General features: G+C 31.0%; 5 protein-coding genes across 8 annotated transcripts; 1 reads left to right on the forward strand and 4 right to left on the reverse strand.

Moving 5' to 3' along the window:
• Nucleotides 1-4,917: 4,917 nt before the first annotated feature.
• LOC137837108 (protein PHYTOCHROME KINASE SUBSTRATE 4-like) lies at nucleotides 4,918-6,509 on the reverse strand. The gene has a single exon (XM_068645968.1). The coding sequence runs from the start codon at nucleotides 6,293-6,295 to the stop codon at nucleotides 5,099-5,101; it is 1,197 nt and encodes a 398-aa protein (XP_068502069.1). The 5' UTR covers nucleotides 6,296-6,509; the 3' UTR covers nucleotides 4,918-5,098.
• Nucleotides 6,510-35,649: 29,140 nt separating this feature from the next.
• LOC137836406 (heavy metal-associated isoprenylated plant protein 45) lies at nucleotides 35,650-37,689 on the forward strand. Its single transcript, XM_068645130.1, has 3 exons — nucleotides 35,650-35,778; nucleotides 35,863-35,938; nucleotides 37,070-37,689. The coding sequence occupies exons 1-3, from the start codon at nucleotides 35,737-35,739 to the stop codon at nucleotides 37,390-37,392; spliced, it is 441 nt and encodes a 146-aa protein (XP_068501231.1). The 5' UTR covers nucleotides 35,650-35,736; the 3' UTR covers nucleotides 37,393-37,689.
• A 5,321-nt stretch (nucleotides 37,690-43,010) lies between these two features.
• LOC137837109 (bystin) lies at nucleotides 43,011-50,759 on the reverse strand. The gene is made up of 11 exons (XM_068645970.1): nucleotides 50,292-50,759; nucleotides 49,279-49,405; nucleotides 49,103-49,154; nucleotides 48,609-48,936; nucleotides 48,091-48,170; nucleotides 47,363-47,410; nucleotides 47,039-47,185; nucleotides 44,845-44,917; nucleotides 44,687-44,762; nucleotides 44,227-44,315; nucleotides 43,011-43,285 (listed from the first exon to the last, which is right to left on the reverse strand). Exons 1-10 carry the CDS (start codon nucleotides 50,595-50,597, stop codon nucleotides 44,236-44,238), a joined length of 1,317 nt encoding a protein of 438 aa, XP_068502071.1. The 5' UTR covers nucleotides 50,598-50,759; the 3' UTR covers nucleotides 43,011-43,285; nucleotides 44,227-44,235.
• A 4,317-nt stretch (nucleotides 50,760-55,076) lies between these two features.
• On the reverse strand, nucleotides 55,077-66,098 carry LOC137837110 (UBP1-associated protein 2A-like). 4 transcript variants are annotated; one of them, XR_011085364.1, is made up of 4 exons: nucleotides 64,582-66,035; nucleotides 58,157-58,347; nucleotides 55,389-55,528; nucleotides 55,077-55,317 (listed from the first exon to the last, which is right to left on the reverse strand). XR_011085364.1 is itself a non-coding variant. In XM_068645972.1 (2 exons), the coding sequence occupies exon 1, from the start codon at nucleotides 65,923-65,925 to the stop codon at nucleotides 64,582-64,584; it is 1,344 nt and encodes a 447-aa protein (XP_068502073.1). In that variant the 5' UTR covers nucleotides 65,926-66,098; the 3' UTR covers nucleotides 57,864-58,347. The 4 variants fall into 4 exon arrangements, 2 of the variants coding, with proteins under 2 accessions (XP_068502073.1, XP_068502072.1); XR_011085365.1 differs by lacking the exon at nucleotides 58,157-58,347; XM_068645972.1 differs by lacking the exons at nucleotides 55,077-55,317; nucleotides 55,389-55,528 and having other exon boundaries at nucleotides 57,864-58,347; nucleotides 64,582-66,098.
• Nucleotides 66,099-67,500: 1,402 nt separating this feature from the next.
• On the reverse strand, nucleotides 67,501-68,526 carry LOC137838231 (putative disease resistance protein RGA3). The gene has a single exon (XM_068647486.1). It carries the CDS (start codon nucleotides 68,524-68,526, stop codon nucleotides 67,501-67,503), a length of 1,026 nt encoding a protein of 341 aa, XP_068503587.1.
• Between the last annotated feature and the right edge of the window lie 3,563 nt (nucleotides 68,527-72,089).

The following is a 72,089-nucleotide window of genomic DNA, read 5'->3' on the forward strand; positions in this document are numbered from 1 at the left end:
ATATTATTTAGACTAAATAAGTACTTAGCCTCAACTAAACAGACATTATATTTTTAATTTTTTCATAAATCTTAGTATCAACTTTATGAGATACTATTTTAATTTAAATTTAAATTTAAATTCCGTCAAACTAGTTTTACTGAAATCGATATATTTGAATTAGTATATATATAAACTAGCTTCCTCAAAGTTAAGTTTAACTAATAACATAATATTTTTTATTTAGTAACGACTTATCATTTCTTTAACCGACGTTAGTTCCATGCACTAAAAGATATGTTAACATAATAACTTTAAGAGTTTCTTTTTAATTTAATAGCTACATGAACAATAAATCTTGATAATTGATCTATTAAATATATTGATCAATGATGATCATTTCAAAATCTTTTGGAATTATATCTCTCTTGAAAACTATGAAGTTAAACTTAGAAAATTTAAGATAGTATTTTTAAGATATCTTGAAAATGTGACAAACATTAATTATCCACTATTTATTTATGAAGAATTTTTCCTCTCATTCTTTATAAAAAGGGAAACTTGTAAGGAAAAGAAAAAAAAAACAAGGGAGAAGAGCAACATAGAGAGTAAATGAGGGTTGATATCCATCATAGTGTGAGATTAGAAATCCTAGTGAGAAGCTAGAGAGATATTGTATTTCATCCTTCTTGTGTGAGATTAAGTGGTATCCTCATAGAGTGAAAGAAACAAATATTGTAATCCTACTTTCATAGTGGAGACTTTTTCTAGACTAGGTCCCATGGATTTTTATTTCTCAAGTTAAGAAGGTTTTTCCACGTTAAAAGTTTTCGATGTCATTATTCTATTTTTCTCTATTTTCTATTATTTTCTTAGTACTTTTGCAAGTACCTATTTTGTATCTATACCAAAGAGAAAATTAATTATGATTTTCCAAACAAACATCTATAGAATTCTTTAAAGAACTAACTCAATGTTTATATTAATAACAATTTAACATCAACTTCTTACCTTTTAGATCGATTTTTTAATGTCGCTAAAATAGGCTTGTTTATGATGTAATTTTTCAATGATATAGCAATATTTTTAACTTTTTTTTACTATGGGTGTCAAATATTACATTCAATATCTTAATATTGAGTTATAGAATCTTGCTTAGACCATTTAGTATATATATTCATTGTTTTTTATGAAGTTCTTTTTACTATTTGAAATATTTTCTAGTAATTGTTTCTTATAGGATATTGGCCCATGTTCGTAATGACATGTAATACATTAGCTACTTTTGTTCAATACGTCTACCACATGAGCCATGATCCTCGTCACTCCAAATTATCCCTAATTGCCATGTCTCTATGGATGAGCACCACACTAAATGATAGATGATATGATGAGCACCACACCAATAATTATAAATTATTTAGATTTTATAATTGATAGCTTAAAATCTTGATAGTTAATTAAATAAATTTAAAAAATATTTATTAATAATAGAAAATAATTTAGATATCAATATATTTTTAGTTTATAAAATAATATTTGTTCCCGTACACCAACATAGTTCTACATCGTTCAGGAGTTGAGACCAATGACAGTTTATATACTTCCCCTCCCTCAACCCACCGATACGCCTTTTAAGAATAAAACCGTGACGAAACACCGACCTCCAAAACAGACAATACCTCAGATGTAGTGATTAACCTTAGCAATGCTGCCCAACGGAGTTGAGGTCAAAACATTATCTAACTTTGTTAATATAACAATTAATTAATCTTATAATAATATACAATCATCTGTATAAAACAATTTGATAAAAAAGTTGAGGTTGTAATAATGCACAAAATTGAATAGTGAGGCTGAATGTATAGCCAGAAGATCCAATCAATATAGCACATGTAAATCCATATAGATCCCATGATAATAGAGCTACATATAAAGCAAGTGAATGCTTTAGCTTTGTTCTGGTCATTGGCCACGGGGATTATGATAGCAAGTGTTCAACCTGGGTTATCCACATTTACACAGTGATGATGTAGACGTAAACAGAAGTGGATTATAGCTAAGCATAATGGTGAATGGTGAATGGTGAATGGAGGAAAATCTAAATCAGTTTCTCATAATTGTTGTTGACATGTGATGGACACAATCATGCATGTTGGAACTGTTCAGAAGTAGAAGACAAGCCACAGAGGAGACAAAGACTTTGGATCAAAAGCGAGTTAGAAAAGGACCCATCGAACCTATTTGGAAACCCAGTATTGGTGATTTCACAGGTGCATGCTCATCTTCCGGAAAGAAAGAAAAGTAGAGAATCATCTCGGTGCCCTCCTCAAATTGTGAGGGAAAGTGGATGATGTGTTAAAAGCCAATTTCTTTGCTTAACTTTTTCATGGCTGTCAATGTTTTATCAGTTTAAATTCTTCTTGGATAGATAAAAATAATATAAGATGTTTAATATCAGAAGAGAAGTTGAAAAATAGTTTTAGAAGATCACGAGATAGTTGCTTTTCATTTTTTAAGATATTTTTATTTAAATTTAATTAGTGACGTTTATTAAAAATTGGATTTTAAGTCTTAATCTTATAAAACCGGTTTATAAGGTGAAGTTTGCACCTACTTATAAAGTATGAAATGTTCTAATTTTTCTAGTCGATGTGGGATCTCCAACATACCCCTCATGCCGAGGCTGTTAGCCAACTTGTGTGTGAGACTATATATTTATGGGTAGTCCGATAACGGTCCGATAGCAGGTGGCATAATAAGCCCAACAAACTCTCACTAGGATAGACTCTAAATGATTCTAATACCATATTAAAAAGTGGATTTTAAGCCTAACTCAATCTTATAAAATTAGCTTATAAAGTGAGGTTTGCATTTACTTATAAACTATGAAATGTTCTATTTTCTAGTTGATGTAGGATCTCTAACAAAGTTGAGAATGTTTAAATTTTGACCTATTCCAATGTATATGTTTTGTTGATTTATTTAATTCATTTAAATCTAACAAAATACAATAGATGATATATAGATTTGTATTTGACTCTTTAAAACTCTAGAAGGATAGATTTTATGGGATAAAATGTAATAATAATAATCGAATAGGAAATTAATAATTATTTTTAAGATAAATTAATATGTATTTCTTTTTTATCTTCCTATGACGAGGTGATAAGTATAAAATACTCATGGTTTAGTGGAGTGGATAATCTAGTGACTCATGTTACTTAATTGAAAAAAACACAACATCAAGTTTATTGCATTGATGCATGAGTATGATAAGAGCATCTACTTATGCAAGTGGGTCTGATAAAAAAAATCCAAATTTATTATCTAAATCAAAACGAAAAATGAATTTGAGTGAAAGAATTAGAGAATAAAATCTACAATATCATAGAAATAGGATTGGAAACAAATCATCTGACAAATTCGCGACAAAATGGAAAACAAAATTTGAAAATTCTAAAATGTTGAAAATTAAGAATTTGTGAACAATATCCAAGACAAAATATAATTATGAAATCCATAGAGCAAAGAAACCTATAAATGCATACAAACTTCAAGTCAAATCAGAATCAAATCCCATTGTGAAATCATAAAACAAAACATTTGACTTGTAAGAAATAAGGAAAAAAAAATAACACCAATATTTTAATCACATAAATTAAGTTAATAAACTAATTTCATGTTTTTACACATTCTACAATAAAAAAAGAAATACGACATTACAAGAGTCCTAATCCTAGTCAAGAACAATACAACTTAAAAAAGAAAAAAAATTATTGAATAAAATCACTTGGACAAATTTCATTAAACCATATAACCATGACGAAAAGGAAAAATGGTGATTTTTTTCGTGTAAGTTGATCAAACTATCGTCTTCATTGCATGATTATTACATAGAATTTCAAAAAAAGTGCTTTCGAAAATGTAAAGCTCTCAGAAAGGTCTCATTGTAGTTAAACTTTGAGTCAATATGTATTTAAAAAGAATAAGTAACATACATTTGCAAGTATGACGCTTTTAGCGAATTAAAAATTGTTTTAACCAATTAAAAGAAAATTTTATAAAGTTCCACCAAATTTTAGCCCATTATAAACCAAATTTTAACAAGTTAAAATCACTTAAAAGTGCAGTTTTAGTGATTTTAATATATTTAAATGTGTTTTAATTGATAAAAACAAAGCGGGCTTAATTTTTACAATGCTTAAGTGAATTTAATCAACTAAAACAAAGATGTAATTTAGTAAAACATTCTAGCTTGTAATCCCCAGAAAATTTAAGAACATTTTTAATCATCTAAAATTAACATATCATTAAAAGTACAACTACAATTTTAATATTTATTATTTAAAATGACCTCTTCTAAATTTAGTAAAAATATGTTCTCACGATATTTTATACAAAAATTATTGAGCAAAAACCAATTATATTGGGGGATAATAACAATATTTACTATTTAACATTTAAAAAAAAGAAAACTCGTTTCTCTTCTCTCCTATGTTTTTCTCATTGCCTTTAAATATGAAGATTATTTTCACTTTTCACCAACCTGATCACATTGTTTTATCTATTTCAAAAGAATAAATTTTTTTTGACACCGTAAATAATAAAAATATCTACTCTACAAGTATTTTGTTTAAATAAAATATTATATTATAATAAAATAATAATTTATTTTAGTATCAAATTATTACTTATTCTAAAACTGAAAAAAAAACTCTTGCTAAGATTATTCGAACTAAGTGGAAGTAAAATTAAAGAAAAACAAAAAAACAATTTTATTTGCCTTTTAAATTTTTCAACCCGTTTAATTTAGTATTTATTTGATTTTCAATTTTCCTTATTTTTTTTTATTGGATTGATTTGATCATGAACATCCTAATTCTAGCACTAATTTATTGTGGTTCATTGAGATAAATAAGTACTACTTCAAACACGTTTAACAATCTTTCAATTTATTCACAAATTTGACACCACAAAGAGATTAAAAAGAATTTATTTTTACAAGCACAAAAGAGAAGAGATTAACATTCACACTTAAATTGAGACAAAAATAAAAAGTATTCATTTGACTCTTCAGCCAAGTAAGTTCTTTATTATTTGACCTCATTGTTTGACCTTAAAGTGGTGGCAACACCTCCGTGTCCCTGAGCCGCCGCCACAAACTGCTGCCGGCGTCAGCCGCCAAGAAGAACTCGTGATCGGTGGTTTCAGGGCACTGTGCAACAGAGGGTGTAATAATAGGGTATGGGAGTGCTGTGGGTTGAGTGGAGAAGCTCTCAATCTCAAAAAGATCAGAACTTGCATCACTGTCCGCATCATCATCCATGGCATGTGACTTGGAGGGGCTTGGAGGCTGGAACACATGCAAGGACTCTCGTGGCGGCGTGTCCTCTTCTTCATGAACAACGTTCAGAAGAATCTGGTGAGGTTTTGCGGATTTCGTGGAGTTTGCTGTTGCCATGACCAAAGGGAAAGTGAAGCATTCATTTGATGGCCGTCTAGCTTGGTTCATGGCAGGTTGGAATTGGAACAGCCTTTGAGATTTCAGCTCCTTTGGTGGTGGTGATGCTTTGTGATTCAAGGAACCATTGTGGATTTGGTTGTGTGAGAGGGTTTGAGGTTGTCGGGGTGAGGATTTGGGTCTTGGAGAGTTTATTCTTGTGTCTCCTTTGACTTGCACTGACTTTTTGTCATTGCAAGGGCATTTTCTTCTCAAAAGGCAAATGGGTTTTGACAGAGAAGTTCTGAGTTTCTTTGTGAGATTGGAGAGGGTTTGAGGAGGGTTTATAGCCGAGGTTGTAGTTTTCTGAGGGTGGTGGAATAACAAACCAGCCTTGTTGTTGAGAGTGGACTTGGATGAGGAAGGTGATGGAGTTGGAGTTGCAACATGGAATGAATGAGCTTTGTAGTTGTTGATCATGTTGTAGTAGTTACCATTGCCACCAAGTGATGATGAAGCAGAATCAGAGAATGACCTTGTGGACTTTGTGATGTCACTGTGTTCTGGATTGTGTTTGTGTTCTGTGTCCATGTTGAGCAGGGGAGAGACTCTACTGTTGCTGTTGATGGTTAGTTTTTGGATGTTGTCATTTTTGGTTTCACGGTTAAAGAAGTTGTGTGCACCAAAAGTTCTGAGCTCTGAGGTGGGATCATGGTGAAGGGCTCTGAGACCATTAGGCCTCATGGCATGGTGTGGTTGAGGTTTGTTTGGTTTATCAGATGTGAGATGATGAGGAGAGGAAAAAGATTCATTATTTCTGTCTTTGGAGGTGGGTGACTTTAGATTCAGGTTGGTATGAATTGCTCTTTCCATTTTTTGCACTCTTTTTCTTTATGAGGGGATGGAAAAGATGAAGATGAAACCAAACATTGGAAGTACAGACTCTGAAATTCCTTGTCCTCGTATATATTTATGTGACAGTGTGGGGTGTCCTGGGCTAGGTAATTTCACATATAGGTTGAACAGGAACCTAAGGAGTGAACGGATGTGGGAAAATTTTCTAGTACATTAAAAAGTAATACTTGAAATTTGTTTAATTCATTTTATCTTTAATTTTAGATTTTCATTTCTACCATATTTTACTTGTTACATGGTAAAAAGGTAGTGAAAGAAACATTTATCTTGTTGAAAGATTTAAGGTCCAATTCTGAGATAAAGTATTCTTACTCTCTAAATAATAGGTTTATTGAGTATAAGTCTTCCTCTAGATGATGAGTATGTCGGTCATAGAAGATCATTTTGATCAAAATTAGTGAGATTGACGAAAATGATAATTCTATTAGCGAAATATTTCATTATTTTTTATGTTCTTATTCAAACTGCATTTTGGGGTGACAGATAAATTAGTTAGGATTCAAAAGAATTTTCTTTGAGGGTGGGGATCAAAAGGAAGGAAGATTGCTTGGGCTTCTTGGCAAAAGGTATGTAAGCCTTGCGAATTTGAGGGGCTTGGTATTATTGATTTAAAGATTTTTAACCTGGCCCTGTTAGGTAAGTGAATTTGGAGGTTGGGTTCGAATAAGAGTGGTCTTTGGAAGGAGATTCTTGATTCTAAATATGGTGGTTGGAGATGCTTGAGAGAGGAAGGAAAAAGTCGTAGGAGTTCTCTTTGGTGGAAATACTTGAAAGAGGTGTGGGCCTCCGAGGGTTGGTGAAGAAGTTTTGAAGATGGGTTCAAATGGAAAGTTGGTGATGGAAAGGTTATTTCCTTCTGGGAGGATAATTGGTTGGGGTTTGATGCGTTAAAGAGAGCCTTTCTGAGACTGTACTCTCTATGTTTGACCAAAGATGCAAAGGTGGCAGAGCTTGAATCTTGGTATAATGGTGTTTGGGTTTGGAATTTAGTCTGGTGAAGACCTTTTTTCGATTGGGAGAAGCCTTTGGTGGATCAGTTTTGGTAGGTTTTGCAAGATGTTAGGTTGGTTTTGGGAGAGACGGATAGTTGGGTTTGGAAGGTCGGGGGGTCTTCAGACGTTTTCAGTTAATTATGCTTATATTCATGTTAGGAGGGATAGTGAGGTAGAAGGTTCTTCGGTATTCAGTAAGTTGTGGAGGTGTAACGTCGTGTCTTCTGCTTTAGTTACTGCTTAGAGGCTTCTGGAAAATAAGATCGCTTCTAGGGTCAATCTGGAAAGGCGAGGGGTGATGGTTGAAACTACTTTGTGTTGTCTATGTGGGAAGGAGGAAAAGTCTTACCGTCATTTGTTCTTCAATTGCAGTTTTTGCTTGGCCTGTTTGGTGTTGTTGCTATAAGTGGTTTGGAGTGTCGTTTGTGTTTCACATTGACCCTATGCCCAACTTTGCTCAATTTAGAATGAATCAGTCTTCTAAATCAGTTAATGTTGTGTGGAGTACAATTTGGGTGGGGGTTGTGAGTGAAATTTGGAATCACAGGAATTTCATCATTTTCAAAAGAGGAGTGACAGATGTGTCAGAAGTGTTTGCAACGGTGCAAGTAAAGGTTTGGTCTTGGTTCTATGCAAAATCTCGTTCTGCTTCGTTTTCCTATTCTGTTTGGTGTTTAGAACCTTTGGCGTGCATGATGATGGTTTCTTGACGTTTTTTAGGTTGTTAGTTTGGTTAGTACTTTCGCTGGTTAGGCAGACGATTCTAGTTAAAAGTTGGTTATTGTGTATTTTTGTATAAGGGTTGAACTACCCCTGAAATGGTTTAAATTTATTTATTGTTTATTGTTGATAAAAAAAATTAGTCACTATAGCAATTAATTATTTTTTATTTTAAAAAATTAGTTTCTATTTCATGATTTTCTTGTAGTATTAGTATTATCATTATTGTTATTATTAGTATCATTCGAAATTAAATTTACCCAATTTTAAAATAAAAGATCAAGTCGAAAAATTATAAACAGTAAAAAACCAAATTTTGTCGCATTGTATCTTTTTCTTTTAAACTGCCTCTTTTGATTTGGTGGGAAGTTTTGAGAGTTCAAAAAAATCAACTACAACGAAATTAAACCATATATTTATTTATTGCTTTTGATTTATGTTTTTTAATGCAACTAAGTTTCTTCTATTATAATTGAAGTCATAATTGAATTTGATTATGCTTTAGGTGTAAATCTTGACATTTGCCAATTGAAATTATTGTTAGTGTTACACTGTTGTAATTGACTTTCTAAGCCTCTAACTTTTTAATTACAGTACAAAGTTAATTGATTTTTTAGAGGGAGTACAATTAATGTGTAAAGTTTTGTTTTGAATTTTTTTTTCATTGTTAATTGTTGTGATAAAAAGTCAATAAATAAAAAAAAATGAAAAATGTGTCAAACATATAAGTAAAGCACATTAAATTGAAATAAAGAACAAAAGAGTAAACTCAAAGTTAAAAATGAATGAATTGTGTTGTGTATTCAATAATAAGCATTATTACATATATTATAACGTGTCTTTGTTTCACTGTATGTGCATATGAACAATTCTCACAATTATAAAGGGTTATAAAATGGTTATAAATAGGTAGATCTATGAAATAAAAATATGGATAATATATACATACGAGTATTGATTTACCAAATGATATTAGGTCGTCAAATAACCTTTTAATGGATATCTACAAGTGTCATAAGCCTCTATTGGATGGTGTTTACTATTATCAAATGATTTATCTTAGAAATGTTGAAGCTATTAAGTTGTATTTGATGAATACAACTTGTGATTAAAGAATCTTGAAGATAGAAGTCTTAAATAGGTTTAGAGTGTGTTATTCTTTAGTATTGCATGTAAGTTTTTCTTTAGATATTTTGACCTTTCATATTTTTAAGAAAAATGTTTTCAAGGTGTTTAGAAGTTATCTTAATGACATGATCATTTTAATTGATTAAAAGATGTTTTAATTCATTAAAATGTTTTTATGTAATGTCTGAAATAACTGGAGACCGCATTTTAATCAATTAGAATTACTTAAAGTCATAACTAGTTTTGAAACTTGGTTTTAATCTATTAAAATGAGTTTTTAATAGACAAAAATTTTCCTAAGCTTTCACAAGATTTTGGACCATGTTATTTTAATAGATTAAATGACAATTTAATCCATTCATTTCACAAGTAAGTGAAATTAATAAATTAAAACATAATTTTAATCCATTAAAAATGTTAGTTTAAATTTATATAACTCTCTCTTTTTAAACTTTTATTATGATTTTTGAACTTACGCTTTTGAAATCTTTTCTACTATCGAAAAAGAGTTATTTCTAAGCTAGAAAATATTTCTTAGAGCTTTCTTGAGGTTATTTTGGAATCATTAACTTTGTGGGAAAGAAAAACATTATCATTCATCTGAGTTTAAACTTTTGTTGCTTAATGCGGTTCAGGTGAATTTGTTCCGTTGTAATATTTTTGTTTTTTGTACTGTATAGTTGGTCCTGGATAGGATTTCCAGTTTCAGTTCAGGATTGGGGTAGAAAATCAATCTTGTAGGGTTCAAGAAGTGATTTCTTATGTTATTTTTGTATTGATTGAAAGTTTGTAAAACTTTGGAATAGTGTAAGTTTGGCTAGTGTGACTGGGCAACTAGATGTCGTTTTTGAATAATAGTGAACCAATACAAAATAATTTGTGTATCTCTTCTTCCCTCTCTTGTTACTGCTTTTTACAAATCATAATTATTCTTTTGACTATTGGTTTTGAAACAGGTTAATAAAAGCAACCAAATATGAAAATCAATTGAACCATTTTAAAGTTTTTTTTTAAATCAATGATAGTTCAATTCACTCACTCACTTCTTAAACCCAATCCTTTTATTTTGACAAGAAAGAGTTTAGTACATCAAGATCTAGAAAACTCCCCTTTTGACTGCAACTACTTTTCATGGAATTACTACCAACATTTGATATTGAACAAGTCCAAGCAATGTATGAACTTGCTTATGGGAACATGCTTCATGAAGACATCCACTGGTTTTCCTTGATGTCAATCTTTTTAACTTTAATCCCTTTCTTTTTATATAGAAAGTGATATCTGATGCTAATATAATTTATCGTCTATGTTGCACAAGATCCTTGGTCAGACAAATAGTACTCAAACTAGCATAGTTGAGTGAAACTTTAATTGACCATCAGACCCTTTAACCATATACCTCCTTAGTGGCCACTAATCAAGAGTTAACTCCACTAAACATGATTAACAACTCTTAATTCTTTGAAATTAGGGAATGCACATGGGTAGTTCCTTGAATTTAGTGAAATGTAATTATTACATGTGAAAAACAATGATTACTTGCATGAGTTGGCACATGTAGTGCCACTTGTAAAGATTTAATGGTCACATATGTGTCTCCAAAGTTTGAAGAGTCAAATGGAAAAGTCTAACTAACCCATGTGTTCATATGAGTGTCATGTGTTAGTTTAGAAGCTTTAAAAGTCACTTCTAACTCTACATTTTAGACCATGGTTCCTCATGTTCTAACCATAAAGTGCTAACTTCTCTCAAGTTCCCCTAAAAACTAAGAGCTACTTATAGGAATTATTTAATCTCATCTTCTAAGGTCTTGAGTCTCCCTCTAGTCAAGCTTTCTTGGAATCTCTCTTATTTCTTCTTGTTTATTTTATTTGCCATGTTTCTTGTTTGAATTCCATTAAGCTCGTATTCTCTTTCTTCCTTAGGTACTTCTTCATCTCTATTTATATCAATGATGTCCAAGGTGTTACTACAAGAAAGACACAAAATTTACAATGCCATCAATCTTTATCAACGTTGTACCTCCAACATATTATTTTCATTATGTGCATCCAAGCATTTACAAGAAGACAAGGTTCTTTTTCAAGCTTGGCAAACAACACACCTACATACCTTTCTCAATGTACAAAGGAAAGGAGAAGATAGGAGCTGAGATAAAGATGAACAAATCCCTCCCACCTTGCATAAGACCCCACGATTAGAATAACGTGCTTAGAGATGCAAAATCTGTTAGATAAGCATCCTAAGAATTGATCAACATATGATCTTAGATGAGTGCACTACTTTTATGCATCATTTGCTCATACCTCTACATTTTCTCCCAAAGACAAGTATTTTGCTCATCCTTACACACTATCAAGCATTCCTTATGTGGATATCTCTTTCTTGTCTGAATTCCATTAAGCTCATATTCTCTTTCTTCCTTAGGTACTTCTTCATCTTTATTTATATCAATGATGTCCAAGGTGTTACTACAAGAAAGACACAAAATTTACAATGCCATCAATCTTTATCAACGTTGTACCTCCAACATATTATTTTCATTATGTGCATCCAAGCATTTACAAGAAGACAAGGTTCTTTTTCAAGCTTGGCAAACAAAACACCTACATACCTTTCTCAATGTACAAAGGAAAGGAGAAGATAGGAGCTGAGATAAAGATGAACAAATCCCTCCCACCTTGCATAAGACCCCACGATTAGAATAACGTGCTTAGAGATGCGAAATCTGTTAGATAAGCATCCTAAGAATTGATCAACATATGATCTTAGATGAGTGCACTACTTTTATGCATCATTTGCTCATACCTCTACATTTTCTCCCAAAGACAAGTATTTTGCTCATCCTTACACACTATCAAGCATTCCCTATGTGAATATCTCATTTCCTCCCCAATAAGTTATGTTAAGCAAAGTGCAAAAGTTAAACTTATACCCTTTTCAAAATCTACATGCTTTCAGAGTGGTTATGCCTTCATGCTCCTTTATTTTTTATTCTGAACCTGGAAGACATGCTTCAATTATCCTCAATGAGAACTTATGTCTAATTATGATTCAACCAGCACCAAAAGCTCATGACTAAGCCTTTCAAGAAGATTTTTGGTAGAAGACCATGACCACATTCTTGCTAAGACTCAGACCCAAGCTTTTGCTACCAACAACCTCTACTACTCCATTAGTTCTCTCATATGGTGATGAGGAAATGAAGGAGGTTAGCTGAAGTTATCCACCCCTTGTTATTGTTTCTTAAAAAGGGGGACAACTAGCATGAGAAGTTGTAACAAGGAAGAGAGATTAAGGGGGAGAGCTAGTTAAAAGAAAGTGTCTAAAAAAAAGTTAAATTATGGAAGACACCAAGTAGAAGAAGGCTATTTAGAGATTGTAAATTCTTAAACTTCTAAGTTTCTAAAAACAAACTCATATTATTCCTTTACCAAGAAAGGTTACTTGGTAAAGAACTAGGAGAAAATTATTCTGATGTATAACCCTATAGAACAAGAAGACAAGCTTATAAGAAAATTCATATTTATTCAATCAAAGGTGAGTGTTACAAGAGGAAAAATAGTCTTAGTAAAATATGCCTATGTCCCTTGTACTTAATGACACAAAGGATATGGTACTAAAAGCTCAGAGTTGAACGTCTGAACCATGTCAATCAACACCCAAATAAGCCTAATTTCCGCTTCTCCCGAGTAATGTGGGACTTCTATGCTTTTATAGTTCTCTTCTTCCCTAGCCTTTGGCCATATTTTGACAATGTATTTTAGGGTTCTTAGCTAACTTCTCAAACCTAAATCAAGACCCAAAGGAAGCCCATTCATGTCTTTACAAAATTCTACAAAAATAAAAAGAAAATTCGCACCTATCAATTTGTACAAGAATAAGAAGAAAACCCTAATGTAGAGTCTTCTTCCTTCAGGCTTCACCTTCTTCTATCCTCTTAGCCAATGGTTTTGTGGCTAGATAATTTCCATCAAGAAAGGAGGAAGTTCATGTGAAAAGGGGAGTAAACCAAGAAAAGAAGATGATCAAAGTTCACAAGCTCAGAGGGAGATTTCAATTTTCACAATCTTTTATGTTGTTTTGTTCTTGTGTTAAAGTGTAATAGAAGGATGTATAAAGTCTGATTTTTTTTATTAAAATAATAGGTTTAATTTTTTCTTATGTATACTAAAATTGCTTTGCTATATGCTCTGATACTTTGTTGTAATCTGTACTAAAATTACTCTTTAATGTAATGATAAAGGGTTATAACATCTAGATATAATCCACCTAATGAGAATTAAATATTTATTTTAACAATTTAATAACCCATCAAACTTGCGTTTCATAATATATTTATTAAGTTTTTATGGTTTTGAAATTTTTTTGTTGAAAACATCATCCGTTGAATCTTGTTTTAAAATATCATGTTTAAAATTTATTATTTTAAGCACCATAGAAAAAAGAGAGACTTTTAGAAAAAGCTTAAGCACCCATGAGTTTTATTAAATGCTAACAAAAACAAAGTGTATAAAGCATGATCATGCTTCATCTATAAGACACAAATCTTGGTTCAGCAATGGATCATGTAAAACATAAGTGTTTTATCTATCAAACAAAACAATATGCAGTCTTATTTTAAGCCTAATGAGCAATGTGTTTACACAGACGATACACACATAGTCTTAAGCTAACATAATAGTTCACGAATATCTTGTATGCTTATTCTGTATTACAAGATATGTTAGTTTGTTATGTCTTACCAAGAAGATCTCAATAAGAATCTTTCACATCAACGATCTCTTGGTACATGAGCCAAAGTTTCTTTGGTACAACAACTATCTAACACATGCTTTGTCAGTTCTAGAAAAGTTTATCTTCTTTGTATGACTTTGTGCATGATTTCAAGTAAAGACACAATGTCAAAGGAGAAATAAGTACATTTAAATATCAGGATGTTGCTTAAAGAAGATAAGAGTATTTAATGTATGCATGAAGCACATTTAATGCATCTTCTACACAAGGAAGACATTTAAATGAGTTTGAAGCTGCTCAATGACCACAAAAGGATTAACAATGACTCATTCTTGCAACCTCTAAATAAATTTGTCCAATGAACTAATAGCTTTGTAGAACATTGTTGTGTTTGTTTAACAATCTGGTAGAGAGAACTTAACTTTATAATCATCGAAAAATGTTACCCCTATCTAGTGAGCAAATATGTGAAAAGCCAGAATACTTGTTAAACAATAATGGCTATTTGTTAAACAATACTTGTTAGGTTAGCCAAAAGTGTCTATGAGCCAAAATAGTACTCAAATTTTTAGCCAAAAAATAACTAAGTGTTAAAGAATTAATATTATTATAATTATAATTATAATTATAATTAGTCATAGAGGAAAGAAGTCAAGCGACTATGGTTTGATCTTGTTGATGAGAGGTGGGATAAAGAGAGGGTGCGTCCGTGGATGAGGAAGAAGCAACAGAAGTTTTCAAGAATGATGCAAGATTGAGACTATGAATGACGGCCAACACCTAGAGTTTCCAGATTAGGTAATTATCATGATCAAGTTTGAAATGAATGAGAGTGCCAAAGATATGAGAAGGGAAAACATGTGATGCAGTGTTTGCAGTAAAGGTTGTAGTATTGGCAACGGAGGTAGAAGAAGTCATGAATGACTCTTGATACCATGTAAGGAATAACCGAGGAGGGAGAGTGATATATAGAAGGCAAAGAAGATGAGAGAGCTTAAATGAATAAGAAACGTAAATACAATGTTTTATAGAGTGCATGGAAACATAAAAATATTAATAGATAACAGAGTTTGTTGTTGTTAACTAATAAATACTAATAATATTATTGTAATTACTATTACTATTATTAATAATATTATAATTATTAATAATAATATCAATAATAATATTAATAATAATATCAATAAAAAAAATACAAAACAAACTAACACAAGAGAAAAAACCTTCCACTCCACAAGAAATTTTTTTATAGAAAAGTTGGAAGAGAAAACTAACAAAAGAAAAAAAAAACCCTAAAATGAAAATTGCAAGCAAATAATTAAAAAGATTTTAAAAAAATTTCCAGCACGTGAATATTGTTTGCCACATCAATGCATATGTTATCTGTTGTCAATATATCAGGATTTAATTACATGTATATTATCAACTAATACCTTTACATTTTTAGTTTATATATGATGTAAAATTAGATTAAAAAAAATAAGCTTTAAATATATATATATATATATATATGACTTTCTAAGTTTTTTTAAATACTAAATAGATTTTCATTTACCAAAAAGTAAATGTATTAAAAAAAATAGGGAATGTTTCTTACATAAATGTATATGGTGTGAAAAAGGCAAGCATTATATATGTATTTGGAAATACTATGATGAAATGAAAGATTGATTTGTATTTGGAAAGTAAAATTGGAATAATAGAAATAGATGATGAGTGATGGGGTTAAGGTGTTGTAAAATCTGATAGAAAGAGTGTAGAGAAAATGGTTCCCCATAGGGCAAAAGCAAAATCCAGAGCAGCTAAACAAGAAATGTACATGAAATGTCCAGAAGCAGGCAACGAAAGCAATAGAACCTTAATCCTGACCCACCCACTTTCTATCCTCCAAATCAATGATACAACCATTCATGCCATTTTAACCCTTAAACACACTTCTTTCCCATCTCCTTTCTCACCATCACTTCACACACACCTTCCTTCTATCATGTGAAACATATATGGACCCTCCCAATTCTACCTTTACGTTGGGGAACTAGACCAAAACTCATATGTTAACAAAAACGATATATATGTATACTATATTTATTCATAAAGAATTCTAAGAACAGATTAGATGGTAGTCTATTATATCAATGAAAAGATTCTCTATGAATAAATCCTAAATTAACCAACTTATCAGCATGCACATTTTCTTCACGAAAAATATGAGTAATCCTAAACCTGATTTTCCCACATTAATTAAGACAAGTATTTCATCGATTACGAAACATCCAAGGAACATTGGTCCTAACAATAAACGTGGCACAAACCAAAGCAGAATCAAATTCTAACCAGACATTATTTTGAACTTTCTTCATAGCATGTATAATCCCATAAGTCTGAACTTAAAAAAAACACAGAGAAAACTCCAATAAATATATTAGTTTAAAAGTAAACATATTTATAATTAAGAGTTTCAAGTCACAGTTACATCTTAGCTAGAGTTATATGAGAATTTTGGTAATTGTAACTTATTTATTACGAAATATTGGTATCAATACATTTTTTTGTTGCTGATAAAAAGGATAAAGGTACTTAAATTTCTTTTTACAAGTAAAAATTTTAATATAAAGAAGAGTGCTTAAAAATCTTATTCCTTATCTCTTCTTGGCTCTTTCTCTTTTTTTCTCCTTCTCTTTATCTGCTGACCACAAAAACTTGAAAAAAAGAAAAGAAAAAGCAAATAGTGAGGAAAGGTCATATCTCGAGTTTGGATATATATATATATATAGAGAGAGAGAGAGAGGTAATTACTAGTAATTCCGAAACTTGCCATTTATAATTTAAACAAAAAATTTAATTTGGAATTTAGTTATAGTAAAATTCTAAATAATATAAAATAGTATTTTTTTATAAGTAACCCAGTTGTGTATTTTTTATAGTTATTCACTATTTAATACTTTGTCAAAGTGTTGAAGTATAGTGCGAAATTGGTTTTTTAAAGACGGGAAGGAATTATCATTAGAAAAGTATTCTTCTTTTAAAAATCAATTATTAAATAATTGTTTTAATGAAGAAAACAGTTTTGTACATTATAAGAAACATTTTAAGTCAGTCATAAAATAACATTTAGTGTATTCATATTGAATTGGTTAATTTTATCAGTAAATTCTTTTCGCATGAAGTTATTTCTCTTAAACTTTTCTTACACGTCTCAAACTCTTTTATTTAAAGGGATTCATAACTTAAAAACTCAAAAATCTGAAACACTTCTCCACTATTCTCAGACCAGGAAAAAGCATGAAGGTTGGTAGGAGAAAGATGTGGTGACCATGATGATTTTGAGAAGGAAAACGATGATTTATTTCTGACAATTTGAGGACACTAAATGAAATATTATGGTTACTTAGAGTCATGTTGGTAATATAAAAGATCCTTAGTTAAAACCTAGTTATTTAATATCAATTGTCTTATGGTATAAATTATGTGGGCAAAGTAACATTGTGATGTTTAGGTTGTTACTTATGCTAAATGTTTTATTTTTACTATTAATTATATAATTTTGGTATAGTGGTAAATATTTAATCCAAATATTGGTATAAGAGTCAAGGTCATTAATTTGATTTTTAGTGAAACAATGTTTCATCATGGAGTCCAAGTGAATCAAGTGAAAATCAAATCATGAAATTTTGACTACTACATCCTAAAACTAGAAAGAGTAGTGCATTATTACAAAATAAGATATCAATGACACCAATTAACCATATTTAAAAGAGAATCGTCGTTAAAAACATGCAGTGACGATTTTATAATAATGTCAAAAATTTTAACGACAGTTGATATTTGAACCATTGTTAAAATTATTCTGAGAAACAAACAACAATAATCATGAAATAATGTCATTAAAAAATCATATAAGTGGAAACGGCGATGGTTATGGAAGAACCGTTGTTGAAAGTATGTTAAAATTTCTCCCAAAGTTTTCCTCCTCCTTTTTCTTTGCTTCCCCTCCAACTCTTCGTTTTTCCTCCAAAACTTGCACCTCTGCATTTTCCAACAATAGATTTGGCTCTCCTTGTCGTTAATTCCTACCTTATAACGACAACTCCATTTACAACCGTCGTTAAAACAATTTTATCAATGACGGTGTGTCCATTGTAAAAAACAACTATTTTTTAATGACACCTCGTTCAATGATGGTTATAGAATCGTCTTCATATGTCATTTTCAAGTGTCATTAAAATTATTTTCTACAGTAATGGTTTCATAACTATTAGCTATAGTTTTAGTCTAATTATAAATGTTCAGTCTAACAATTTATATATTTCCTATAGGAAAAAAATTGTAGGTAATTATCGATAGTCAATTGTCATATGCAAAGTTTCTCATGATCACATTATCAAACAAATGAAGAATTTATCTATGAAGATCACACAATAATGACTATATTTTTTAAGATCTATATAAAGGTCAAGCTACTAGCTAATTTTTATGAATAAAATACAAAGCATATACAATGTTTATAGCTCTTTTGTCCTAATTGTAATATCCAAGAAAGGATTTGATCATAACTTAAATAACAACGAATGTGAATAAATAAACTTACATGCACAAACATTTGCATAACATAATATTGGTTATACATTGATCTTTCCAAATTAACAATACAAAACCAAACTAAAAGACTGGGTGAGATTAACTCAGTGAGTGGTAACATAACATACAATAATTAAGCTTATCGTTAAACATTTCATAAGTTGGCATTTCAAAAATAATAAAATAAATCATATCTAAAATATAACTATGTAATTTAATATAATGTAAGAAATAGTGAAGTTTGTTTGTCTCTAAAAACATATCTTAAACTTCTTTTTTCTATCCTATTAGAAAAAAGTTGAGTTCAAACATTCTAAGAGATCTCTCTCTCCTTTGTGCTATGAATTCTCAATATTGATATCTTAAACTTTAATAGTAGTCATTTTCTTACGGTTAAATCAAAGCATGTAATCAAAGTCTTAATCACAAATTATTTGTAAGATAAAATGAAAACCTTTTTAGTAACAATGAAACTATATATTTTTGTTTTAATTACAACAAGTTTTGTTTAAAACGAATATATTTTACAACGTTTACATTAAAACATAAAAAAGAAAACAAAAGACTCAGAAGCCCCAACATATTCAAGATTTCTTTATCAAGCTTCTAATAAACACACATCAAGGAATGTAATGTTAAAACGTAACTAACAAAGTTGATTGAAGAAAATCATATCATAACAGTGGGATAAAGCAACGAACATCTTCAGAGTCCTATATAAAGGATTCAAGATGAAGATGAAGTAAAAAGATAGATACATACAAATGTTAGCCAACTTTCTAGTATTCATAAGCTTTTAAGTGTTCTTTGTGGGTGGGCAAAACCTTGTAATATTTCACTATGTGAAGCAATCCAGTAAATTTAAATTATCCTCTAGTTTTTTGTTACTTGTTTCGAGATCTTAGTCTTACGGAGAGATTAAGATGTGATAAGCAAGAGTTGTTTCTTTTTTAGAATTTATTGTTACTTGTTTTTAGAGGTCTTAGTCTCATGAGGAGATTAAGACATGATAACCAAAAGTACTTTGCATACTCATTGTATTGATTAAAGGAACCTCTTAAGAAGCAATCTTAAGGGAGAATTGCATGTAATTAGTGAACCTGGGTGAACCAATATAAAACTTTTGTGTGTTGTTGGTTTTGTTTGCGAAAAAAAGTATTGGGCTCTATTACCCCCTTCCCCCATTTTAGAACTAGTTGTTCCAACATAAGGATCTTGAAAAGCTTACCGTAGAAGAACTTATTGCCATCTTAAAATTTCATGATAAAATGATTCAATGTGATGTCCAAAAGAGCAAATGCAGTTCCCTAACCCTCAATGCCTATAAGGAAAAGGAAACTACATAGTCCAAGGCCCTAAAATTAGTGGGTGAATTATCAAATGTTGAAAATTCATATACCTTGCCAACATAACTTTTCAAAAGTCGAAGCATACAACAAAGCATAAGTTGTTACCCTTAAACAAAGTTATTAAATCTTTTGGATAGGGCACACTGAGCATATCTTTCTAACTAACTAGACAAAGAAGATTTTTGATAATTTATGTCTATCCTCGACACTAAGAAGATACTTAACCCTCAACTTTTATCGACTCTTTGCTAATATAGTGGAAATCGAAGTGTAAGATCTGGTTAAAAAAAATCAAGCTCTTTTTGGTGTTTTGGAACGATTTATGACAACAATTTAAAAATAATTGTTGATAGAACCATCATTGAAATTCGATGACAACTAAAACCACCATCATATGTATCACCTATAACAACACTTTTGTGAAAAATTGTCATTGTATATACAACAAGAATGACAGTTAACATCAACAACCATCGTCAGAGGTGGGCATATAATGACAATTCTCATTAAAAACGTTTGTTTTAGTTATATGATGTTTGCCTCAACTAAACAACCATGACATTTGTTGCAAACCAACGTAAATAAATGTTATGATATGAAAGAGTAAATTAAAAATTATATAACTCAATGAAAAACAATATAATAAAACGAAGTATATAAACAAATTAAAAATTAAGAGCAAGATATGAACCTACCTAGATTTTGAGGTAGAGTTGGTGGCAGAGACAACCATAATGTTAAAGTGGAGTAAGGAGCAGTCCTTAATGGGGTTAGAGAGAAGCGTTGTGATAACAATAGGAGCGTGAGAACCAATGACTGAACTTCCAAATCAGATGCAAAAGTAGCGACAACGACAACACTAAGCACAAACTATTGGCGACAACAACAATGGGCGTGAATGTCATTAAGAACAAGTAGTGGAGCAAAGATGAACAAACATGTAAGGAAGGAGAAGAATAACAAGGAAAAGGAAGAATTAATAGCTCAAGAAAGAAACACGTTCAAAAATCACTTTATAAAGAAACAATGATATTTTTTTTAACTGACGTCATATCCACTTTACGATGATGGTTTCCTCTAAAACTGTTGTAGAGTGAATATGATGAAAATTCATAACCAATCATCATCAAATAATTGAAGAAAATTTCAAAAATGCGACTCTTATTCATTGATGATGGTTATAAGGGAACCATTATCGTTCGCAATCATCAATTTGTTATTTTGCACTAGTGAGGGGATGAGGTATTTTCCCCCACCTAATCCTCTTTCAAAGAGAATGAGTCAGTGTGAATCTTTGAAAACAGTTAATATTAAATTTTGATAACTTCCTTACTTACAAGAGGGTTACGTCCGTGAAAGGAATCAAAACGTAAAAAAATGAAAATGACACGATAAGAGAAAGCATACCTAAAGAAAATGAGTAAAAGCTACAAGAGATTATGAATGAAAAAGAAGGAATATGCCAATATGTTATTGAAAAACTTGTCAAAATGTTCTTGAAACCCAAAAAAAATGTAAATTTAGAGAATGGCGACAAAGGAGTTTTGAAAAAAGGCAAGGGTTTGAACGTTTCATGTGAAAGGATGTTGCCTTTCAAAATGTCACCTCCTATAAGACAACAAGTCATGAGAAACAAGGTGATTATCACCTATACGATATGACATTAAATCCCAAATTAACCAACATTAAAAAAACACTCACAAAATAATTAGTCATAAATACGAGCATCAAAAGATAAAGTCATAATTGCTCATAAAAATATATTATAGTAAAAGTTCGACATCATTAAAATTGTTGTAAAAGTTATACATCTAAAAGTAGTCATATATATTCAACCTTTATTGAATCAATTGTAAGAAGTCGACATATTAAACTCATGCATCCTTGAAATGAAGAATTAATCATTCGCGTACTTATTTAACGTAGTCTTTTGAATTATAAATCGGGAGACTTATATACCTAATTGTCTCATGAAGTCTGAAATTAACTTATGTGTTGACTTTTATGGATATCAAAATTGAATATTGTTAGCTACTTATTGACCCAAATGGTCGAGTACCAAATTAAAAACTGAAGGTCATTATTTAAGAACTTATTCATAACCAATTGTACACTATATTCTTAGTCATATTATCAGACGTGCAAAAGCCTATAAAATACATAATACATACCAATATGAGAATTATTACTTACTCAAACTTAATCAATAGTAAGTTATTTCCTATATTCTTTTATTTAAAGTTTTTACAATTTAACCATTGAAGAACCTTTTATAGATACAAATCTCTTTCAACGTCACCGATAGGTTGGAATTCTCTAAGTCCTCAAGAAATTCACAAAGCTTAGAGAAGAAAAATTCACCTCCCCTCCACTACTAGAAAATCATTGAATTGAAATTAATTTTAGAGATAAAAAATAATTAGTTGCTATTTTGACTAAATTAGATACTATTTTAGAGACTAAAAAAATTATTGGTTTCTAAATTAGTTTCTATTATTGATAAATAGTTTCTAAATTGGTATCTAATTAGCTAACAAGGTTTTAATGATCAATTATTTAGATTCTAAATTTGGTAACAAAAGTCTTAATAATTTATTAAATATCAATTTAAAAACTATTTATTAATAATAAAAACTAATTTAGAAATCAATAACCTTTTTAGTCTCTAAAATAATAATTTGGTCACTCTAACATTAATTTCTATTAAATGATTTTATTCAAATACTCGCCTTAAAAATATCACTATCATTTCCTTCCTATAACAATAGTACCCAACTAATACTCTCATAAATGCATGCAACAGAATTTATTGTTTGCCTTCCCTTTTGCAGTGGTCACGTGTTTAAGGTTAATTGAACTTGTCTATTTGTGTGTTCTTTCTTGGTGGTTATCCAGTTATATAGGGATTGCGTTCTTATCCATGCTTCATTGCCAGCATAATTTAGCAGAAGTTGGACATTCCTTGTTTTGAAGTCCATGGTTTTTGCAGTGCCATTTATTGCCTTAATGTTTCACGTGTACCAAATAGTACATGTGACGTAGTTGCTATGACAATTCATATGAATTTTCCTTGTACGAGAATTGCATCATCTTGTGTTCTATCTTTGATTCGCTCATTTCTCTTTGGCTCTGTGTGTCCCCCGTGCGGTTTGTTTTAATATATGTGACATATTCTGCATGGTTTGTTAGGTATAAGGTCAATTCTTCACAGCTTCAAAATTTGGTATTGATGTTACAACTGCTACTGCATTCTTCCTCAAAATGTTTATTATATAGCAATTTACACACTCAACAATAAAGAATAAATTTTATGATCATTAACTACTATTTCCCTTTGTATATGTATATGATGATTTTCAAGAATTGAGGTTAATCAAGTTCTAGATAGACTTTTTCATAAGGAGTTCTATTTTTAAGAGAAAAAATAGGCTTAAATTTCCTATTTCATATATATAATTTTGATTTGTATAAAATTTTAATTGGATTCAGTTGTTCAACATTTCACAATTTAAGCAATTTTTGTCCTATGTTCATATGTCATCTAATTCATTATAAGAAAAACTACATGTTTATAAGTAAAAATAGTGTTAATTATTCATTTATTTAAGCTATTAATAATAGACTTGACGATTAAATATACAATTAAAATTTTATAGAGACCATTGGATATCACAAAACTACATGAACCTAAAGTGGATTTAAACATAAGCAAATTATAACTTGTTTTCTACATTAAAATCGACTAGTATATTTAAATTTTATAAACCTAATTTTCCCAAAATTTGTGGTATATATAAGTTAATTTTAATTTGTATGAAAATTTAATTTATTTTACTTCTTTTTTCTTCAACTACAATTTTTTATATTTAGATAATGTAATTTAGATGTATTGTAAAATGTAGTAAAAAAATAAATTTTATTAAGATTTTGAGACATAAAAATTTCTTACATTATTAAGATTCGAAATTCGAAATCTGTACCCAACTTTAGCATGATTAGAAATGAAACTTTGTTTCAATAATTCTTTTTCATAATATATAGTTACATTCATATTATTTTTAATCTAACAAATACTGAAATGAGAAAAATTTAGAACAAAGTTAAATGAAAAGAGAAATTAATCTATAAAGCATCCTCTTCATGATTGTTAACTTCCACCATCCAAGGGTGTTAATGAAAGAAGTGGTGGTGAGGCTAATAATTATATTAAAGTAGAAAAGATAAAAGTGGAACGTTTTAAGAGTAGTGTATTCCTTCATGTATGCTACCAAGGAGTAAGGTTTAAGTAGATACAGGCAGAAAACCAATAGTTGGGTTTGGGCTTTTGCTTCCTACACCCACACCATTACTAATTGCATCTCCACTGGAAAAACGTTAATATACCCTCTCTCACTACCACTACTCCGGTCATTTGTTGCACTATCATCATTGTAGAAGTGTGAATTAACAATTCAAAAGTATTAGACAACACACAAACACAAGTCTTCTACACAGATTTAGAAGCATAGAAACACCTTGTTCAATAATGATGTGGTTATACTTGATAAACCCAAGAGTAATGTGTTTTGCAATCTTTAAAAAATTCAAAGTTGTATTTGAGAAGCAAAGTGAGAAGGTTTAAAGATACTCTGAATAGATAGAGGTGGATAATATACATTCCATGAATTTAAGTCCTATTATGTATAATATGGTATTGAACAAATCAATGGCTTTGCAAAAAAGAAGGAATAAGTAGTTATTGACATGTTAAGAAGTATGATAAAGCAAAAGAAGTTGCTACACTCATTGATAAAGCCCTTCTCCCATCCTTCTAACGAAACTCCAAGGAGAGATTGAAAAATTTTAAACTCACCAAGTTTCTTAAAGAAACTTAATTTGGATTTTTTTTCAAAAAAATATTCCTTACAAAAGAAAATAAGAGAAGATACTCATTTAATGACTTTCAAAGAACAAGATAATACTTTAAAGTTATTCAAATCTCATTCAATTCAAAAGCGGTTTGTATATAGGGGCAAAGGGTTCTATGGTTGAGCTCCCCTTGCAAGCTTAGCCAAAAGTGGTGTCACACGTGAGCCAATAGCTAGCGCCCAAATTATGCTCAAAATTGCTAGTTCTATTTCATGTGGGACTTCTTGCTCCACGCTCTTTTTTCATGTTCTTCATCAACTTCCTGATGCTTTCTAATAGAATTTTTTGAAGGCAGTTTCTTCCTGCACCCCTACATTTTTCTTCCTGCACCCCCATAATGTTATGCAAAGACTAACTTGTCCTAATTATTTTTTAAAAACCCTAAAATGCACTTTAACTGTATTTATTTTTTTGCATTATGGATTATGGAATCCGGAAAAATTTCGGATTGGCACTTCCAATAAAATTTCGGATCCACCAATCCGTAATTCAAAATATGCATTTCACATTCAAAAATCCATCAATAAAAAAAAAGCATTCTGGATCCACCAATCCGTAACAGAAATATGAATTCCGAATTCACGAATCCATAACAGAATTAGCCTTCCGGATTCAGCAATCTGGAAATCAATAATTTATGCAAAAATTGCTTTCAGAACACCCCCTCATCCGGAAAAAAAAAATATTCAGTTCCGGATTGATGAATCCGTAGCACACTCCCAGATTCTTATTTCTGGTAACTACGGTGTCCTTTTTCAAATAAAAGATTAAGGTCAATTTAGAGATTTAGAAAATTGTGAGGGTGCAGGAAGAAAAATGTAGGGGTGCAGGAAGAAGAAGCCTTTTTTGAATCATTTGTAGGCCCAATTAAGGCCTGAAGGTTGCCCACTTATGTCTCTAAAAAATGTTACAATTATAAGGAAATATGCACATAAGAACAATATTTATAAGACTAAGAACAAAGAAGAAATTCCTAGTATTCTATTCTCCAAAATACTAGAGTCTTCTTCTTTGAAGCTTCATCTTCTTCTATGGGCATTGTGGCTGAATGGTTTCCAACTCTCATTTTGGGGGAAATCAATTTCTATTGCAGTTTATGTGTTGAACAAGTGCCCTCACAAAGAAGTTCAAGGATAAAGTTCGAGAAGATGTTTGGTTTGACAAAAAACCCAACAGTAAACCATCTAAATTTTTGGTTCATTATGTTTTAAACAAGGTCAAAATGTTAAAAGAAGAAACTGTAAGATAAGAGTGAAGTTATGATCCTAGTAAGATATCATTCTACAGGAGCCTATAGACTTTATGATCCAGCAACTAGAAAAATATTTATTAGTAGAGATGTGGTTGTAAATGAAGCATAATCTTGGAACTAGACAACTCATAACAACAGTCTCAAAACCAACTTAGTGAACTTAAATTTTTAGAAGCTCATATTCAGTCACATAGATGCCTAGGTAGAGAAAATTATCAAGAACACTTGTAGATTTTGAAATATTTCCTAACAATGCAATAACAAATGAAGGATATTTGCTGCATTTTTCTTTGTTGGCAGAGGTTAAACCTATTGATTATGTTGATTAATGAACTAAAAAATGTGGAGATCTGCAATGATAAAAGAACTACAAGCCATAGAAAAAAAACCTGGATTTTAACTAAAATGCCCTTTAACAAAATATTAACAGATGTTAAATGGGTACTTAAGTTGAATCTTAGTCCTAATGGATCAATTGTTAAACGTAAGGCAAGATTGGTGGGTAAGGTATTCTTACAGAAACAAGGTCTTGGTTATTCAAAATTATTTGCTCCAGTTGCTAGAAATGAGATAAAAGACTAATTATGGCATTAACAAGTGGAAAAGGGTGATCCTTATTTTAGTTACATGTGTGAAGTCAACTTTCCTAAATGGCCCAGTTGAGAAAGATGTATATGTTACATAATCACCTAAATTTAAAATTAAAGGTAGTGAAAACAAAGTATATAAATTGAAAAAAAAAAAACTTTGTATGGCTTGAAACGACCCTTAAAACCTAGAATAAGATTGTAATTTATTTTGTATTGAAGCATCATTTTCATAAATGTCAATTGAACATGATGTCTATGTAAAACTCCCAAATTATGTGAATTTGCTACGAATGTACATTTGTGTATATGGTCAACTAATCACGAGAAGTGATCTTATTGAGAAAGAACATTTTAAAACTTTATTCACGTCTGAATTTGAAATGAAAAAATTAGGAAAGTTGAAATATTTCTCAGAAATGGAGTTTGTAGAAAATTGCAAAGGAATTGTGTTTCATTAACAAAAATATGCTGAGATATCGAGAAAATTTAATATGGAAGATTGCAATGGACAAGTCCAACAAAGATGAATATAAAAAAGTAAAGAATTGAATGGAAAAAAAGAGGTTGTGGACATTACTTTGTAAAAAAAATGGTATAGTATGTCTGATATTTGCCTTGTAATTGGATTGATCAGCAAATTTGTGAATAATAAAAAAAGGTACATTTACTTGTTGCTAATAGAGTTTTGAGGTATATTAAAGGAACAACAACATTTAGAGTATTATTTCAAAATAAAAATCTAACTACAAGTTTATTTGTTGAGTTATTTATTTAAATTGGTGTGAGAATAATAATGATAAAAAGCGTCAGTCCGTATTTATTCAAATTCTAAGATGTATCAATCTCTTATGATCTGTTTGGGGTCTACTATTCCTCCAGACGAAAGTGAGGGTGCACCTCTATTTGGATCAACAAATAAAGGAGGGTGGGGTAGCAAGGGAGTGGGTCGATGGGAACTCGAAGTCTCTTCTCATAGTTGTAGAGAAATAAGAGAGAGAAGAGAGAAAGCCACATAGAAACGCACATGCAATGACCTATGTGCCCTCGCTTTTGTTTATGATATTTTCTATGAAGTGTCTTTGTATCTATTTTTTTTTTAACTATCCTAATAAAACATACAAAAAATAAAACTAAAATTATAAAAAGATTAATTATAAAAATATAAAATATATTTATAAAAAAATATATTAATAAAATAAATATTTAAATTTTAAAATAATAATGATATTTAATATCAGTTAAAATAAATTTTTAAATGTGTAAAATAATAATAGAATTAATCAAATGTGTACAATAAAATAAATTACATCCTCCCCACCGTTCAAAAGAAAACCTAAGAAAAAGAAAACATAAAAGTAAGTTTAGCCCATTTGTTTATCCCCAAACCTCTTTTAATCTTACTCGTACGTATTATTAATTTGTTAAAGCTTAAACATAATTATTACTTATAAATTAATATTAACCACCTAATAGATCAAAAATACTAAAAAAATAAACCTATTTTTTTCAAAAACCAATTTAATAAAGAAAGATTTGTACTTATTTATATATTATAAATTGATTTTATATTATTTTTAGTTAAGGTACGATCTTCAATACATCTTTCTCGAATCGAGATATCTATATTTCATGCATGTGATCACTATTAAAAAATAAAAAAATCTAACTATTTTTAGGATTTGTAAAATAATAATTACTCTCACTTTTATTTATTTATTATATATATATATATTATAGGAAGGTTTTGGTTCTTTGATTTAATTGGAGAGTGGTTGTGGGAAAGGGGATGAAAGTAAAGGTGGAGAGACAAGAGAGTAATATATTGAGGCATATGCCAATGCAATGGTTGTAAGTTGAGATTTGTGAGCATTGGCTTGGTTTGGTGCCTACCTTGATGAAACATATCACAACTTCATCTCAACTTTAATGTCCCCTCAACTAACAAGAATAAATAGCTAAATAAGAAAAGAAACAAAGCACCTACACCCAACAACATAAAACTACACGTATATAAACCTTTTTTTCTTATTTCAAGCTAATATTTCCCACTTTATTTCATCTTCTTCATAAAAATACAAATATCTTTATTTATTTCTAAGACTTTTTTATTAAAAATATTTTTTAATACGTCCACATTATAACATTAAATGGAGAGGGTATAAAATTTAATTCATATGCATTGTTACAAAAAAAACTACACAGATATTAATCAAAATTCACTCGTAATACAATAAAATCATGAAATAGAAACCAATTTTAGAAACAAAAAATAATTAGTTGTTATACTGAATAAATTAGAAATCATTTTAAAAATTAAAAAAAAAACTGATTTTTAAATTAGTTTTTATTATTGTTAGATAGTTTTTAAATTGGCATCTAATTAGCGACCAAGGTTTTTGCTACCAAATTTAGAATCTAAATAATTAGTAGTTAAAACATTGGTAACTAATTAGATACTAATTTAGAAACTATTTAACAATAATAGAAACTAATTTAGAAACCAACATTTTTTTTACCCTCTAAAATGGTCCCTAATTTAGTCACTATAACAACTAATTATTTTTTGTCTCTAAATTGGTTTCTATCTCATGATTTTCGTAGTGTCGGTTTCCTCATTAATTATATAAATGCATATATTTGTGATATTTATTTATTTATTTGAAGTAGCAATATGTATAAATTAAATTAAATTGAAGAATATATACTGCTAGTGCTTAGGTTTAATATGATACGATTTGAGTTTATTCCAATTTGACTTTGTTATTAAAAGATGTTTCCGATGTTAATGACAGTGTCAATACTTGTTGAATGCACGATGAACAATTTTCACACTTTAAAGGGAAAAAATAGTTGAGAATGAATGAAAAGGGTCTCAAATAAAATTCCTTCTCGAGATTCTTACATATTTCATGTTTCAAATTCATAAAAAGGAGAAAAAAAAATGGAATTTGCAACCCATGTGGCTGTACGAGGATGGAATAAGTTCCTTTGTAGAAGTTGTACGTTTACCAAGAAATTAACACCATGATTTCAAAATCAATAATTATTCATGGTACATATACAATTTTATTAATAATCAATTACTAAAAAATTATTTTATATAATATTAATTATTTAACCATCCATGTAGAATAAAAAAAATTAAAAACTTATAGTATTTTTCAAAAAAAAATTGCAAAATCTATTATTTTACATTGAATACTAATACAATATATATATATATATATATATATATAAATAAATAAATAAAGGAAGTTCTTCTCTTTAACTGTTTGTTTTGTTTTATCTTGTATATTTCAGTCATTTCATTATTTTTTTAAGTATTTAACAAATAAGTAATTATTTTTATAATTAATTGAAAACTGTTTTTCTTTTTTGTTTTAAAAACTAATATTCTATCATTTTGTAAAAAAAATTACGACGAGCAGGTTTTTTTCCCGTATCTTCATCTCTTTTAAAAAATTATAGTTGTTATTTCTTCTTATCATTTGATTTCTTATTCTTTCTTTGCAAAAAAAATATGAATGAATGGCAGCAACGGTTTCTTCACCGATGACTCAATTTGTGACTGTGATCTCCGTCAACAACATTTGGCGGATGACCATCTTCAAATGCCTCGCGTGGGCGATCTAGATGGAGATGTGAATGAGGAGCAAAACAACTTATTCTTCTTCACTCCAATTACATCCTTCTTCATGGATCACCTATTCTTCTCATCACAAATGTGGTATCGAAACTTTTCCAAATTCACCAATAGAATTTTGAGTCTATGATTTCTCGCACGAGACAGGAAAGATTGGGTCTTCATAACTTGGATTTGCAATGGTAACATGTTGTTTGTTCAGCCTTTCGCAACCAAACCTTTAAAGTCATTGCTGAGGAGCGGTGTTCACACTCCCTTCTTTATAGGTTCGCTTTTTATTCATTTTTGTCAAATTGATCATTCTTTCATTTATTTGTTCATTAAATTAAGAATTATTAATAAATATAAAATATAAAATATTTGTTCTATTAAATTAAGAATTATTAATAAATATAAAATATAAAATATTTTTTTTATTGTTGTAGTAATATTATAAATTTGGAAATATTAATGATAAAAGTAAAAAATGTAAACACACAGACACATTGTGTTTCTGCTAGTATGTAGAAAGGTAATTAAAACTTTATAAGCAGTGACTTTTTTTTATTTTTTCTCATTGTCATCCTACCACTATAATTACTTTCTTACTTATTAAATTAACTATTAAATTAGTTTTTAAATATTAGGGTTGGCAAAAAGGTTTTTAACGTTAGTTAAGTTAAATATAATGTCATCCAAAAATTTAATTTAAAAAATTAAAAACTGTAAAATTATTTTTTTCTTTTAACTAAAAAATATTTGTGTTAAGTCGCTTAATAATGCGACACAAGAGGTTTCTTTTCAAAAAAAAGTTAAAATAAAAACATAATTTTTAAATTAAATAACTTTTAAAATAGACAAATTTCAGCATGTGCGAAGTCTACGCTAAATGAAACAAATTTTAAAATAAAAATAAGTTTAATTATCTTTGTCATTTTTATATTTAAGACAATATTTAATATATTACAGTGATTTTTAAAAAAATTAATTTTGTTTCAAATTTTTTTAAAAGTATGCAATTGTTTCCTTCTGTTTAATTTTCATTAGCAACGTTAACGAAGATAATGTGACATATAACGTGGCAGAATTATTCATAGTTGGAATTCATGTATTGATGTGTACTCCAACCTAAGAAAATATTGTTAATCAAAATAACAATTTATAATTAATATTATATTTATTTTTAAATTTTGAACAAAGACTCATAAACAGTTGACGGAATATATGGCTAAGACATTGAGATTTGCAGTTGTGGATGAGGAAGAGAGTAGCTACAGGAACAATGCCAAAGAAATGGGAAAGTTTTTCAGTTCCACCAAAATGGGTCTTCAATTACATCACACAGTCTACATATGCACATGCACAATTATTGTCACATCATAAAGTTGTTAATAGAAATTTAACATAATAGATCAAAATTAAATAATTTTTTTAAAAATCATAAAATATATTAGTATTAATCAAGTTAATGATAAATTAAATAAATTTTAAAATAAAATAAAAAACATTAGTGTAAATCAAGTTTTTAAAATAAAATAAAAATAATTTAGGACCTAAGGCTAAATTAAATAAATTTAAATAAAAATATTAATGTGGATCAAATTGACGCTAAATTAAATAAATTTAAATAAGAATATTAGTGTGGATCAAATTCACGCTAAATTAAATAAATTTAAATAAAAATATTAGTGTGAGTTAAACTGACGCTAAATTAAATCATTTTTAAAATAAAATTCATTAGCGTAGATAAGTCAGTACAAAATTAAATAATTTTTAAAACAATAAACACTAGAATGGGCAAACTAACACTAAATTAAATAACATTTAAAATAAAAATATTAATATGGACCAAGGCGACACTAAGTTAAATAAATTTTAAAATAAAAAAATATTAATGTAGGTCAAATCAACACTAAATTAAATATATTTCAAAATAAAAAATCAAAAGTGAGGATCAAACCCATGGTAAATTAAATAAATAAAAAAAAAAACATTAACGTCAGCCAAGGTGACGCCAAATTAAATAAAACTCATTAGTGTGGATCAAGCCGACACAAAATTAAATCAGATTCTAGATGAATCTGATCGTTTCAATCTTAAATCGGCTAGGACTTTTTTCTTGGAACCAGAAGTTCCTTGTGTTGGGGTAAATTCATTTGGTCTTCATATATTTCGCCTTCCAAAATTCTAGTACTTTGGAAAAAATTTCATGGACGACTTTGTACAGATCAGCATATTCAAAATAAAGGTTTGCATATATGTTTTATGTGTACGCTTTATGAAAAGAACGAGAAATCTCTATTTTTTTAATGTTCTAAAACTTTGCATATTTGGATTCGACAGATTTTTCTTACTTCTCCTTTCTCTAATAAGGATGATATTCTTTCTTTTATTAAGAGTGATGGTAGTCCTTTGATTAAATTGATTAAGCTTGTTGTGATAACTTTTTCTATTTGAATGATATGGCATATGAGGAATTATGCTAGATTTCAGGATAAGATTGATGTTTCTAGGGCTATTTCAGTAATTAAAGATTTAACTTGTCTAGTGTAAAATTTGTCTAAAACTTCAATGTATAATGATATGTTGGATTTCAACATGATTAAGTTTTTTGGTATTGCTTGTACTGGTAAAGCTCTTCGTCCTCTACCTGTTATATGGGAGGATGAGAGTTTCCTTCACCAGGTTGGGTTAAAATTAACATTGTTGGGGCTGCTAGGGATATCCTGGTCTTGCTACTTGTGGAGGTATTTTTCGTGGAAGTATGGAGGAGTTTATTGGTGCTTTCTCTACGTTTCTTGAAGTTCAGACTGTTATGGCGGTTGAGTTTTATAGAGTTATATATGTTATGAAGGAAACTCAAAAGATGAGGCTTACTAATGTATGGTTTGAATGTGATTATGTTTTGGTTTATGCTCCATTTATTGCTATGACTAATGTTTCGTGAATGCTTCGTAATCGATGAAATACTTGTTTTAACTACTGTGGAAAAATCAGGTTTAGGGTTACTGTATTTTTTTATAAGGGAATGTGTGTGCTGATAAGTTAGCTAATTTAGGATTTATTGATAAAGAATCATTGCATTGATATAATAGGCTTCCATGTAGTTTGTTCTTAGAATTATGTATGAATAACTATAGTCTATCTATGTATTGTTTTAGTAAGGGTTTTGGTCTAGTCTCCCATATTTTTTTTTTAATAATACTTTTTCATGTGATGACAAATGATTATTGTTACTTGAGGTGTAACCTAAAATGTCAAGTTGCATAATAATATCTAACATGAAAACCTTTATAAAAAAGAAGAAGAAGATAATATAATTAAATTTATATAATAAATATTTACATTTTTATATCAAATCATGTAAATTGCAACATGGTCTATTCTTTTGTCATGATCTATTCGTGATTTTTTACATGTTTTGTAAATTTGATTTGTTATCATTCTTACATTGAGGTGTAACCTAAAATGTCAAGTTGCATAATAATATCTAACATGAAAACCTTTATAAAAAAAAAAGAAGATAATATAATTAAATTTATATAATAAATATTTACATTTTTATATCAAATCATGTAAATTGCAACATGGTCTATTCTTTTGTCATGATCTATTCGTGATTTTTTACATGTTTTGTAAATTTGATTTGTTATCATTCTTACATACTTTTTATTGCTTCCGACTATTTTCATTTTTGATTAATTGCATGACTGATAATATTCTTTGCAACTAAAGTTGTGATTTTAGACACACGAAAATTGTAATTCAGTTTTTATTTATTTATACAATTTAAATATTTTTCACTTAAAAAAATTATTAAATAAAAACTAATTTTAGAAACAAAAATTTAATTAGTTACTATATTGACCAAATTAAATATTACTTTATAGATTAAAAATTTATTGATATCTAAAATAGTTTTTACTATTAATAAAAAATATAAATTATTTTTTAAATTAACATCTCATTAACTAATTAATATCTAACTAGCTATCAATGTTTTAGTTACTAATTTTATAATTGAAAGTTGTTGGTAGCTAAAACATGATAAGATACAAATTTATAAATTTTTATTAATGATAGAAATTATTTTAGATATAAATAAATTATTTTATCTATAAAATAGTATCTAACTTAGTGATTATTTATCTATAAAAAAAATTATTAATTATTTTTTGCTTTTAGTGTTCTAAATTTATATAATATAGCTTTATTATATATTTATGTTGGTTTTTGTTATGATTCTTTCAAATTAAAACTTTATCTTACCTAGGTATAGACTTTTTATTTTACATGGTGTGAACACTCCAAAATCAAACAATTCATAAAAAAAAATATTTTCTACATCATTATTAGAATGTTCATTTTGTATATTAATTACGTTCATAACTAAAGAAAAATTTATAAATCATATTCAATATGTTTGATATTAATTTATGTAAAATGTACATATATTCTAGATTGAGTATATATATACAAGTAACCAATGTAGAAAAGTGTATATTTAATGAATTAAATCCGTTAACATTCAATTTTCATTATAGATTTAATATAAAATCTTTATTATCACCTGTATAGAATATCATTTTACGCTGATCAAAAAATATAAAAATATATAGAATAGTGTTGGGGCATGAATTGAGTTTCACTGTTCTGATATTGCAAATAAAATCAAATACCCCCAACTTAAAAAAATAGTACTATTTTGCTTTATCTAACCCAATATATATAACACATGGATACGGACACTAACACGGATATGGAGATACGTAAAACTACTTTTAGGATTTGGGAACATAAATCTATATATTATATAATTATGAATTATATAAATTGATAATAAATATTTATGTGCATAAGTATCTTTCAGATTTTTTGAGAGCATGGAAGATTTTTTCATGATTGGTTCAAATGAATTTGTTTCTTATTTCTATAATCATAATAAAAATTTATACAATAAATTTGAATTTTTAGAAAATTATTGTATTTATCTTTTTTAAAATTATGTTAAGACCATACAAGAATTTTCATAAATCGAACAAATATTTTTTGAATTGAACACTTTACCGATAAACGTCCTACGAGTGTCGACACCGATACGTGTGTCTAACACGAATACGCCATTTAAGATAAATGTCCGATCCTCGTAAAACACAAATATTATTCTATAAAAAATATTAAAAAAATATATAGGAATTTTAGTGAGGAGATATATTTTAAGATTAAAAAAAATGAGACAAAAAAAAAGGACAGGTGATTTGTGTCCAATAAAAACACATTTTTTCTAGCAGACAAAAGAGAGAATAAAAATAAGTATTGATTCGTCCACCTATCAGTTCCAAATATATTCCTCATCATGATATTCCTAAATCTTAATGTTAATGTTTCAAACTCCTATCTTCTTCATCAATATTAATACCATGCACATGATGCACTTGCAGTGGCTTTTCTAAATGCATTGTTTCTTGAAATCTTCTTATATATAAATGCAGAACCATTCTTACTCCTCCCAACATCTGCAACATGTTTGGGTGGAGGAAAAAGAAACTTCCCAATGTTTTGTCTGTAAGTGCCATTTTTTTTCTCACTGCAATGCAAGAGAATTCATCTGTGTGGTTTAGTTTCAAAGTTTGAAGTTATTTGTTGCAGATAGTTGAACTTAAGGTGCATATGGATTGCCAAGGATGTGAAGGAAGAATTAGAAGGGCAATCTCCAAATTGAATGGCAAGAGCTCAACCATGCACACTTGCACATTGTTTCTTTTCATTAATGTTCTCTTTTTCTAACCTTTAATTTCATGCATTTTCTCTTTCTACATATCTTCCTTTATCATTTGCATTCCAAGTTAGTCTTTACCCCTAATAAAATGTGGAAAACTCACCCAATTATATATCTTTTACATTTTCAATCCAATTTGGTTACCCTTTTACATATCCAAATCTTCATTTTTCCATCACCAAAAAATTAAATGTATTTAAAAAATACTTCTATCATTATTTTTATTTTTTCATCAGAAAAAAATGATTAATTAATAAGAACATTTTAGAAATATTTTAACCTTATGTATAACCCCAACATAACCTCTTAACACATACTAGTTACAAAATATCATATACCCTATAAGAGGTGTTCATATACCACCATCCTTACACCTACAAACCAAATAACCTAACCAAAAAGATTTTATTAAAAAAAACTCTGGAGGTGATTGGAATGATGTGAGAACTATGAACAATAGAGGTGATGTCTGTTGTATCTTCATAACAGTAGAGGTGATGTCTATTGTATCTTTATTTCTTCTGTATCACAATACCATTATATTACAACTTTTAATATTATTATTTTAATATTTTTTATATAATTTAATCAAAAATTTATTCTTTATTATACATATTATATATAACTATGATAGTTGTCAAACAATTCAAAAAGAATTATAAAATATAAATTAATTTTATAAATAAAAAATAATTAATTGTTATAGTAATTAAATTAAAGAACATTTTAAAAACTAAAAAAAAATTAATTTTTAAATTATTAAATAGTTTTTAAATTGGTATCTAATTAGTTACCAATATTTTAACTATCAATTAGTTAGATTCTAAATTTGGTAGTTGGTAATTAGATACCAATTTAGAAACCATTTACAATAATAGAAACTAATTTAGAAACCAAAAATTTTTTTAATCTCTAAAATTGTCTTTAACTTTTGTCTCCAAATTTGTTTTTATTTCATGAAAAAAAAACAAGTTTCTTCTTTTTCTTAGACCATAAATGAAAGTGTGTGAGAAAAAGCATAACTTGAGTAAGTTAGTGAATTTTAGGGTTGATGGGGTGTGAGATTTTGAAATGCAGGAGTTGATAGCTTGGACATAGACATGGATCAGCAGAAGGTGACAGTTACAGGTTATGTAGAGAAAGGGAAGGTCCTAAGGAGTGTAAGAAGAACAGGAAGAAGAGCAGAATATTGGCCATTCCCTTATGACAGTGAATACTACCCTTATGCCTCACAGTACCTTGATGAGTCCACTTTTTCTTCTACCTATAACTATTACAGGCATGGCTACAATGAGAGTGTTTATGGCTACTTTCCTGATCAAGCATACTGCACTGTGCAGGATGAAACAGTCTTTCTCTTCAGTGATGACAATGTTCATGCACCCTGCGTCATCATGTGAACACTTATTTAAGAACAATATTACTTTCACATAGTTAAAGCCACCATTCTACACTCTTATCAAATTTCTCCATCTTCTCATCAGAGTTAATGTAAAAGATTATTTTTCCTTTTGTGGTTAATTGTTATAATATAGAATAATTCAAAGTTGGGTTGTGAGCGTATGACTCATCATTTAGCTTGGTGTGTTTATGTAGTCATAATTAATAAAGAAAAATGTTACTTTCTTAAATGCATAATCAAATGTATTATTATGTATCCATATTCATATTTCAATAAAATATCACTTTTTCTTTTACTTTTAATCTTTGTAATCTAAAACAATTTAGTGGTAAATTGTTAATGTATTAGGATTTAGGGTATTACACTACAAGAAAATCATTAAATAGAAACTAATTTTAGAGAAAAAATAATTATTAGTTGTTATAGTGACTAAATTAGAGACAATTTTAAAGACTAAAAAAATTATTGATTTCTAAATTTGTTTCTATTATTGATAAATGGTTTCTAAATTGATATCTAATTAGCTATCAAGGTTTTTGCTACCAAATTTATAATCTAAATAATTGGTAGTTAAAACTTTGGTAGTTAATTAGATACCAATTTAGAAACTATTTATTAATAAAAAAAAACTAATTTAGAAACCAATAATTTTATTAGTCTCTGGAATGGTCTTTAATTTAGTCACTATAGCAACTAATTAGTTTTTGTTTCTAAAATTGATTTTTATTTAATGATTTTTTTGTAGTATTAGGATTCTGAAATTTTATTAAGTGTTTATAGAAAAGGAAATAAAAAAGAGAGTAGGTATGGTAGCCATAGAAATATCTAAGAATTTTGATTTAATAGTTGAATGAAATTGGAGATATCAACAGAAAAAGAGAAAGAAGAAGAAGATGATGATGATGATGGTTATGGAACCCATTGAAGATAACCATACAATTTCTCAGATAAATTTTGCATTTGAATAACTCATTATAGCTTGTTTTGAAACATAAAATATATGCACTGTTTCATTTTGCTGTAAACATTAGTCCTTTTGAAAAAAAATTTATAGCATTATGACTTGAATATATTTTACACTTTCAAGTAATTTATTTATAGGACTCTTTTTATGATTAAAAAATAAGAAAATAAATTTACGATGGTCATAAATGATTTTGTACCGGTATGGGCGAGACCGAGTCCACTTGACCGAGATCAGGGGAACCTGGTCGAAAACCTCGGAAGACTTGGTCGAGCGGCCGAGACCTTAGCAGGCTTGGCCGAGACAATCGAGACTACTGGAATATGGCCGATGGCCGACTCATGCCATGATGATTTGGCCGACGGCTGACCCCTATTACAGTTAACGCTCAAAGCAATATCAGTGAAGTTAATCTATTATTAGGAATTAGGTAATGCAACCCTAAGCGGTATCCACCTCGATAAACGAGCCCAACAAGCTAGGCCCATTAGAATAATATAAATAGCATGCATCCCAAGAAGTAAGGTATGTCATTTATTACTGTTCACCTACCTGAGAGCTGACCACCCGCTTTACTGACTTGAGCGTCGGAGTACCTTCGCAGGTACCCCCACCATCCGGTGTTCAGCCGAGACCGAGTGCCGAAGGAGAAGCAGGAGGACGAGAAGAATCTCAGCTCACCACCCAGTCACCTGACCGACCAAAGGAAGGAGAAGAAGATTTCAATAGTTCTCTAGGTCCCATCTCCCTAGTAGGAGGACGAGAAGAATCCCAGCTCACCACCCAGTCACCTGACCGACCAAAGAAAGGAGAAGAAGATTTCAATAATTCTCTAGGTCCCATCTCCCTAGCAGGAGGACGAGAAGAATCCCAGCTCACCACCCAGTCACCTGACCGACCAAAGGAAGGAGAAGAAGATTTCAATAGTTCTCTAGGTCCCATCTCCCTAGTCCCATCTCCCTAGCAGGAACAGATTCTATAGTGATTCTTAAAGTAGCTATCGTTTAAGGTTATCTAGTTGCGTTAATAAAATGTTAAATATAATTGCATTAATAAAAGGTATTTAAAGTGGTTATTTAGGAGATGCACTATTACTACATTAATACCAAACAGTTAAGTTATGTTAAATTCTTTAAATAGTAATTTTTTTTGGATAATTAATATGTAAAAAAAACAGACCCAAATAAGGATAAAGAAAATTTAAGACCATACATAAAAACATAAATACATTTTTTATATTCTTCAAATAATAAGAACCAAAACATTAGCTAAAACTATGTAAGATTAGTTCTAATCAAATTTATCTACTCCTAATTTCTAAAAACTTAGTTGCTCATTTATTCAATAGAACTTTGAAGTGTCTCCATAGGCAATGATTCCTTTTTACTAAATACCTACAACATAAATCATATATATGTAAGTTGTTCAAGTAATCATAGAAATTATATTACACATGTTTCCAAGTATCATCTACATTTCCTAATCACATCTAACACATAATATAATAATCACACTTAAAACTACATGGTTGCCTACTAAAAACAATAATCAAGTATTATATATATTAATATACTATAAAAAAAACTATTTAAAAACAATTAATTTTAAAGACAAAAATAATTAATTACTATATTGACTAAATTATATTATTTTATAAAATAAAAAATTATTAGTATCTAAAATAATTTTTAAATTGATATTTAACATTAGCTACCAAAATTTTAGATACTAACTACTTTAAATTCTAAATTAGTCATTATAATAAAATTCAATTAACTTTTATAAAATTAATCATTATACAAATTCTAAGTGGATACAAATGTTTAATTGGGATAAATTAACAAGTAAATATGTCAACCTCTTTATTAAAGACACCTCTAACTAAGCTAGTTCTTCCTAGCTCAATGACGATGTGATGTGAATATGTTGTGATGGTGCCTCAAAATACTAATGAATACCCACATAAACTCCACTTGCATATACACATCAAGGTGTTTTGGACTTCCTATGGTAATCATCAATATATCTTAATGACCTCATGGAATGAATGTTCCTTGATCGTATTGAACCTATAAGGAATCTTGCAAATCAATTTCAACCATTAACTTAGCACATCAACATGTTTAGAGTTGAAATAGTACTTAATTTTTCAACTCTACCAACCCTACTATACTTATGAAGCTCGGATATGGTCAAAAAGGTGTTGTCGATGTTTCCGATACACCGTGGACACGGACACACGGCGCACGACACAGTCGGACGCTTTTTATTGGAGGAGACAAGTTTTCTTCTTTGAACACGTCAGAAAAGCTAGAAAAAAAACGCGGTTCAGTCTTTTAAAGACCTCTTCTCTTCCACACTAAATCTCAGATAAAATATGATAAAATCTCAAACAAAATATTAAAATCTCCAAAAAGTAAAAGTTAAACACTATGTTTTTCTTGATTTTTTTTCATATAACAAAATATATTACTACATTTTAATTTATATATAGCCGTGTCCCGTGTCCTATAATTTTCAGTTTAACCGTATCTCTATGTCCGTGTCTGTGTCGTATCCGTGCCCGTATCCATGCCCGAGCTTCTTAGTGCTACACACACCAAAACCAAGACTTAATATTGAAGTCCCTGTAAATGTCACAACCCCAACACCATAACATACAAAAATCAAAGTCAACCACCTAAAATTGCAGTAGCATTATTGCCTGACTAAAATCTGCATAAACACATCAGACATTACACGTCCCTATTCTAATCTCCTTCACAAAATATTTACTTGACTTGCTTTCTCAAGTGCATAACATTATTGCACTTGAGATTCAGTACAGCTACATTTCCAGTGGCCATTTGGGTTAATATTTATAATTCTTATGCCATGGAGCAATGATCTAGACAGAGAGATGAACATCACTCTTTGGTTGCCAAACTTTCCATTCATGAGCTAGAGCTTCGAAGACCCTCTTTTGAACTAAGCATTCACTTTAACCAACTAAGTATGGTAATCTTCACCATTTGTTTTCTCTGCAACTTCTCCTTCCTAATCCTCCACGCTCCACTCCACACTTTTTATCTGATATCCCTAGACTGAAAGCAAAAAAATACTCCAAAAAATGTTTAAAACTATGTGTAATTCTAATTCAACTCCCAAACACTTATAAGGTGAAGCATTAAATACAATTTTTTATTTACAAAACAAAATTTATAAGACCTATCATTAACAAAACTCCTTATGATCCATGGAGAGATTGTAAACCAAACATTGAATTTCAATACTTTTGAATCACAGTTCTTCATGGTAAACACCAAGGAAAGTTTTGGAAAGTTTGGCTTCAAGAGAGATGAATGAATCATGCTTGAATACTTTGAAACACCTAAACAAAAGACATCGTTATTAATAATTTCTTAACAAATTTAGTCTCTCACAGTTTGCAAACGTTGTAATCTTTCTTCTTCAATAACTTTTGTAAAGACATCAATTAGTTGATCTTAAAATGTAAATTCATTATCCTTCTTTGAACTTGACATATGATACAATGATGTTTAATTTCGATATAGTTAAAATGTAAACACTATCATCACAAAAAATAAGAATAATACCTTTTAGATGCCCATCTCAAATCCATTCTACGTTAGCTTCGAAAAATCAATTCATGAAGATTCATTAATAGCATCAAATATAATGTATTATACATAAATCTAAACTATTACAAGATTAGAGAAGTAACCTTTACCCACACAATAGTATCTACTTTTCTTTTCTAAACTATTTTTAGTTAGAAATTAGTTTAAACGCATATACCATATTCAACGAGTTTGCTTTGTACAAAATATTTTATTTGGATTGAAAATATCATTTAAAAAGGTAACATTCTCAAATGCAGGAAGTTATTCTACGACACTTCTTTGATTAAATCATTTAAGAATGTATTTTTACATATTTAATGTGTTTTTTCATCCATTTAATATAAACAAATGAAAATAAAATATGTATTCCCTCTGAAACATGAACATAATTTTCATATATTATATATCTTCTTGCCCTGTGGCATTTAATATCTAATCTTACAACATAAGCATAAATCACGAATAGCCAAAGTTCACCCATTTGAAAACAAGAGTATTTCGATTGTTTATCCCTCATTCTCTATATATCTTATTCGATCTAGTCTTATTAGGATTTAGTCTCTTAAATTATATCAACAACAAACCATGAAATTTTCATCTTAGTAACAAATTTTTTTATCACCTTTATCTGTGTAAGAAAATGATTAATTTATTGAAATGCATTCTTAACAGTGTAACAAATTTGAACATGAAAAGTCAAATAATAATTTAAATAATGTACTAAATTATTCTTTTAATGATGGTTCAACTTTCAAAAATTGACCTAAAAAATAGTTTAGCACATATCTTTTAACAAAAATAGTTCGACTTTTATGGTATATTTCAGATCAATTAACCACTCTGGGTCATTTTAATGTTTTTAAACACCCGATGTTGAAAATCAGGCGAAGCAAGCATTTTAATTTTGGAATTTACAAATTGTAAAACAAACCATTGAAGAAAACACAAGTTTTCCTGTAATTTACATAACATGATGAGTACATTATATAAAATGTACTAATATAGATCATTTGCAGAACAAAACGAACGAAACCACAAGTACCCTATATTCCACATATAAAAAACACCAGAAAACATTCTAGCAAGTTTAATTGTGTTTTCGATAAGAATACATCAGAAAAAGAATAAATGAGATTGAATGTCAAAAAGTAACAAAGTAAACATAAAAATGGCCCAAAAATAAAAACAATAAATCTCATGCATTAGAGTACAACATTGCTGACATCAAAACTGCACCCTCGGGAAGCTTAATGAGGGCATGTCTCTTGAACATTTTCTCTATGAGTGAAGCGCGATGAAAATCCCTGCAATATAAGCACATCAAGACTTCGAAAGACATGTAATACCACAAGCTACAAAACAAAAATGATAGAGCATGAAAGCCAAGCACAGCACATATGGAAGGCCAGATAATACAAAGTCATCTATTACAACATATCAAAATTAAAAAAACTATTAGTTAAAACTACTGTACTTCCAAGCTGACTGAAGATCCTTCTCCGTTGCCGTTCAGACTTGCTAGGGGGGATAACATTACTCTAATCAACCATATAAGATATTGCTGACAATATCTCCAACTCAAAACCCCAAGGTTGTGGATCTGTGAATCTTCCTTTTTATACATGTTGCTCAACTTTCTTATTTTTACTCAATCAATTATGTGTTGGGAACACACACGAGTATCCTTATTTATAATGAAGAGATATATAACAAAAAGAAACAAAATCAAAATCGAATAATGAAAAATAATATATTAGATATTTCTCTATCAATTTATATCATAATTCCTTATTTAATGCAACCAAATCATATTTTTAACATAATAAAATCATATCATACACACGCACAAACATATAATAAAATAACCTAAATTTAAAGACATTAATAATTGAATCGTAACTCAGGGTCGGCTGATGGTTTGCAACAGAGATACACATGAGAACAGGGTATCATTTAGCCTGTCCAAAAGGGTTTTATACCATACCCAACAAAAAAGGGAGAAATTATGAAACAATCCCCAAATATTTGGATGAACAACTATCACTTAGGGACAAAGAAAGGTTTTTTGACTACATTTGCTTCAAAGAATACACTACGAGGAGCAAACCAAAAAGCCCAGGGAGGCTTGACATTGCTTCAGTTCAGAACTATCGCACAGTAATCCATAAATGAAAGTGTAACAGGAAATGCATAAAAAGGATTGCTAATAAAAAGATAAAATCTAATGGCAAGATCAGAACCATACCACATCAAATTAATCCTCCTCCATTGGTACATCTGGAATGTCAAATCTATCTTCTTCAATACTCTTGTTTATCACAAATGCTGGACTAGGTATTGATTGTCAAGGAAAGAGTATGGAACAGCAATATTTATCACAATCATAGCTGAGCTGGTTCCAAGTTAGAATTAGACATGCTACAAGAAGTATGCCAGTTGCCGTAACAAATCAACAATTTCTTGCTCTTAAATTGGTGTCTAAAAACTATTATGGCAAAATTGCATTAAAAGCTTTTTCGTATAATTAGTTATATTATCAGAATTTTTTGTTTCTTGCAGCGTCAATACGGTGAAGTTTACATTCAACTCAGACTTTATACTTAAGCCTCCTACAGATCATACAACATGAGGTAGACTGTAGATACCATGTCATGCATCAACCTTAAGAAAGATAAGTGGGGTAAGGTGGAAAATGTAAAGGATATAAATTGACATAAGGTCTTCCTCCTTTTCACCTCGGTTGCGGCTGTGTTCTAGCTCTCTAAGAATCTCAGGTGTAACCTGCAGTAGGAGTTAACAATATTAATCACGGCCAGAAATTTGAAACAGAAGACAAGCAACCCATTAGATTTTATGCTCTCACCAATTTATGCTTCTGCTTTTCCATTAGATCCCTTAATCTCTCCTTATCTTCACTTTGCAGCTCGTTCTTATACCTGAAATATCATACAAAAGCAACTTAAATTAAAAAGGGGGCAGGAAAATTAATCATTACTGTATTTCACGCTATGCTAACTATAAATATTATTCACTGATTTAGGGAAAATAATGGATATGTCTTGTGTTTGTAAGAAATTAGGTAGTATTTGAACTGAAAACATGTAGGGCCCACTATATTTCATTTCCTCACAACACAGCCATAATTTAGAACAGAAACAGGAATTAAAGGGTGCTTTTTTTTCAAAATTTCAAAACCAATTGTTTGCTTATTATTTCTTATGTTTGCATATAAAAATTTGTTACCAATTACTTTCCACTTTTAGGATAATTTCAAGCACCAAAAACTGAAGCAATGCATCCTTAGATTACTAAATGAAATATTAGTGGTTGGTTTTATAAATTTTGTTTAAGACTTTGTGATGATAATCACGAGAATTATATAAAAGTTATGAAATTAATGTCATTAAGTTATTTTTAATATACTTTTCCTTTATCTTTCTTTTTAGTGCCTGTGTGTGTAAAAAATTGTCCTCCATAAGCTGCCATGCCATCTGTGATATTTTTACCGCAAATTTTGGCTCACCACCATACTCCATTATCCGCTATTATTAACATTGCACCAACATCCAACTCTAATAATGCTAGATTATAAGCATTTTGGGAACCCACACTTAAAAGTTACGTGTTAAATGGGGAGAACTAAGCACTTAAATACTCCATCGAGAATACTCAATGTAGAATTTAGACACTCCATAATACCCAGCTCCTTATCACATTTCTTGATGGGGCTGGCAATCTTAGCCTCCTCCCAGAACTGTTATAGTGGGATACTAGTGGCAAGATGAACGTTATTTTGATTCTGGTGTGTGTATGTGAGTGTGTGTCAGGCGTTGAGCAATAAAGAAAACCACCCAAAAATCTAAAACATATTCTAATTAAATTTAAAATTCAAGAGGTTCAAAACAACCAAACAGAACAGAAAAGAAGAAATGAAAATAGGATGCAAAACTTGATTTTTCAGCACCATAAGCTCCACTAGAAGCACCATTGAAAACACCATTGTTGTGTTTGCCGAAAATTGAGAAGAAAGGTGAGAGGCTTCGGAGAGTGGACTAAGAAGTTATGAAAGTGAAATGAAAAAATGCTTGAGATTCCACATTGACTAGAGGCATGACCAAATTATAATGAGTACAAACCCCACCTAACAAACTAGTTTTGTAAGATTGAGTTAAATTTAAAATTCACTTTCTAAGAAAAATAATTGGAGAATATGTAACATGGCTCTAAGAGGTTATATAGCAGTTTTACCCTTTTACCCTTGAAGAAAAATCAAATCTGGGCCAAGAGGTTATATAGCAACTTTTTCCTACCTTCACGAAAAAAAGATCTGAAACTCAAAACACCACCATTTTGAGGATTCTTCCCCAGCCCCTTAGGTTACATGGAGCCACGCCAAAGTGGCATGATTGTGCACCATTCTAGCCATGAAAGGCATCACTATCGCCACAACACAACCTACAATCACAGTGGGTGGTTGCCCTGCTCCGCACTAGTACTATTGCATGCTATTGAGTACTCTGCTAGGGAAGAGGACCCTTCGATAGAAATCTTTATTTTCTATATCATTTTTTTCTTTTATTCTTTTTTAATTCAATACATACAATGATACAACTTCACCACTAAGTTATTGTTGGTTATTGTTCAATCACGATTGTTGTTAGAGACCCCACGTTGACTAGAAATATACTCAAATTATACTATGTAAATAGATGCAAACCCTCACTTTATAAATAGTTTTGTAGGATTAAGTTAGGTCTAAATCTACATTCTAATATGATATCAGAGTCTTTCTAACTAAATTTATTGAACCTATTGTGTCAACCTCTAATGAACTACCCACAAATATCTAGTCTCACACTCAGATTACTATGTCTCCAATGTGAAAGGATGTGTTTAAAATCCCACATTGACCACAAAAATAATCAAACTATAGTATATAAGTGAGTGTAAACCTTATCTTACAAACCAATTTTGTAGGATTGAGTTACCCCAAAACCACTTTCTAAGAACTGTATAGACAAGTATTAAAAATAAAAAACAAAACGTTAATCACTGACCTCTGCACAAAAGTAAGAAGTGACTGGTGCCATATGACAGGCATTATTCTGGTTTCATTCAAAAATCTCATAAAATGAGCAACAACTGCATCAACCACACGATATGGCAAAGCATATTTTTTCTCCAGTAGAAGCTTTATGAAATAACTGCAATTATTGTAACGGTAAGTTTCTATCAAATATTGAAGGGAAAAAAATAAAAGTTTCATCAAAATGACTTATGGTTCTCTATTGCTGTAAAATATAAACTCCACTCATAAGAAATTGCATGAACTGTATTTTCATAATTATACTTTATTAAAATACTAATGCAATGCTAAATACCTTGTGGTGCCACAATATTCCATTCCAGAAAGCTTCAATAGAGCAACACTGCGTACACATCCAGATATTTGGATACATCAGACATTGAATGACTCAAATAAGTCAAACTTTTACTTTCAGTCTCAACAAGAGATAACACACATACAGCATGTATTCGTTTCATTATGTCAAAATGCCTCATACACTAAGTAGATTGCCAGCTCAGCAGAGTTAGATACTGCCAGAGGTTTCCTAACATAACTGTAATAGCTCTCAATATCAATCCTGATCTTAGTTTAGAGATTCAGAAAATCAATAACACAATTTTCCAGTTTCTCTAAAATTCCCTAAATCTCATAAATCTTTAACATGAACCATAGTTTTAAATCCTAGATTGTGCCACAAGTCAACAAAAACATTATAGTTTTTATTGGGTAATGGTACCAAGTAGATATGTTTAAAATCCTTCTGCTATAAGTTAGGAATGCTCAAGACAGAAAGGCCGGAAAACAAAGCAAACACCTAAGCTATTTTATTGGGTAATAATAACAAGGAGAAATGTTTAAATCTTTGCACAGTAAGGGAAATCCATCCCTACATCATTTCTCCAAAATACTAAATGTTGTGTCCCCTAAACTAAGGTCCAAGAAACCAACTCTCAACCACTATGACACAGATCTCAGTGAACTTTGGATAATAGTTGTTATACACACAAGTTTCAATGTTTCAATTAGACAAAGTTAACATACCTTGAATGAAGTGGAGGAATAGAAACCTTTTCTATAATGCTTCCAACAATGACTGCTTCCCTGAGAGTGCAAGTGCGTGACTGTACATGAAGAAACTTGTCAAACATTGCAACAAAACTTAGCAAACACTTGAATTATAAGTTTTTTTTTAGACTACATATGGTTGGAGTAAACTGGAATTAAAAAGATCTGGTTTTATTTCAATGATTTAATTCAAATCATGAAAAATACCAAAGAAAGCATAAATAAATAAAATAACTCATTTATCATTTATCACTCTACAAAACGGAATACCAGAGCTAATAATTTCACTAATTTTCATACAACTTCGTAGGTAATTTGTCCAAACAACTACACAAAAATGGAAATGAGCAAATTATCAACATATGCGCAAACTAGATATAAAGATTCTGTATTCCTCACAATCAAAGAGGCACTTTCTATCTGTCAAGTTACTGTGATAGAACAAATATGTCATTCACAATGCACCATAAACCAGCATAGACACAAGCAAATACCTCACATAGCGGAAACAGTATTCCCTTAAAGAATGCAGCAGGTTTGTACAATGCCTTTTTCAGAGTTTGGTATAATGCAAAATGCAACCGTTTATTCTTCCTTATATCTTCTCTCACTCTTGGAAGCAACACAAGTTTATAGAAGCGTTCTGCCTTTTTTGCACCAAAATTAGAAGCAAAAATCCTAGTAGCTTGATAAAGAGCATTTGGAGACCAATTCTCAGGTTCAGTTATATACAGGACCTCCTCCCAGAGTTGCATAGAGGGGATGTGTTTAAATGCCTTGGGTATTTTGCCTATTGTATATTTGCTGAGATGGTTCCCAACCCTGCCAGTATGGAAGAAGGCAACAGCAGTAAAGTTGAGGGCAACAGCAGTAAAGTTGAGGGCAACAGATAGAAACTACATTTAACCAGCTAAATAACCTAACAAAAAACAATTTATTAATCTAATTCACATATTGATAACAGAATTGAATAGGAAGCTATACATACCCCTTGTATATGTCAATAATGGATTTATCCAATTTTGGGACAGGTCGCATTTCTGTACACAAAGATATCATAAGTTCAAGAGTGAGAATAATACCTTCAAGAAGGCAGAAAAAACATGCTAAAAACATTCAACACCAAAACCAAAATGAAAGAAAGCATGAGCAGAAAAGTATTGCCTGAAGCAACAGAAGCATCCTTTTCTTTTATTCTTTGGACAATGAGGTCTGCCAGTGTTTTCTGCTGACCAGGATCTTTCGATAAGAAAGCTTCCATTAGTTGTTCATCCTCCTCATTAATTTCCTCCTAAATTTCAAAAAATGATCACAAAAATCACTCACACCATAATAATGGGGGGGAAATTATTAAAAGGAAAAATGTTCACTCGACTGTTCACTGATAGAAAACATGAATTACTAATAGTTTATACTTTCTACATCTCAAAATCTCACTGTAATTCATACATTTAGTCCAACCAAACATTTCTTAACCTCCTCTCCAATTACACAACTACAAATTGTCACCTTATTTCTTTTCTTCAATAAATATCAGATTTTAAAAATAAATAAATAAACTCTAAAGGTACCGAGTTCACATCTATCAAGAACCAAAAAAATAAACTCCACATTAGCCTACTTGAAAAATCTTCCATAATCTACAAAGTACTGATAGCTGAAGAAATTAAAAAGACAAAAAATGAGCTTCTCTACTAAGTTAAAATCAACTCAACTCAAGTCCATAGTAGCATTGACTTTTATAGACACTCTTTCATCTCACTGCTTGAAAGTACTATTTTGAAGTGCTCCTTAAAAAGAACTTTTTCTCTAGAAAAAGAAACATGAAGAAAACAATAAAACTGACTTCTACACAAATTAAAATTTGTTTGTGTACAAGTTATATGACAGCTGGTATATAATAATTCATAGAGAAGCTATAATTAACGGGTAAAGAAGTCAATTCCATTTTCGTTTCATAGTTTTCTCCCTTGAAAGTCCATTCGGAAAAGCTTGATTTTAGCTATGGTTTTTAAATTCCTGTTCAAGACCTATAGTGCAGGGAAAATATAAAGTGAAAGTCATTTGGCAAAGCCAATGGTTAAAAGAAGTGAAAAAAGCATTCATAGTTTTCGGCAGTTCAATGAACAAAAACTCATGAAATGAAGGAGAGCGCAAAGGTGAAAGATTCAACTCACATCATATCCCGCGAACTGGCTCTGCGTTTCAGAGAAGCCGCCAAAGTCATCGATGTCGTCACCGTCTTCCTCCGCGTTGGGAATCTCTTCGAAGAGAGTGGCGGCTTTGTCCTGTGCCGCCTCATCTTCCTCCTTTTGCTGCAGCAGAGCCTCCTTCATGATCTTTGAGCTGAGTTTGGAAGCGATTAATTTCTCTTCCTGCTGGTAATTCTTCGGCGCTTTCGAACGCTTCTTCGTCTTCGCAGGGTCGGCGCCATACGGATCAAACGGTTCAGGGTTCTGAATCCGCTCCTTCCTCTTCGCCATTCTTCACTGCAATTACTCAATGGATAAGGAAAATTCACGGAGTATCAGCTTCTTCTGCTGCCTCTAACACTGAATCTCTGTTATCGCCACCACCACTGAGAGGTTTTAGAGAAGAGGGTTTTCTTTTCTATTCTCCCTGAATAATTGGTAAACCCTAATTATGAATATTTTGATAGATATATTTTTATTTTGTTATAATTATAATCAATATATTAATATTATAATTGCAATATACTTTGATATTTAATATAGAAATATAGTTTTATTGTATATCATATTTAAAAAAATATTATGTAAACTATACTTACAAAAACAAATGATTATTTTCAAATATTCACCTCATTAAGAAGATATTATAATTAAACAACTTTATTTTTTAAAGTTCTATTTAAATCCCTTCTTTTAAAACTGATATTTTATTTCAGTACAAACAAACAATTATTATATATTCTTGTTTTCCATATTTGATATTTAATTTCATAGCCTAATCTCAATAGGTCTCTCCACTTTGATACTACTAAATATTACACTCTAATTTATATTGTTTATTACTTTGATATTATTATTTTCAAAATAATTAATTATAATAAATAACACTTTATTAACATTTTTCTAAGAAACATATTTAAATAATCAATTTTAAAACACATGTCATTACTTATAGGAAATTAGGTGAAATATTGTTGGAGATCTCACATCGACTAGAGATAAGGACATTTCATAATATATAAATGGGTGCAAACATCAACCTTATGAGCCGTTTTTATGGGGTTGAGTTAGGCTTAAAGTCCATTTCGTAATATGGTATCAGAGCCATTTTGAACCTATCATAGCGAGTATTTGTTGGGCCTATCGTGTCACCCGCTATCGGACCACCAAAAATATATAGTCCCACGCACGAGCTTCTATCTATCACTCTCGGCGTGAGATGGGTACAAACCTCAACCTTATGAGCCGTTTTTATGGGGTTGAGTTAGGCTTAAAGTCCATTTCGTAATATGGTATCAGAGCCATTTTGAGCCTATCCTAGCGAGTATTTGTTGGGCCTATCGTGTCACCCGCTATCGGACCACCAAAAATATATAGTCCCACGCACGAGCTTCTATCTATCACTCTCGGCGTGAGATGGGTACAAACCTCAACCTTATGAGCCGGTTTTATGGGGTTGAGTTAGGCTTAAAGTCCACTTCGTAATAAATATTATTAATTAAATGACTGCTACAAACTTTAAACTTATTTATATAAAATTTAAATAATAATTATTTTTCATAAGACTTGGGTGCAGAAACAACACTTCTATCTAGATCGTGTAGGTCTCCCAATAATATCATGATTATAGAAACCTGTTAAAAAGTAAAGAACATATGGGTTCAGTTTATTCTTCTGCACCCCCAAAATTTTCAACTGCACTCCAAATATAATTTCTATAAACAAGATTTCCAAAACAAAACTTTCATAACAAACTTTCTAAAACACACTAAATACATTTGGAGAAAGCTTTATGAAATAGAATATCCAGAAAAAACTTTATAAAACATCTATAGTACCTTCCAAAATGTATTTTTTAAAACATTTTTCTAGAACACGGGAAATATATTTTGAAACAAGATTTATGAAACAAACTTTTCAAAACACAAATAATAAATTCCAGATCATCCTTCAAAGACTGCAATAGAAAATAAGATGCAAGAACAAAGATGAAACAGCAACAATAAGGATGAAAATTATCGAAAATTATCGAAAATAACTTCATCACAAAAATAATAGCTTAATCCTTTAATGTTTTGCCAAATATATAGTTAGCATGAAAGAAAGAAGCAAGGCAATTGGTAAGACTGTTTTCACCTCCATATTTTTTTCTGCCACCCCATACACAACATGAAAATACAGTTTTATCCTTTTTGCGTCACCCCTATAGAGTAGCTTTTGGATTATGTAATCCGGAAACGCATTTGAAAAAAGATTTTTGGATTACATAATCCGGAAGTTAAAAAAGACTTCTAGATTATGTAATCTGAAAAGTAATCATGTATCTGAAAAAAAGACTTCCGGATTATGTAATCCGAATGTTAATTACAAAATTGAAAAATGACTTCCAAATTACGTAATCCGGAATATTACAGAGAGACATTTTTTAAAATATGAAAATTTATGGAAGTGAGAGAAGAAGGTATGAAGGTGTAGGAAGAAACAGCCAATTGGTAATGGTATTATACGAAATAAAACCAATATCAAGTCCAATTATCAAAAACAATAACAATTTGGGGAAGTAGTGACAACTTCTTCCTGCACCTCCATGATTTCTTCGAGAACCTTCATAAAGTTTTAAAATACCAAAATTATCCTTCAGTAAAAAGATAAAAATGAAAATGTTGTTTGTCTGCGAGTGAAAAAAAAGAAGTTACTTCGTGTGGTGGGGTGCAGCGCTCGAGCTCGAGTGGTGGTGGTCCTTGATGTGGTGATGGAGGTGGTGCTGGAGAAGGTGGTTGAGGTGGTGCACGGTGGTAGGTAGCAGCGGTGGTAGGTGGTGCTGGCATTGTCACCGTTGGTGAGGTCATCATTCTCATACTCTGGTAAGTTCTCATTCTCATTCTTCTGCCTTAAATAATTATTTCCACATTAGTTAATTTGGTGGATCCACGGATCATACAATCTGGTGCCTAAGTAAAGCGTTCCGGATCAGATAACTCCTGTGCATACCGGATTCGAAATCTGTCAAATTCATACTTCCAGATTGTGTGATCCGGTACCAAATGGACTATGGATTACGCAATCCAGAAGTGATTTTAGAACTTTCAATATGCCTTACTTATTACGTAATCTGGTACTCATTTTGTTATATGAATTTCAATTACGCATTACACAATTCGGAAGACATTTGGAACATCAAACATGACTTACGGATTACATAATCCGAAAGTCATTTTGCTGTGAAAATTTTGACTTATGGATTACACAATCCGGAAGTCACTTAAAATGACTTATGGATTATACAATCTGGAAGTCATGTTTAAGTTGTCAATTACAAAATCTTTCGAAAGTGAATGCTATTTTTGTTTTGCAAACTTATGTGAATTATGAAAATTATAATAAAATGAAAATTTATGTTTTATGAATGAAGGTGTAAGTATGGAAGAATTAATGAATTTTGTGCATCAACATGATTGTTTGAAGGGGACTATGGTATCCATTTTACAACAGATGAGGTGAATAAAATTTCATTTCATTCATGTTTATTGCATTATAATTTGAAGAAGTGATTTTGTAATATTGTTATAATAACTCTGTGTAGGTGTTTCCTTTGCGAGAAGACCTACTTAAATGGGTCCGTAGGGTTGGTTATGGACTTAGTTTTGTTATTGTCATTATTAGGTCTGACATAGCAAATGGTAAGCAAGGGAGAAAGACATATGTCTTGATAGGTTGTGAAAGGGGGGTAGTTACAAAAAGTACAAGGATGGTTTGGAGGTTAGTGTAACTGTTACTCGAAAATGTCAATGTCCCTTTAAATTGCGAGGTAAATATGTCGGAAAAGGTCAAGGTTGGGTACTTAAGGTAATATGTGGTACTCATAATCATGATTTGTATAATACATTAGTTGATCATCCATATGCAGGTAGATTAAAAACGAGTGAACATTCAATGCTTATTGATATGACTAAAAGCAGTGTAAAATGTTGGTAGATTTTGTCGAGGCTTGGAAATTTGTGATGGATTCATGGAAGACTATCATTGACTGTACAGAGATTGCTAAATTTGATGAGTTTGTGAAAAAATTTGAAACTATTTGTTCACCGTGACCATTACTTTTTGAATATGTGAAGAACACCTGAATTATTCCGCACAAAGAAAAGTTTGTCAGTGGTAAGTGCATATTCATAAGACTCATGTGCATTGATTAATTGAACTTGTATGCAATCTAATTTTTTTGTTGAATTTTGCAGGCTAGTGTTGAAAAATGGATGACAATACCAGATATGAGATACTTAATAGCAAGCAGATACAATATTATCTTAGAGTATTTGTCATTGAAACAAAATATTACTATTTTTCCATTGCGTACTGCACCCGCTACCGATGCTAGTCTACACTGATTACTATGTATTGGTCATGTGTATGATTCACACTTTGTGCGCGTAAGGTTATTACTCAACACATTATTTATATTCTTTGTTTGCTAATTTCCATTTGTGATGCACGTAAAATTGCTTGATGATTGTCCCATACCTACCGCTGACATTTTATGGTGTACACATTGTTACCCAGGGACAAGGTTATGGTCATCATATTACAGTGCTCGGATGCAATCTTTTACCCAATTAATCAATATTAGCCCGACATATGTGAACCTTGGAGACGATTGATGTAAACATAATTTATTATGTGGGTTTCTGATGCAAAATTTATTACTTAAGTTTTGATTCAAAATTTATTACTTCAATTCCGATTCATAATTTATTCGCATTTATCAGATAAAAATAAAATAACAAACATTATACCATAAATTAATTAAACCATATTGTACACATACAAAGTTACTATTATTACAATCATGTAATAAAAAAATATATCAACGACGTCCACGAACATTACGTGATCGTCTCGTGTAGACTACCCCGTCATCTGTCACGCTCATACTCTCATATGCGCCAATGCCTTTAGTGACCTAACAACAATCTATCATGCACTGGAGGATACTGACAATGTGCCTAAATATACCCTGCACCAATTTCAAAATAAATTAAACTTGTCAAATATATTGTTTAATCACATAAAAATAAAAAAACTTACCGCCTATGCACGCTCATCTTGAGACGAATGACCTGCTTGCTCAGCATTTGGACTACAAAGGCAACGACGTGGTACAACACTGGGTCAATCTCCAAGTTCACCTCTGCGAATGGATGTCGTTGGTCTTTTGCGATCATGATCTGAGATCCACCACCTCTAATTTTAGCCATATATATCCACAACACAATTTGAATTTCAATTATTTACAAATAATAAATATTATAATCATAAATTTTGTACATAATATAAAATTTAAATAAGTTTTTGCCAAGTGGGTTGGAAACTAAATACATAACAAAAACGTAAAAACACAAAAATCACAACTTTGTAAGAACACTACCGAATTACATAATCTGAAACACTAAGTACACAATTTACATACCAAAATCTGTAATTCGGAACATGTTAGCCTAAACCAGATTAGGTAATTCAGAATTACTTAATACCTAAACCGAATTACGTAATCTGGAATTACTTAAATAACTTAAACCAGATTACATAATCCAGTATTACTTTACATTTTCAACTGTACCGGATTACATAATCCGGTGCCTATTAAATGCAGGTTTCAAACGGATTACACATTGAGTACCAGATTACACAGCAGCACAAACACAAGTTTCAAAAGCAATGCAAAATAAGTAAAATTAAATTTACTAACCTGTGAAGAGGGCACTTGTGGATGTGTGAGTGACAGAGAATGTGGGGTTTAGAGAAATTTGAGAGATGAAGAAAAAGAAAAACCTTGAAATGGGAGGGGGTGGTACAACGCCGCTGGAAGGGAAATGGAAGAAGAGGCACGATGAAGGTGAAAGTGAAGTTTAAGTTAAATGTTAAAAGTATATTAAAATATTATTTTAATTTTTTAATATTTTTATTGAAGGGTATATTAGTAAATGTGCTTTTAGTATGGGGTGGGAGAAGAAGTCATGGAGGCGCAGGAAGAAGCTGTCGGAAGTAGTTTAGTAAGCCCAAAATAGAAAAAGAGGATTACAGCAAGGCAATTGCTTCATGCACCTGATCAATTGTGACTGGCACCCGACGAACTATTTAAAATCTCATCATGCCCTTGTCTTCTTTATTTTGAAAAAAATGGAGTAGGGTGCAGAAGAAACTTGGTTTTCCTCTTTGGTGGTGGTTTGAGTCGCAAAGAAGGTTGTTTTAGTGTGGTGGTGGACGGGCCATTTGCACTTTAAGGTCCGTCGGTTGATATTGTTGTGAGGTAAGAAGATATTTAAGCTATTTTTTTGCATTTTGTTCGAGCTGGAATGGTCACGAATATTGATATCTGGAAGTCTGATTTTAATCTTACGGATGTAAGCATCCGAAAGCCACTATTAAATACGTAGTAGAGAAATACGTTATGGATATGATTATCCAGAAGTGGATTTTGCATTCTGGATATACATATCCAGAATAGTTAAGTGTGTTCTGGATTTAGACATCCATAAGTATAGTTTTTGACTTATGGATTTCTAAATCCAGAAACCAAGTATTTTTTTTAATTTCATTAAGGGTATTTTGATATTTTTGCAAATCATGATTGGGTGTCAATTCAAATGTGTTGAACCCGATTAGGTGCAGGGAGAATCAACCTTACATCAATTTACACAAAAATAAGATTCAAAATCAACAGGACCAAGGAAATTTTGTGAACACTGCTTCTTCCTACACCTTCAGTGTGACATCCATAATTTTTTATATATCCAAAATGTTTCGAAATAATTTATATTTTGAATTATACGTTTTTGTATACAAAAATATCTTTTAAAATAATTTATATTTTGAATTAAATAATTTTAAAAAATTCTCTAAATTTATAATTAATTTTTGAATTATGTAATTTAAAAGAATTATTTAGACTCCAAATTACATAATCCAATTTTTTTTTTAAATATAAAATTAATTTCTATAATTCATAAACTACTCTCAAATCAGGAACAAAAACTTCCGGTATATAATTTAAAATATCATTTTATATAATTTGAAATATCATTTTTTTAAATATATTCTGGATTACTTAATTTAGCTATTTCCAAATCTTATACTAACTTTTAGATTATCTAACCCAAAATATTTTTTTAAAAATAGTTTCCAAATTTATAAATGTAAAAAACACTTTCGAATCCGAAAATATAACATAATAAGGATATGAAGAAGATATAACATAATAAGGATATGAAGAAGTGACATAATAAGGGTATTTACACACAAGAAAACATGGATGTGTAGGAAAAAACAGTCTTTTGTTAAACACCAACTTTTTAAATGACATCTCAAGCATGGCTGCTTCTTCTTGCACCCCATGTATTTTTCAAGCATCCCATAAATTTCAAAAATTCCATACTAGCCCTTTAGTAAAAAATCATTAGAGGTTTCGTGGTTTAATTGTGTTCCAAATAGGATAATCTAGTGCATCTACAGAATGCTTAAAAAATTAGCAATTCTATTTTGAATTAAATAATTCAAAACTCATTCCCGAATTCAGATTATCATTTCAATCTATCTATCCCGCAATACATATAAATTATACAAATTATGTAAGCCAAAATCCGAATTTGAAAGTGAATTTGGAATTACTGGATGCTTATTAATCCAAAAAGATACCGGATTCTTATGAAGTGAAAATATTGAGGGATTGATTCCGATTTACATAATTCGAAATCTTGTGTCTAGTATGGAATGAATTCCGGATTATCCAAACCGGAATGTTCTTTTGATTTATTAAATGGCTTACGGATCATGCAGAGGCTGTAGAGGTTGCTTACCTACATTGAGTCCATGAAAAGCAAGTATGGAACAGAGCCTGGTGGAGCACCATGCGGCTTTCGGCAGAAGTATGTAGCAATTAGCATGCTTGATGGTAGGAACATAATCATTGAGTTTAAGATTCCTACTCTTTACAAGGATGATGAAAAGTTGAAGACCTTGAATGAGATGAAAGATGGGGGATATGTTCCTGATACAAGAACAAAACCTTTGTGAAAAAGAACCACACATTGAAAATTTAACAAGAACAACCACAAATGGCTGCGGGGTGAGAGAAGAGAGCAGAAAGAGAAAGGTAAAAACTATTTAGGGTTTTTTATTTTTTACTGAAGAACAAAACAGTAGTTTTCAATTTATTATGAAGGTGCCTGAAGAACACATGGCTTAATTCAACAAATTGAAACCCACATCAGAAATATAAGTACTTGACAAAATATGGCGGCATCAAAAGATGAAGACGTGAGAAAAATGACCAACAAAAGAGTTCAATCAAAGGAAAAAAATACTCCAGAATCCAACTGATAAGAATCTTTTACTTCAACGTGAGGTATCTGTAATGCATTGGAACGACAAGTTCTACAAACAGGAAGAGAATCAAAGTGACCGCACTTAAGTGGATGGTGTATTTTCTATATAATACACATAATTATACATTATAAACTAACTTACCTTACAATTCATTTCAGTTACCTCTTAATTTGATGACAATCAAAAACCAAGTCCGTTATCACAAGTACTGGCCAACTTTGTCTCGTACTTCAGATGCAGAATTTGTATGAAAAAACATACATGTTTAAACTTGTATGACAGACAACATGCAAATGCATGCAAGCTCTGGAAGAATGCAACCCATTCAAAAAGAAAGTCAAGAAATCAATAATGCATCTGCAAACATTTCACTTATAACTGAAGCAAATTTTAAAACGACGCTGGTAAACCCCATCTATCCATATACAGAGATATAGGTTGTTTCAAAATCAGTTGAGTAATAGGTCCTTTTGGGGCAGGGAGGGGTGAGGAGTAGGGGAGTAAGAAAAAGCGCAATTTAATCAACAGTGATGAAGTTAAATGGGCCAGGAAGAAGTTAAATTGCAATTATAGTAGTATAGATAATGCAGAGGCAGATTTAGGAAATTCATTATGATGCAGAGTGCTGAACCTCAAATTCGCAAATTGCTGCCCTTTAAGATTCACTCTCAAGCGATAACACCTAACCAAAAGCTCACTCATGTTTCTATGGCCCTCTTCAAGCTCTAGAAAGGATAGGATAGGTCAGGTGGCCTGTAGTAAGCTGGCTTTACCAACCCATCCAGTTTTCATGTGTCGCTCCTAAAGAAGATTGTCAACAAACCAGTCTGTTCAAACTCTACCCTAGCCTTTGCACTCCAGGTTCAACCAGTATACATGTTGGATAACAGAGAGGTGTACCATCAAGTGACTTAGAAGTGCTGATCTGGGTAATATCTCCTTCCTTGTGAAGAAAGGCTGTGAGCAAGAATCGAATCTTCGGTGGGAGGGGGTATTGTTTGAAATAAGGGACCTATCTAAAATGTATTCCAGAAAAAATACAGAATAACAGACCCAACTGACTCACGCCAATTAGTTTGGCACTTACACGGGTAAGTGGTTAGAGTTAAATTGGTATAAATAGCAGTGAAGATACTGCACAGAAGTATTTTGAAATTCATTACAGTGGAGATTTAATCCTATTAGTTTCGCTTTCATCCTCTCTCTACATGTACTGTTGTGCAATTTTTTTTCTCGTTCTGTGGATGTCAGCTGCCTCAAAAGGTATTAAAGCTCCAGTCTTGGAGCTGTGAAAATCAAAGATCTAAGGAATGACAAGGACCAAATATTAATAGCATGTGATGATGAGGCAGTGCGGTGTTATCGAAAAATGGTCATGGCAGCACATATGGCATAAAGTGGTTGCCAATCAGGGTTTCCTGTGCCAGCCAATTGTGGCCACTTTTGGATGTCGCAGAATGGCATCATGGAACAGCCACGGCACAAATCACACCCCAGCCCTGCACCTGGTTTCGAAGAACAAGCAAGGTTAGCACAAGCCAAATAGGTTGGTTTTTGGATATAGGGTAGGGTCATACAACCAGACCCAAACACAACCCAAACTATAAAGCCTGAGTTACCTCCCAGCCACAACCCAAAACACAGTTGTTCTATTTCACCAACCTTAGAGCGCCACCACCTTCGACCCACTGCAGTGCCACTGTCTGCCCCTTCCTGACACAGTCCCACTGATCCAAACTGCAAGGTCCCTTTATTTTTCTGTTTCCTCTTTTGTTTGCACCACCCCCTCCCTCTTTTATTTACTTTTCAACTCAATACTTATGTTTAGTCACTATTTTAAGCCTTGAACTTGAACTTACTGGTATTTTGCTTTGATTATTTTGTTATTTAAATTTCTAGACATTGTGTGGTAGTGATAAGAAAAATGGTGGAAGTAGTGAATGTTATCATGACAATAAAGATGATAGTGACAATAGACAAAAGTGTGTGACATGGTGGTGGTGGTGGTAGTTGTCATGACAACTGTTGTATTTGCGACGATAGAGATGACAAATATGATAATGACAATAACATTGGTAGAGAAAATGTATATGGGGTGATGTGATGATGACAACAATGGTAGGAGTGGTGACGACAACAGTGGTAGGAGAGGTGGTGATGACAACAATGGTAAGAGAGGTGGTGGCGACCCCAATGGTGGGTTGGGGTGGTTGCAAAACACTGTAGAAGAATGGCAGTGATAGTTATTTTAATGGAAGTGGGGTGGTGAGAGAACACGAGGAAGGTCAATTTTCTATCCTAATATCTTCTAAACCAGCCCCCCCTTCAGGATAAGAATTACATTGCACTAACAGGATAAAAACATATCCTATCGTTGCAACAACCAATTAATTAGAGCAGGATATGTTGTCCTATCCTATCCTATCATATCTTACAACCAAATGAGCCCCAAAAGGAGGGGAAATAGAGAACCTACAGAGAAGATACTACAATCTTTGTGTTAGAATTAAAATTCTAATCTCACAGATTGCAAGAAATGGCAGCTATTCTTTGGCTGTCTGGCGGAATTGGCTTGAAAATCATGCTTCAATTGGTTGAACATAAATGGAACTTCATTTCAGCAACCACAAGTTGCCTTGAGGACAATGTGAAACTTTTGGCTTTAGAGGGGAATATAGATAACCCCATTAGTAGTAAGTTAACTATGACAGAGTTGGGTGACTAATATAGTACAAAAAAAAGAGAAATGTTGCCTATAAATATTGTGGGGAGATAAAGAGGAAAATTAACTTGTCATTTGAGAAAGGATCAGATTCTGTGAGCGGGGAAAATCCTAATCTGTCATAAATCTATGGAAATCATTCATTTTGTATCTTCTAAACCCAACTGGGATTCTGATGCATTTTTATCATCACTTTTCCACTGGGAGAAGGAAGGGAAAAAGGCAGAAAAAGTCATAGATGAGGAGATCTAATGGTTGCTCATATCTAAAATATAACTGAACAAAATTAGGTAAGCAGGATACTTTTCAACGAAAGTCAATAAGTCAATTATTGGTCTCTAAGCAATTTTTTCAAGGTATACTGACCAAAAACACTTAGCACATTAATCAAATTTCATTTCAGTAATCTTGGGTGAAAAAAGAATAAAAAAACATACAGGTGAAAATTAAAAAATTAAAAATAGATGAAAAAAAACATTACAGATGAACCATATAACAAAACACTACAAAGTAAATCTTGAATACCAAGTTGAAGCTCAACGCCTCATACAAACATAAATTTCAAAACATACTTGGTTCTTTAACTTGGATTTCTCATAATACATATATAAACTAAAACTCATTGTACTAAAATAGTTCTTCAAGGAATTTTTGAACTAAAAGTGAAATACTACAGTATTTTATAATGGAAATAAGTACGCTGTGAAAACAGAACTTCATTTGGTAATTAAAATATTCTGATCTTTGAAGTAATATTTCATTATAAAGACGCCAATTGCATTTGCATCAGCTCCCTAAACTTCAGAAGAATCACCAGGCCAGTAATAAAAGATTGATGCTAAAGTAGAATCTGCAAAATGAATAAAAAAGCATGAAAAATAATTTCAAAGTGGGAAAAAAATGAAAGGTCACCCCAAAAAATTATTTTTTTGCAAAATTGATTGGAGCTATAAAAAAGTTGAAAATCAAGCAACAAAAATTATTTGACATTTGAACAAAAAGTTATTAAATTGCAAGACAATTTGTGAATTTCAAGTAATTTTAAATACTGAAATATAAATTGTATCATACTGAATCTTAAGCTTTATAAACACAATGAAAATAGCTTGAAATACATTATACAGACGATGTACAATGATCAATATACTAACTTTTAGGTAGAAAACAATAATTATAAATCTTACAAAAGAAAATCATAACCTATGATGAGTGCTTGAAACACCTATTTCAAAAAACTGAAATGGGTTAGCCAAATATAGGCCATACAATGAGTCAGTAACAGTGTGGAACTCATTTCAAAAGAACAAAAATTGAACATTGAAATAATTAAATTGAGTGCATTTAGTAGTGCCTCTTTGGTACCTTTCTCATTTAACAAATTATGTTTATCTAACTTTCCAATTTCTTTAATAAGATATGGTGAAGGAAAAGTAAAAAGATAGAACAATGAGCCAAATTGTATGATTACTACCGGTGATAATGAATTACATTGATTCATCCAAGATTCAAGTAATTTTTTATTCGTCATATGATTCTAACTGTTGGCTAGCCAAATCAAAATAGTGGGATTGAAAGCAAGGATCATCAAGCACTTATATCGTAAATGGTTTGTTTTAGTAAAACAACCGATTTGGAATTCACAGGAATTTTAGAAAATCAATTTGGTCCTCGAAAAATTGGTGACATAACACTTTAACATAAATTAGATGTGGACCAGAACTTGCCTAAGTTAACATTCCATTACACTAAAAAGATGTCAAATTTCACACCTCTACTTGTGTTTAGTGAGATGGTGGAAGTGCATCCAGTACAACTAAAAAGAAGCGAGATTTTCTTGCACAGGTGTGACACATGTACATCAGCTGCCCCACTGGCCTAGGTCTACAACCACAAAGCGAACTAGATCATTCCTAGAATGTCTCCCACTTTGGTCCATTATGCTTCATACAACTATAACCTTAGCCTGGTTTGTGTGCCTAACAATTAGCATGTTTTTCTATGCAATAGTAAATCAAACCCAATAACAACTCAACAATGGAGGGGAGAAAAGATGAGAAAGCGTCAAAGAAGTAACTGAGAATATGAAAAGGATAAGACGTTTTTTATGCCGGTGTCAAATCCACCATAATGATTCAAACGCATGAGACTCTCGATCCTAGTTGTTTGACATTATTATATTGTCCTCTCTATATCCAGTGAGAGCAACTATGCATAGACAGCAAACATCATGTTCCTTTAAACATGCACATCTTAAATAGGGTATAGGATCAACAGCAATATGTTTTTGTCCTTTCTTACACTGCACAGACTCAGAAAGCCAACACAAAGAAAGTCATACTACTTTTCAAACTTAAACTCTAAACACACTGTAAGTTATAAGAATGGTATCAACTCAAACAATGGTCCTCACCATGCACTAACAAAATAAATTTTAAATTACAGAAATTCGAATCCACATTCCAGCAACCTCTTACCATAATATCACCATCATATTCGCAGATTTCTATCATATTATCCAAACTTGAACAGTTAAACCACAAGAAATCAAAATGTAAGAGAATTTCTTTCAAATGCAAGAGAAAAATACCGAGGTTCATGTCCAATTTAACAATTAACACCCCAAAAAATTGTCACTAAAATCTCCAAGATGAGATCAGAAAATTATAGCCCAAAAACCCTTATAACAACTTTCTGTAAGCGAGCTAAACAGTGCTAAGGACAGAAAAAAAAAGCCAATGCAAAAAAAAATTATCAAGGAATGCATCATACCTGAAGCAGAAATAGTACCCCACACATCAGTCAATAAAATTAACATACTTACACTGACTTCACAAATCTTCGATATCTATTTCCTTTTGTAATTGAGCATAATAGTAAAGTAACCAAGCAAAAGCATAATAATAATAACAGCAAGAATGACAATAGTAATAAAATAACAACAATAATCTAATTCCTTTTTGTTGACATCATTTTAACCTCCATCAGTCTATAAATCCATAAGAAACGAGAGGTTTGTATTAATGGTTAGAATATACAGTATTACCTACATAACTTGAGGGGGTATGTATAGGGGTTAGAATGGGAGGTGGAAGGTGAATATAAAAATATCGTTAAACTTGAGTGCAGTTCTTATAACGATTATGGCGATAATTATGATCAAAGAATAAAGCACACCTAGTGGCCCGTGTAAGGCACAACGCCACCATACTGTCCCACACCATGATACTGCTGCACTCTTCCAGATCCACTTATCCCCACCTGCTGCTGGCTTGCATATGAACTTGGCAGCCCTACTTGATTCCCATACCCCCCAACAACAACACCCCCATGATTCACACTCCCTTGTCCAACATAACTGCTAGTGTTCGTCCCCGGTGACCCAATCCCCAACAACCCACTCAATTGCAACCCGGCACCCCGAGATGCCAGCAATGCCGTCAGTGCCTGCCCAACTGCCGGATTAACTGACTGCACTGCCGTCCCTGCTACATCTCCTCCTGCCGCTGGCCCGGCTGGAGCCATCAAGTGCCCCGTCATTGGCACTGCCCCCACACCAACAAACCCACCACTATGAGAACTACCTTGCACCACCCCTACTCGCTGTTGCTTCGAACCATCAATTGCCTTCTGGCAATGCAAAATATGCCCCTCAAACTTCTTGTGCGGCCCCTCCAACGCCCGCTTTGCACCCTCCACACTCTTATAAACAAACAAACAGAACCCCTTCGGTTTCCCAGTTACCTTATCAAGCCCCAAAGGTCCTTCCTCAATCTCCCCAAACCGCGCAAAAAACGAAAGAAGCCTCTGCGGGTCCAATTCCGCACTCACATTGCTCACGTAGATCTTCCTCTGCGAGAAATCTGAAGCCCCGGGCGCCATCGAAATCGTCGCCTGGACTGGGCCCACGGACGCCAGCTGGCAAGCCGCAGTGCGGTTGCCGATCCTCTTCTGCGGCTGGCGAAGAGCGTTCCGCGCAGCGCGACGGGTCTTGAAAAGGACGAAGCCATAGCCCTTGGACTTTCCGGTGGCCTTGTCCGTAACGGCCTTGCAGTCCTCGATGTCGCCGTAGGAGGAAAAAGCGGCGGTGAGGGTTTCGACGGTGGTGTCCCAGCCGAGGCCATGTACAAAGATCTTGCGGTGCGCGGGATCGGCGTCGGCGGTGCGTCGTATCCGTTCCGCCACGTCGCGGTGCTTGGAGGCGGCCTCCATGAGAAGTTTCGCGATCTCATGCTTGCCGAGGGGTTCTAGAAGGTCCCGGATTGGCTCCTCGTCGTCGCTTGGAGAGGAGCAAGACGTGGAGGGGGCCTTGGAGGTTTCATTGCTCGGTGCTAATTCCTCTTCAATTTCTTCGCTTTCTTCTTCTTCTACTTCTTCTTCTTCTTCTTTTTCTTCTTCGTATAGTTCCTCTTCTTTATACTCTGCTTCAACATTCAATTGGGGCTGTTGTTGTTGTTGCTGTTTGAGAGGGGGCTCTGCGGATTTCGCCGGACGAGGTGGCTGTTTTCGCTTCCTCGCCATTGTCGTCGTCGAATTAGCGTATCCCGAGTGCTGCAACTTCAGGTTAGGGTTTGATGATTTTGGTTACGATCTTCGGAAGTACGAGCTTTTCGGTATTGTGTCATATTTATTTACGTCTGGTTTTTTATACTAGGAAACACTTTTCGAAATAAGATTCTTTTTTTTTTCGAAATAAACCTAAATAAAAAATAATTCTTCAAGTACATTCTCGTGCTACAATTTCTTTCCAAATTTTGTTAATACCTCGTTAATATTTAAAACCGTGTTTAAATTCTTTTTTATTTTATTATAATAATTATTAGTTAATCTACTTCACATAATCAATAAAAATCATATTTATAATTCTAAGGGAGATTATCTTATTTGTCAAGAGTTTTGATTAATAAAACATTTTAACTTTCAAATCTTCCAAATTGCTTACAATTTATATTTTTAAAGATTAAAGGAACACATGTCATACTTTTTTGGCACAAAACAACCAAGGAAAACTTTAGTTTAACAGTTAACTAAGCTGAAGAACATTTCATCTGGATCTACATATTGGATTTTGCATCAGAAAATTAAAATAGTTGTTATGTGAAATTGGTTGAGAGAGTTATTATGAAGTATCTTTTGGTACTATCATTATAATGGCCATAACATCATTTCTTTCATGGTCAGAATTATGTTTTCAGAAAATCGAATTCTCACATTTCTTATTTCAAAAAAAGGGTTTTCAAAATTTGGTTACGGAACCAAATTCTTGGCTTTTTTTGGATAATGAACAGGAGTGAAAAAAAGGTTGTTTGGTGAAAAAAGATTCAAAATATTCTGCACCTCATTAATGAATAACCTTCCATGAAGATTGAGTCTTCCGAGTTGCTTAATACTGAGCTCATTATTTCTATCCATGAAAAACATATCCAGTACTTGAAGATTCTTCAATTCTCCAAAATGCATTGGCATCATTTTCACTCTTGTATCTATAAATTCAGGCAACATAATTTTTTGAGTTTATGCAAATTTGAGGGCAACTCCTCGAGACTTAAATAGTAGTTCAACTTCAGTATTAGCAAGTTATAAAGCAAACCTATTGAATTTGGTAGCTTTTGTATCCTAGTAGACGAAAGGTCCAATGAAAGGAGATGTTTAAGACCGCCTACAGAATTTGGGACATCTTTAAGGGCATAACAACCATGGAGAGATAAGACGCGTAAAAACTTATTTTTGAAGAACAAATCATGTATCGAAATCTTGAAATACCATCCATAGTAAATGTAAGTTCCCCAAATTTCTATAATGGGAAGAAATGAACAAAGTCTTTTAGCATCAGTTAAACTCCCGAAATCATTAAAACATTTGACGTCATTGAATTCAAATGAAAAATAACGGGTTGTTTTCGCTATACATTGACCTTTATCAAATTTCAACCTGAAACAAAAATCTCCATAAACATATTTTGCCAAATCATTTAGAAGGTCATGCATGACGAAACACCTTTTAGTGCTTTGTTCAAAGAAAGACCTCCTTGTTTCAGTGCCTTGTTGAAAGAAAGACCTTGAAAAAAGATCATTAAAGTATTGTTCACCAACTTCTTCAGGATGTCGTTGTAGACACTGTAAAAAAAATTTGGGTCATCCACAACAAAATTAACTCCTCCTTCATAAACTCATAATCTTTGGGGAATAAAGCCCAATAAGCAAAACACCTTTTAAGATGAGAAGGAAGGTGATGATAGCTCAAATATAGAGCAGGGATAATTTCATTGTCTTCTTTTAGTAAGTCCCATATGTCACTTACCAATATGTTTTTCAAGTCTGAAATGGATGACTTTGTGCGTAAAAGACATCCAATTGTTTTCAAAGCTAGAGGTAATCCCACGCACTTCTCAACTATCCTTTTATCAATCTCCTTTAGCTCTTCATTCAATTCAAGATCACCATCTTTCAATGCGTGATTTTCAAAAACATTCCAACATTCATCCTCTCCTAATTGCTTTAGGCAAAGCACTTTAGACCTCATGATAGAAGCAACTTTCTCACCACAAGTTGTGACAAGAATTCTACTTCCTGGAGCCCCATAGGTAAGAGGAGTTCGCACAGCTTCCCATTCTTCTGGTTTTTCGTTCCAAACATCATCCAAAACAAGAAAAAATTTCCTTCCTAACAATTTTTCTTCCAATCTTTTGTAAACCATTTCTAGATTCCTACTATTATCTTTTTCACCGGTGAATGCCTCAATAATTGTTCTTGTCACAGTAAAAACATGAAAATAATCTGAAACACATACCCAAGCTTTGATATCCAATTTTGCATCCTCGATCTTTGGGTCATTGTAGACATGTTGGGCAAGTGTGGTCTTACCCAACCCACCCATGCCCACAATGGAAAGTATAAGTATTGAGGGTTGGTTTCGATTATCGGTTTCCAATTTGAGCCAATTAATGATTATATCTTTTTCAGCATCTCTACCATAAATAACACTTTCAACAACGAAAAAAGTTGATTGTAATTTCTGTGACACTTTACGACCTGATCTAACTCTAGAATAACTACCCTCTTTCAAAGCAAGAACATCCTTTTGCCTTGAAAGATATTCTAGTTTTTCCAAGACTTCTTTCATCCCTGATTCAATTAATTTTCTTGTTAAATGAAATGAAAGTAGAGTTAAAGAGATTGGATACCTTGTAAGTAATTTTTAATTAACTAAGATTTGGTTTATCAGTTTTTCTTTATCTCTTTATTTATCGTTTTTTTATTCAATTTGGTTTAATAGTGATTTATATATCTCTTTATTTATTATTTTTGAAAGGTCTTAAATTATTTTCACTTTTATTTAAAAATAGTCAGATAATTTTTTTAATATTCTTCCATTGACTAACTCTAGAGTGAGACTTAACACTTTTACTGTGGATTGGTGCACTTTGTTGGTTCTACATTTGTTTCATAAGGTTAGTGCAGTTTTCTGCAATTATTTGAATAATGTTGTGGCGTTTTCAATCTTCAACAGTGATTAAAATACTATGCAAACAAGGTTTTTTTTTTTTCCTAGTAATTAATTATATAGTTTTTTTTTATTTAAAGATATTTTTACTCATCTTATGTCTATGTTCTTTATGTTCTTTTTTTTTTGTTAATGATCAATTATTTGTTTGTCAATGTAGGTTGTTTGAATTTTTTTATAATATTTATGACGGTGAGATATCTACATGATCTTCTAAGTCAGGTATATGGAATTATTTTGATATACTATGATTTTTTTTTAGAAAAATAGGATATGTTTTTAGTGGTAGAAGAATGGCATTCTCCTGATGGCAATATTAAAAGGCTTTTACTTCATTTATCATTTGACACATGTCTAACAATAATACTTTTATAAAATCTTTAATAAAAAAAATCTATTAGATGTTTAGAATGTTTAATAGTCTCTTAAACATTTTGATGATCTAATATTTTTTTATTATCTAATAGTTCATACACCTTCTGAAATCACAACGAAATAATAAAAATGTACGCATATATAATACTTATAATAGTGAGGATTTATCTCATCAAAGAATAAATAAGCATGGAAAGAGTATAAACCTGTTTATGTTGAATATAACACACAAAAATTTGATTTAGTTTGACTTAAGTCTACATAGTAATTACCTTTTTAACTTTTACTAAGTTATCTTATCTTTTACAAATTAGAATATACTTAGATTCCAACTAAAAATTCAAATGAAACTAGAGATAATAATTATAAAATTCATTATAAAAAGAGGACATGTGTTACGGTCTTAAACAAAGCACAAGAAGAGAGAAATAAAAAGAGAGAGAAAGACTTATTCAAGAGGTTAAATGTGTTTTAACTCTCTATTTTAAATTTTCTTTTCTATGAGGTGTCTCTAACCTCATTCTCTTATGCTCTATTTGCATATGAGTAAACACTGTTCACTCGGATAGAAAAACACAAATTTTTTGTGTTTGTTTCCAATGAATTAAACAATTCGGAAAACATCCGTTGTGCCAAGAGAAAAAAGAAAATGAAACATTACATCATATCATTGAAAAGTCAAAACTGCCCTTAATTATTATTTTTATACCCATGAAAAAACTATGAAATAATTAAAATATATTTAAAATTTAAAATAGAAATATTATATATAAAAAAATAAAAAAAATTATAAATAATAATAATAACTAAAATAATAATAATAAAAATAAATATAAATATAAATTACATACTTAATAATAATTAAAATAAATTTATTAAATAATAATATTAACAATAATAAAAATTAATTTTTATTTTTATTTAATTTAATTTTATGAAAATATTTTTTATATATATTTATAAAATTTTAATTAACTAAATTCTACACAAAAATATCTATTATTTTATTATTTAAATATTTTTTAAGGAAATGGTAAATTTGTAAACTTACATTTTACACATTTTAGAAAAAAAAATCTCCTTACAACCATCATATCACTCACAATCTTCAATAAATTTTCCTCACAAATTCACTTTAATATACCATAATCCAAACAACCTCACTATTTACTCTAAATATCAGAATTATGTATTATTTATTGATTTAATATTAGATTATTTTAATTATATATGTCCCACTTTCCTATTTATTTTTTTTTATATATAAACAGTCTGTAAATTATTAAAGATAGCATAGAAGTCTGGATGGATACTCCAAATAATTTAAATATTTTCACTGCAAATAATTATGCTTATTCCCTGTAACGGATTGGAGTATGAACCTTATGAATAATTATGTCACATCTCGAGGAATAGGTTACTCAATTTTTTTTCATAATTTCATTTTCGTCATTAAATGATCAAAGAAACGTGATTTTTTAAAAATAGTATTTATATGAGATCTCTAAATTCTTCAGATGTTTAAAAATAATCAAATAAATATTTATGCCATGTTAAGGAGGCAATTACAAAATCTAACTTGAACAAAGCTGCAAAAGATTGAATAATTTTTAAACTACACAAAAACTGGGGCAAAAGTTTGAACTTCAGTTTTCTTTCAATATGTCTAAGATAATTTTAAATTTGTTTAAATAATTTATATTCTGGAAAATATATTGAAAATTATTTTTCTTTCTTAAGACATCCACTATTATTGTATACTAGAGTTAAAATATAATTTTTGTAGTTTAGGTTTAGTGCAGGACACATTATACACTTACCGAGACTGTATGATTTTTTAATTAGACGCTTACTGATTTCATATTTGAATTATCTTGTTCCATTTTGAGAATTTCTTAAATAACTATTGTATATGAAATTATAGTGTTATGCACTAGACAATCAATATTTTAACCCATCCTTGAATTAAGTTTTCAAAATAAAGATCTGTCATTAATAAATAAAACTCAAAACTTCATTTAATTACAATTTTGAGTGTCTAAGAGGCATTATGCAGAAAATATAATGCGTGAGACGCTCTCTGGAGTAAATAAACCAGTAGACACTCCCTACGGACAATACATAACACAATAGAGGCTCTTTGCAACTTACAAATTGCTAAACGCTTAGGCTAATATAAAGATAGATATTGCATTTAATTAATCACATCTTTCTTTGGTTTGAATTTCTTATATAAATTCTAAATCAAGAAAATCATAAGCTGTTATTTTGGGTATTAGACGCTTAAACATTCTCTTTCAATCAATATTTAACCTTGAAAATAGCATGTATGGAATCTTTAGACATATTCACACAGTGTTCAAGAAGCCTTTCCAAAACCCAATTTGGACATAGACTATAAAAAGAGAAAAAAATTGAAGTTATGAATTGAAATAGGAAAGCATCTAATGAGGTTGCTCATGGAACTGTATGATGATAATGTTCATAGAGCGTCCAATGAAAAAAACGAACGACATAATAGTGATATCAGAGCAATGTTCCATGTGAGACCTGTGGAATACATCAATAATAATATTTTTACATTGATTTGTATCATTTCAGATGACAACTTACATGATGAACACTGAATTGACAGAAGCGGTACAAGCTATCAAGGACATGACCACTGCACTTTTGAACCAAAGGCATGAAGGAACAACTGAATCACAAGATTTAGTGGAATTTAGAGAAACCACCTCCACAATTCTCTAGAGGTTACAACCTAGAGAAGGCTAAATTATGGATCGATGAGATGGAGAAAATATTTA

The sequence above is a fragment of the Phaseolus vulgaris genome, chromosome 4, assembly GCF_000499845.2.
Source record: "Phaseolus vulgaris cultivar G19833 chromosome 4, P. vulgaris v2.0, whole genome shotgun sequence".
NCBI classification, from domain to species: domain Eukaryota; kingdom Viridiplantae; phylum Streptophyta; class Magnoliopsida; order Fabales; family Fabaceae; genus Phaseolus; species Phaseolus vulgaris.

Excerpts from the sequence above, each read along its gene's own strand:
- LOC137837108 (XM_068645968.1), bottom strand. The coding sequence starts at position 6,295 with ATGGAAAGAGCAATTCATACCAACCTGAATCTAAAGTCACCCACCTCC.
- LOC137836406 (XM_068645130.1), top strand. The coding sequence starts at position 35,737 with ATGTTTGGGTGGAGGAAAAAGAAACTTCCCAATGTTTTGTCT. Across the intron at positions 35,779-35,862 it reads AACTTCCCAATGTTTTGTCT|ATAGTTGAACTTAAGGTGCA; the intron begins GTAAGTGCCATT and ends TATTTGTTGCAG. Across the intron at positions 35,939-37,069 it reads GGCAATCTCCAAATTGAATG|GAGTTGATAGCTTGGACATA; the intron begins GCAAGAGCTCAA and ends TTTGAAATGCAG.
- LOC137837109 (XM_068645970.1), bottom strand. The coding sequence starts at position 50,597 with ATGGCGAAGAGGAAGGAGCGGATTCAGAACCCTGAACCGTTTGATCCG. Across the intron at positions 48,937-49,102 it reads ATTATTGACATATACAAGGG|GGTTGGGAACCATCTCAGCA; the intron begins GTATGTATAGCT and ends CCATACTGGCAG. Across the intron at positions 44,918-47,038 it reads CTTCTTACTTTTGTGCAGAG|GTATAAGAACGAGCTGCAAA; the intron begins GTCAGTGATTAA and ends ATGATATTTCAG.
- LOC137837110 (XM_068645972.1), bottom strand. The coding sequence starts at position 65,925 with ATGGCGAGGAAGCGAAAACAGCCACCTCGTCCGGCGAAATCCGCAGAG.
- LOC137838231 (XM_068647486.1), bottom strand. The coding sequence starts at position 68,526 with ATGAAAGAAGTCTTGGAAAAACTAGAATATCTTTCAAGGCAAAAGGAT.